The sequence below is a fragment of the Solanum stenotomum genome, chromosome 7 (assembly GCF_019186545.1).
Source record: "Solanum stenotomum isolate F172 chromosome 7, ASM1918654v1, whole genome shotgun sequence".
NCBI lineage: Eukaryota > Viridiplantae > Streptophyta > Magnoliopsida > Solanales > Solanaceae > Solanum > Solanum stenotomum.
Window position 1 is genome coordinate 18,963,690 of NC_064288.1, and position 72,089 is coordinate 19,035,778.

The 72,089-nt window shown below is 35.1% G+C and overlaps 2 protein-coding genes and 1 pseudogene across 2 annotated transcripts; 1 reads left to right on the forward strand and 2 right to left on the reverse strand.

Moving 5' to 3' along the window:
• Nucleotides 1–14,008: 14,008 nt before the first annotated feature.
• Nucleotides 14,009–15,214, reverse strand: LOC125869706 (uncharacterized). The gene has a single exon (XM_049550159.1). It carries the CDS (start codon nt 15,212–15,214, stop codon nt 14,009–14,011), a length of 1,206 nt encoding a protein of 401 aa, XP_049406116.1.
• Nucleotides 15,215–35,908: 20,694 nt separating this feature from the next.
• LOC125869708 (uncharacterized) lies at nt 35,909–40,889 on the forward strand (annotated as a pseudogene).
• An 880-nt stretch (nt 40,890–41,769) lies between these two features.
• LOC125869709 (uncharacterized) lies at nt 41,770–47,655 on the reverse strand. The gene is made up of 6 exons (XM_049550160.1): nt 47,564–47,655; nt 46,329–46,868; nt 45,200–45,750; nt 44,887–45,121; nt 42,237–42,624; nt 41,770–42,132 (listed from the first exon to the last, which is right to left on the reverse strand). The coding sequence occupies exons 1-6, from the start codon at nt 47,653–47,655 to the stop codon at nt 41,770–41,772; spliced, it is 2,169 nt and encodes a 722-aa protein (XP_049406117.1).
• Between the last annotated feature and the right edge of the window lie 24,434 nt (nt 47,656–72,089).

Here is a 72,089-nt window from a genome sequence, read left to right on the forward strand (position 1 = left end):
ATTAAAAATCTGAAATACATAAATATTTGATGAATATCTAAACAAAATCACATAAAGATCGAAAAATTTGACTGAAAATTCATAATATATAGAATTCGGAATACACACCATAATCGGTGATTTTAAACAGCAAATCAAAATAAATCCAAATAAATATCCTTGCCAATCGATAAATCTCTTGAATTAATAAAGAAATTTCGTTTAACAATCGATAAAATTTCTTGAATTAAAATATATATTTTGATGAACAATTTATGACCACCTTGAAGAAAGAGAATCTGAAAACATGAAAGGTGGGGGTAGAAACGTGAAAGGTGAAGAAGGAAGGTTAATGGATATTGGTTTAATTTTTCTTTCTTTTTAAACGGTTATTGGTTTAGAATTTGATCCAATATAAGACTGTTTTCATTTTTATAATTAATTTTAAATAATAAAATTTGAATACACATTATTTTCTAAAAATATTGTCATTCTGACATTTTAAATAAATAATTTAAAGTGTTATTATTTTTACTAATTATATTACGTATTATGACTTAATTGCTAATTTTCCCTTGTTGTATTGTTCTGGTTTGGGCTGTGTCTTTTGGTGGATTTGGGTTGGGTTAAAGGAATTAAGAGTGGGCTGAAAATTGGGCTGCTTGTTTTGAAAGAATTGGGCCTAAATTGATTTTAAAAACATGGGTTTAAGGGATTTGGCTAATAAGTTACAATTTTAACCGAATTGAGTGGTCAATTGCATTAAGAATTTAACCAATGAATTAGGAATGTAGTCAAATTGAATTCATTTAGTAAATTCGGCTAGCAATTAAATAAGACGAATTAATATAAATTAATTAATGAGCTTCTTACTCTTAATGAAATAAAATAATTACCTTAATTATAAACTAAATAATTTAAAATATAAACTATTATATAACTAAACTAATTAACCAAATATTTTAACAATATCTTTTTGAGATGGTTTTCGAATATTAAAAAATTATATTAATTATATACAAAATTATATAAAACATATATATTGTTTAAAAATTATAAAATGTGACAAAACTCTTTAAAATAACTTTAAAAATATTTTGAATTTTATAAAGTCAATTATTTCAAATCTTATTGAAATTTAAGAAGCTCGATGATTAATTTATATTGTTGAAGTCCAAAATTTGGTGTCAACAATGAATACAGGGAATCTTCAGGCGGCTATTGATAGACCTTAGTTAGGAGATTATTGATCATGACCAGATTCAAGGGTGAACCAGTTCTTTCAGGCTTCCATGGATCCTTCATTTGTTTAGTCCACTGTTTTCGGACTCAGACTATCTGTTTAGGTTATTATGTTTAGCTTTTGGGGTTGCACCCCATTTTTCCTTAGACTTGTTGGTTAAATAGAGTTTTGGTACAATGGCTTTCAGTTCTAGGGGTAAAATTTCCGCAATAGTTGTTTTGTTAGACCTTCGAAGTTTATGGGAACTCCGTATTTTATTTAGTCATTTAAACCTGCTTCCGTATCTTTAAATGCTTAATTTCGTTAAATTGCTTAGTTGAGTTGTAGTAATGATTCTTGCACCGGAGGGTTAGTGTGGGTGCCAATCACGGCAGTCTGGGTCGTGACAGTTAGTTTTAGTCCAAGTTGGGGAAAAGAATAATAGAGTGTGAGTAAGTTAGTTTTTAAATGGGTCCAATTTTTTTGTGGACCTCCAACAAAAGGCAATGTGGAAAAATTATTTTTACAAAATCACTATTAAAACTAATGATATAAATGAACATGATTTATAACAGCGATGACATAAATGTGTCAAACTCTTAACAAAATAGATGATTCATTTCTAATAGTTTGATGGCATATATATTTGAAGATCTTCCCTAAAAAGTACACTAAGAGAAGAATTTTTTTTAATAGAATTACCAACTTGTATACATGATACGCTTCAAATATAATTAATAATTAATGTAATTTGTTTTTATTATAATTGATTATGCAATGTTTATTATAAATTTATTAAATAAAATTACTTGTAATTACATTTAAATAACTTATGCAAGATTCATCAAATCAAGTTGTAGAAGGAAAGTGACTAGAAAATAATTAAAATATGATTAATCACATTAATCTAATCTCAAATATATGAAACCAACTTTATTAGAAAAATAATTATAGTTTTACATACCTTTCAAATTTATTGCCAAAAAAATCCTATAAATTCCTACCTTTTTACCCTCAACATTGTAATTTTCATCAAACACATTTCTATACAATTACTAATATGAATACGACCACCCACTCTGCCCCTGTTCAAGGTCCTCGAAAGATTAAGAAGACTATCTCCCAGTTTGAGCAACTGACCAAGATGTTAGTGCTTCCATTTGCATTTGCTCTTGCACATGTTTTTCCACATTGGATGAAGGAAAAGGTCTAACTTGTAGAGAAAGGGAACATGCATCGTTTTGAATTATAGGATGTAACTGAAGAGAACAACCCTAAAAATGATGAAGGCACTTATGTTGTGAAGATGAAGTCATGTAAGGACTATGCAATAGTTTGTGCGGGTTTGTTCAAAAATCGTGGATTGAGTTGTGGTGATGAGATTGAAGTTTGTTGGGATTCTAATTCAAATAATTTTAAATTCAAGTTAATTAATTAGGATCTTACTTTGTGGTGAGGAGATCGAATGATTTTTATAATTATATCTGAAAGAAAGTAATAATATTCAAATTTTATTATTTTCCTTTTTTGCCAAATACTTATAATGTCATGTTACTCTTCCTTTTTTATTTTATGTGTTTTAATTTAACAAGACATGAAGTTTATGAAAGTAATTAATGAAAACTTTTCAATCGTGTAGTAAGATGCGTATAATATATTCAAATATCACTAAAAAAAATTCAAGATCAACAAAATATTTTGCCGAATTATTCCTTTATGCTCTTTTTTATAAATACAATTATGTAGTACTATAATATCCTTACATTGCTCATGTTATATATATTACATGTTAATTCCCCATAACTTTGCTCATGTCAAGTCAATGTATTAAAAATTTCTTCAACTGTTACTTGTGAGCGAAAATTCTTTGGTAGAATGGGAATAATTGAGGGAAGAAGGGCACACAGAAAATAAATGGGAATATTTAAAAGTTTGAATAAGAAATGACTTTTTGGTTAGATGCGTGAAATTAGATAAACATTTAATTTGAAAAAGTATAGAGCAAGAATGAATGATTATGTGTTTATCACCGGTTCTTCCTTATGAGTAGAAAAACTTATTAGCTCAGATATTAATGAACTCTATAGAAGAATTACCTATCATAACAATACCATTATAGATCTATTAACAACAAGTAGATCTATGTCAGGTTCAATGAGTTAGTTTCAGTCCAAGTTGGGGAAAATAATAGAGTGTGGGTGAGTTATTTTTTTATTGGGTCCAATTTTTTTGTGGACCTCTAACAAGAGGCCATGTGGCAAAACTGTCTTTACAAAATTACTATTAAAAATAATGATATAAATGAAATGTTTTATAACAGCGATGACATAAATGTGTCAAACTCTTAACGGATGACATAGATGAGTCATTTCTAATAGTTTGATGGCATATTTGAAATTTTTCCCTATTATTAATAAAAAGTACACTAAGAGAAGAATTCTTTTTTAATAGAATTACCAACTTGTATATGTGATAGGCTTAAAATATAATAATATTAATGTAATTTGATTTATTATAACTGATTATTTATTCTTTGTTATAAATTTATTAAATAAAATTACTTGTAATTACATTTAAATTACTTGCTTGTATGCAAGATTCATCAAATCAAGTTCTAGAAGGAAAGTGACGAGAAAAAAATTAAAATATGATTAATCACAATAATCTAATCTTAAATATATGAAACCATTCCCAAACTCAGCACTATCGAGTTGAACTCATCATTTCAATAAATTGTAAGTTGAAACAGGTCTCGAAAAGCAGAAAAATGGTCTGTATACATTTGATATATACTGATATACATTAGGGGTATACAAAAATGGGAATTGAGCCAAGAGCCCAAATCAACAACGAGTTTGGCCCAAAAAGGGCCCAAATTCATCTTCTCCTTTATTCTCCTAGATTATTTAATTGTGATTACTTTTTGTTAGTTTTTTTTATTAGCCTAACTTTAAATAACTTATTTGAACTCCCCAAAGGATGAACTATTTTCTTTGTGTTGGTTTACTTTAATAAATTTTATTTTATCAACTCTTGCACCCTTATTTACTTATTCAAATGTTTACTATTCAAAACTTTCACTTACTTATAATTAGTTTAAACTGATTTCTTGGTTTATCAACTAAATTGGTGTACATTATTTTTAAAACGATTCAAACAAATGCTAATTAATCAAGTTTTGTTAAAATTCTAATCACTTGTAATTTAATTCAAATATTTCATTTTAGGTCCTTTTTAAAAAAAAAATGAAAAATGATTCTTTATTTTACTATTTTCTCAAAGTTCAAATATTGTAAATTACATTTTGTATTAAACCATTTTTTTTCAAAGAATTGGTCAAAAATTATTTTAGTCAAGTCGTAGGATAACCGCATGGTAGCGGCTACTTTAAGTGCTAATACCTTCTTAGAGTAGAAATAAGAAGCTATTATCCATTTTCTCTAAATTTTTAAAGGTTTATCTGTTAAGGCCTTTTTAAATTAAGTTTTCTTAATTTCTTCAGAATGTTGATTATGCCGCTGAGATAAACAACTAATTTCTAACCTTGTGATTGCTTTACAAAAACAGAAAGGATGAGTATCTTGTGACCCTTCGGAAGATATAAGTGTAAGGAGAAATTTCACGTAACAAAAAGTTTCTCTTCAAAGTAAAATACTTTTTGGAAGAATGTTGTTTCCTCCTATAGGAGATGACTATTGAGAAAAAAAATCTTTTTGGTTGAGAAATTTGTAGTGAGAGTGATTAGTATTTCAAAGGGTAAGAAGAATTATTTGGAGAAAAAATCAATCTATTTATGGAATTCATATCACATTTGGAGAAGAATAAGTATTCTACTAATTTCTTTCTTTTTTTATTTTGTCTTAATTTTTTTTATGTGTCTTTACTTAAAGTTTATATTTTTATTTATCTTTACTTAATAAAAATTTATTGCTGACATTATTTCTTTCTACTTCTTTATTTTACTAATTTATTTCTTCTCTTATTTTGTCTTCTTTTTGTGTCTTTAATTAAAGTTTATTTTATTTTATATTTATTTTTAATTAAAAAATTTTCAACATTTTCGACATTTTCACTAATATTTTTATCAAAATGATTTCTCAGAAATAAAGTTATTCTTTCAAAAGAATTGTGCCTCATATTTTTATTTTATTTGTTGGAGTTTTTCATTGAAAATTTTCACAAGACTGATTTTTTTTTAAAAAAAATTAGAAAATGAAAACTATGATAGTGAAATGTTAATTGGCATCAATAGTTGCAAACTTGATTATAAAGTCTAGCGAATTTTTAGGTCAAAGCTAAACACATAATAATGTGAGTGTTGTTAGTTTCGAAATCTTATTGTGGATATGTACTTGAATCGATTGCATTGATTTGGAAGCTCAACGAAAAGGGAAGGCTCAAGTCTCAGAGTGATTGTTCGGTTATTTGAGGCAAGTGGATTTCTAAACCCTTGTTAAGTACGTGGAATTCATGTATTTCCTTGTAATATGTGTTTTGGAGTAATGGAAATTGGAAGAGGGATTGACTTGTCCATGTAGAATAATTCTAATGAAGGAAAAAGGGTAATAAAAAGGTAATGTGATAAATTGTTGGTGTGTGATGTTTGAGAATGATTTGAAGGCTTATTGTTTAATTGTTGATGTTGTATTACGGTTGTATTGTTGTGAATTGTGCATTGATATTAAAATGGTCATTTCCTCATTATTTGTGGGAACATGTCATTTGTATTAGTTCTGAGACATGGTTGTGATAAGTGTTATGTGATAAGAGGATGTACCATTTCGAGGGACGTATCGCGCGCCGCGATGGTTACTATTATCGAGGGTCGTATCGCGCACCGCGATGGTTACTATTATCGAGGGTCGTATCGCGCGCCGCGATGGATTCATGGACATATATGTCCCCCATGGGTCCTAGACTGAGAGACAGTGGGTGTGTATTATTAGGTCAGACAAGCATCACTATACTTGACATTGCATTTCATTGCATTGCACATTTTTATCATTGATGAACTTGATTTTGTGTGTTGCTGATATTGTGAGTGCCTTTTAGTGAAACTTGTGATTGATGAATATTAAGTTGTTATGGAAAATATGTAATATGTTAGAGTGTTGTCGTTGAGCTGTGTGCTTTGTAAACTGTGAACTGTTAGGGTGGGCTGGTTTTATGCAGGTTGTAGTTGTGGAAGTTTAGATAGGGTGTAAGGAGTACCCGTAATCTGTTCCCTTAGTATGTGTTTAGAGGTTTGCTTGTTGAGTACTGTGTGGTTTGGTACTCACTCCTTGCTTCTACATTTTTGTAGGTTACAAGCCCGGATCTTCGTGATACCTTCCATTCTCTTCGTTTCTGAGGCTTTCTGTGGAGATTTGAGAGGTAGTTGTTTGTTATCTTAGCGAACCTTCTTACTCCTGTTTATGATTTTATTTTTACTTGAAAGGCAACGCCATTTGAGACTTGCGTATTTTATTTCAACTCTAGTAATTACATTAGAGGCTTGTGCACGTGACAACCAGATTTTGGGGATTGAATTAAGTTGACTTGTTTTCGTAATAGTAATTGTTATTGGATTTTTGTTTTATTTCCGCACTTTATCGAAATGATTGGGTTTTAGGCTGACTTGTCTTGGTGGGATACGCCGAGTGCCATCACATCCAATTTTGGGTCGTGACAACCTCATACAAATAGTGTCTCCAGATCTTTAGCGCATGCACAATTGCAGCCAACTCTAAATTGTGGGTCGGATAGTTCATCTCAAGCTTTCTCAACTGCCTTGAAGTATATGCGATAACCTTATCATGTTGCATTAGAACACATCCCAACCCAACACCAGAAGCATCACAATACACCGCATAGTTTTGAACCGTCTGGCAATGCAAGAATTGGTGTTGATGTCAACCTGTCCTTCAGCTCCTGGAAACTATGCTCGCAAGCCTCAGTCCACTGGAACTTAGTTGCTTTTTGAGTCAGCTTCGTTAATGGGGCTGAAATTGAAGAAAACCCCTCTACAAACCTTCTGTAGTACCCAGCTAACCCTAAGAAACTACGAACCTCAATCGGAGTCATGAGTCTGGGCCAAGCCTTTATGGCCTCAATCTTTCTGTATCAACCGCAATGCCTGCATATGATACATTATGGCCTAAGAAAGTAGAGAGTCTAACCAGAACTCACACTTAGAAAACTTTGCATAAAGTTCTTGGTCTCGAAGAACCTGAAGGACTACTCGCAGATGATTTTCATGCTCATCTTTTGAACGTGAATACACCAAAATATCATCAATAAATACAATCGCAAGCAAGTCTAGATATGGCCTGAATATACTATTCATCAGGTCCATGAACACTGCTGGGGAATTAGTTAATCCAAAAGACATTACCAAGAACTCAAAGTATTCATATCTAGTTCTAAAAGCTATCTTTGCAACGTCTCTCTCCTGAACTCGTATCTGGTGGTACCCTAATCTTAAATCAATCTTTGAGAAACACTTAGCACCTTGTAACTGATCAAACAAGTCATCTATCCTCGGAAGGGGATACTTATTCTTTATAGTTGCCTTATTTAGCTGTCGGTAATCGATATACATTCTTAGTTAGCCATCTTTCTTCCTTACGAACAACGTTGGTGCACCCCATGGTGAAGCACTAGGCCTAATAAAGCCTTTATCCAGCAAGTCTTTCAGCTGATCATTCAACTCCTTTAGCTCAGCAGGAGCCATTCTATAAGGAGGGATATATATGGGTTGTGTACTTGGTAGCATATCGATAGCAAAATCAATTTCCCGTTCTGGAGGGATACCAGGGAGCTCGTCTGGAAATACATCTAGAAACTCATTAACTACCGGAATAGATTGAAGAGTTGGTGGTTCTGTATCTATATCATGAACGTGAACATGATGATAAATACAACCCTTGATAATCATCCTCCCCGCCTTAAGATAGGAAATAAACTTACCTTTCGGAGTTGCTGTATCGCCTTTCCATTCCTATATTTGTCCGGCACTCAACATTAGCATAACAAGACGCTAACCAGTCCATACTCATAATAACGTCAAAATCGACCATCTCTAACTCTATGAGATCTACAAAGGTCTGACAGCCGATAATTTCTACCGTGCAACCTCGATATACTCTCCTAGCAACAATAGACTCACCAGCTGGTGTAGATACAATAAAGGGTCGATCTAATGACTCTGCTACTATACATAACTTCCCCGCAATAAATGGAGTAGCAAAAGATAAAGTAGATCCAGGATCTATCAAAGAATAAATGCAATGGGAGCAAACAATCAATATACCTGTCATAACATCTGGTGATGACTCTGAGTCCTGTCGGCCAGTTAATGAATATGTACGGTTCTGTTTACTACTAGAACTAGATGCTCCCTCTCTGCCTCCGCCTCTACCTCTACATGCTGAAGTCTGGGGTCCGCACCCTATAGACTGTGCTGATGAGGAGGAAGCTATTGCTGACCTGGTTCATTGACCTATACCACCCTTACCTATGGTAGGGCAGTTTCTCCACTCATGCCCTCCTGTCCACAAGAATAACAACTTGTGGAACCCTATCTACACCTCCCGAAATGCATCCTACCATAAGTAGCGCAACACGGCGGGGGTGTCCTAGCCTGGCCTGAACCCCTTTGCTGCTGCAAGCCTGATGCTCGTGAACCCTCACCTGGGCCTGATTGTTCCTAACGATCAAATCTACTACCCTGGAACTGTTGTGGTGGAGGTCTAGGTGGCCTAATAGAATATCGGGGTCTAGGACCACCTTGAAAATCTCCCTGCGAACCAGCTGGCCTAGCCCTCTTCTGTCTCTCTCTCTCGACCCTCTCACTCATATACTGTAAATGTCGGCGATCCTCTATACCTTGTGCAAATGCCTGAATTCGCGAGATATCTATATTATCATTTAGTGCAGTGGTAGAACAAGCATCGATATAGTGTGAGTCGAGTGATATGCTCAAATTACACCTCTCTAAAGAAGCATAAGTTATTGTTATCAAGTAAAGAACCCAACTTGTAGGTTGGGGTCGATCCCATGAGGAAACTGGTTTAGACTTAACTTTAACTTACACTTATATTCGTTAAGTCAAAGTACTTCCAGAAACAAGTAATAAAAAAAAGGGGGATTTGTGAAACAACTTGTAAGAATTCAGTAAATAGTCAGTAAACAAAAGTCAATTTTTGTTGTTATCAAGATGAGAAATTAACTAGGGTATACATGTTCACCACAAGCTAATAACTCAGTCATCCTAGTAATAGCAGTCCTGTCCTAGTGTATGACATGCAAAGTGATAAGTTTGGTATTTCTAAATTCTTGGTCCGGCATCTAGAGAATTTCAGCCCGCACCTTGGTCTGGCTACGTGTGTATGATTTACTCACCCTTACATTTACCTCATATTAGACATCATAATCAATGTTTGGCTTAGTTATTACTTCACACCAATTGACACTACCCTATTAGATAGTATCACACTAAATCTATGTTGATAATTCTTTTCTTGTTGATTACCTCTTTGGTCCGGCAAGTAGCAACAAGGCAAATTCTAACGCGTGCACTCGTTAAAAAGACTTTTAAACGAAAAAATTATCAATGCATGCAAAACACTATTCAAGAATTGCTTATTTACTATTCATACTTCGTTAATCGCTCATGGATCCTACAACCCTAGTTGTGGAGTTTAGTTACCCATTATTATATGAACACAATTCATTGTTTTAGATGAAAGAATTATGAACTTACGTAGTTGAGAACAATAAACCCAGAATTTCCACTTGAATTTCAACACCAAATTCTTCAAAACAAACTTAAGAAATCAATAATTACTAGGTTTGCAAGAAGAATCTCGTAAGTCACAAAATAGAACTAAAGTAATAATGTCTAACCTCTAAAAACGAGGTTTACATGCCCTATTTATAGAAAACAAGTCCTAAATTAAAAGGGAAACAAATTAAGGAAGGTGTGTTCAGGCACGCGTCTTCATTCCACGAGACTGACTCACGGACCGTCAATGGATCTACGGTCTGTGAGTCCCTTTCATCAGCCAGGACTTAGAAAATATTTCAGCCTCCAAAAATCAGCCTCTCTGAAGCAAACGACGGACTTGCAGTACGGACCGTAGATCGATCTACGATCCGTCAATACCCTTCCGTAACTCCACACTTGGAATCTTTAAAAATCAGGTACTGGAACCCTCATAGTATCAATCTACGGATCAACATTACGGTTTGTAGATCAATCTATGGACCGTCAATAGCCACCGTGGTTCCACACTCAGTCAGATTTCCCTGATTTGCCTTCCATGCCTTGCCTGCTGATCTACGGCCATCACCTACGGAGCATCACTGGACCTATGGTCCATAGATCACCTCTGTGGGTGCCCTTTCTACAGTTATTTCAACTGTCCCTTTACTTCCACGCCTGAACGTCTTTCCTGCAAAATATGATAAAAACACATAAAAACCAATCCAAAAAGGCCCTAGACACACACAACTTGTAAGTGAAATGTATTATAAATACCGTAAACTCACGGTATATCATCAAACCCTCCCACAAATCTACAAACCCTATCATGTATCATATCAACAAATGCTGGTGCATATCTAGCTAATGAATCAAATCTCAGCCCGTACTCTCGGACACTCATGCTGCCCTATCAGAGGTTCAGAAACTGGTCCACCCTGCCATCCCTAATCTCTCGAGGCAAATAGTGATCTATTAAAGCTTTTGTAAAGCTATCCCAAGTGAGTAGGGATGCATCTTTTTCCCTAGATCTCTCCCAACTCTCATACCACAATACTGCAACTTCGCGCAATCGAAATGCTGCTAACTCAACTGACTCAGTCGCTGAGGCATGCATGACTCAAGATCCTATGAAGTTGATCAATAAAGTGTTGAGAGTCTTTTCTACGATCTGTCCCTGTAAACTATGGAGGATTCAAGGCAAAAAATTCACGAACTCTCGAACTTTCGGGCCCTTCGAAAGGTCCGGCAACATTTGGTGCAACTGGTTGGCACTGTGCAGCTACTATCTGTGCTAACATACATACTGCACTTTTGAAATCCTGATCAGATGGAATATGAGGAACTAGAGGTGGTATTGTTGGTGGAGTCGAAAGTCTTGTAGCCCTCGGAGTGCTCCTGAGGCGGTGGAGAAGTTATAGGGGGCTGAGAAGATCTCTCCCCCTGGGTCTCACAATAGGCTACCTTCACCTGTGGTACCTTGCAGGTACCCTCGCTTGCAGTTGTATCTAGCCCCTGGCTAGTTGTGGTCTGTGTAGTGTCAGTCATCTCTATTTGCATACAAGTATCAATTCTAATACAGAAACCTCAACCCTTAAGACACCGCTCTATAGCACGAGGTGAGGAAAAGAAGGATAGTCATTCTAATATGTCTAGTAGCTTCTTGCTTAACGGATGTGGTGCACAACACATTTATAAACAAGACTCTACTAGACATGGCTTGCAGACTCCCTAGGATACGACGTTGCTCTGATACCAAGTTTGTGACGCCCCAAACTTGAGGGGCGCAACTGGCTCCTAATGCCAAAACTCAGGCCTGAGCTGAAGCATTTGCTACTAGCGCATGTCAGCCACACACAATCAAGAAAACAAACAAGTCTATCTCGGCTTAAAACTAAGCCCTCGGCCGGTAAGACCCCTGTCAACTGATCTATAAAAGAAACAGCTACTCCTAGGAGATCATATAAATAAATAGCCAACTAGCACAGAAGTCCTAATTGGACGTCGAGGCCACTATGATATCTATACCAAAACTAAAAGCAGGTATATATCAATACAATACATCAAACAGCTCACAAGCTTCAGCAAACCAACAACATAGGTCAGTATGACCATAACGTAGCTATACACCCAACACACTAGTCTACAAGACTCTAAGAGTAGTAAAGATTAGCGGGACAGGGCCTAGCCTACCCATAAAGATATATACAACAAAAGGTAACAAACCTCCCAACTCTGGCAGCTCCGGAGGAAAGGGGCTAGCCAACCGGATAAAAGTCAATCCTGCTGCTGAGGAGGTCTACTTGGTCGTCTGTTAGGACCTGCATGCATGAATGCAGCACCCCTAAGGCAATGGGGCGTCAGTATAAAATAATGTACACAGTATGAAAGGCAATAAACTATGAGGAGGTATCCTGATATACTGGAATAATCTGATAAATAAATCAAAGATAAGATAAGTGTACTGACCTGCTCCTAAATCTAAACTTATCAAAAATAACAAAACACAACCTACCCAAGCCCCCATAAGCTTGGCAGGTACAAACATTACACAAGACCACCTACTCAGGCCCCCATAAGCCCAGAAGGTGCCAATCAACCTATATATCCCTATCGGTAGTCCCCAATCCCCGTAGGTAGTCACATAGCCCTCTTAGGCATTAATATATCCCCTTAGGGAGCACATAGCTCTCTTAGGTATCAGCATAGCTTATAGACAACTCATAGCACTCTTAGGCAACAATATGGCCTTGTAGGAAGCACATAGCCTTCTTAGGCGTTAATATAGCCCTGTAGGCAACTCATAGCCCTTCTAGGCATCAATAAAGCCTCGTAGGCAACTCATAGCCCTTTTAGGCATCCATATAACCCTGTAGGCAGAGCATAGCCCTTCTAGGAATAGATCACATTCCTGCAGCTAACCACAATAGCCCCAAGGGCAACAATAACAATCCAATCGCTAAAAGCGAGCAATTTAGTTATAAACAACCTATACAAATAGCCTCTAAGTCGTGTCCAACATAGGGACACTACTAACTGAATAAGAATCCTGATAAGGGAGGATTATATCAACTCGAGCAGCCAACAATCAACAATAATGTCTACAAGTGTAACGAGGATAACAGCCCAATTACATTGCTCCTAAGCTTTAAGGAAACATGTCATAAGTAGGGAATAGCCTTAACATACCTTTCCAATGAACGCTTGAAAGACCATAGTTCCTTCACAAAAGTTGTTTCTTATGTCCTAAGTTTCACAAACACTATATATACACAGCTGGTACGCACATATAAACAGTTCATAATTAATCTTAAATCGGCAGATTTGCCATATTGCCCCAACTTGTCGAAACGACCGTAGAAATTCATAAAAACAACCATAAAAGGGTCCCAAAATGATTACCTTAGTTAACCAAGTGTAAACCTTGAAGAAACAGCAATAACTACAAATTTATATCTTCAAAAACCATCTCCAAACACAGCTAATAGAAAGGGAAAAATGATTGCCACGTGTAGGGATTACGTTTCTAGGCACGGGGGCAATGTTTAATGGTAGAAATCATCAAAAACTAACCTTCATCATGCTAGAACTCCATAGGAACTCTGTCTTAAGCTTTTTCTCTAGTTTGGAACTGAAATGGAATGTTTTGCATGGCTTAAAACGTTAAATAAGCCTCCATACCATATTTTTTACCCGACCCGGATTCTGCCCCGACAGTCACTAGTAAAATCCTCATAACTTTTTGCTCTGATGTCGGTTTGATACAGGGTTTTGTGCGTTGCAAAATAGACTTGTAGGCCTTCGATTTAATGGGTGATAGGCCTTCTAAGTCTTTATATAATGGGAGAAAACATCCAAGACATTTGACCCAAATTTTAGACAAATCTTTAAAAAGGAACTTACGATAACTTTCGCCAACTTTTATTTTGCCACTTACTTAACTTCAAAACTTGAGATACAACCCTTGAACACTTAAAATATGACATACCACATCATTTTTAATTTATTACTCACCCTCCTTGTCTTTCCACGAAGATACGAGTTAATTTAGACGTTTTGGAAAGTCAGGGTGTTACATAATCAGTGGCAACCAAAATAAATCTGTGTCCATTAAAGTCGGCTGGCTCAATTGGGCCAATGACATCCATGCCCCAGGCCACAAATGGCCAAGGTGATCCCATAGCATTAAGTTCGTGAGGGGGTACTCTGATCAAATCACCATGTACTTGGCATTTATGACACTTTTGCACAAATCTACAACAATCATGCTCCATAGTCATCCAAAAATAACCAGCTCGAATGATATTTGTTACCAAAGTAAGCCAATTCATATGAGGTCCACAGACTACAGCATGTACCTCCTCAAGAAGTCTTGTAGCTTCCATGGAATCTACGCACCTGAGGAGTCCCAAATTTGGAGTCCTCCTATAAAGGATTTCCCCACTTGGAAAGAAATTGTTAGCCAATCGACATATTTCCTTCTTTTGATTGGATGTCGCATCTTCTGGATAAATTCCAGTCTCCAGGTACTTCTTTATATCATAATACCAAGGCTTTCCATCTGGTTTCGCTTCGACATGCGAATAATGAGTGGGTTGTTCCTTTAAATCTATCTCCAAAGGATCAATGTAATTCTGATCTGGATACTTGATCATAGAGGAGATAGTGGCAAGAGCATCAGCAAATTCATTTTGCAACCTTGGAGTGTGCATAAAATCTATCTTTCGAAATCTTTTGCAGAATCTTTGCACCAATTGTGCATATGGTACAATCTTTGGATTCTTCACGGCCCATTCCTCTTGAACCTGATGAATTAACAAGTCTGAATCTCCAATTACTAGAAAATCTTGGACATTCATGTCAATGGCTAACATTATACCAAGAATGAAAGCCTCGTATTCTGCCATATTATTGGTGCAATGAAATCGAAGTTTAGCCGTCACGGGGTAATGTTGACCGAATTCCGATATTAGAACCGCTCCAATTCCAGCTCCATTATAATTCACCACTCCATCAAAGAATACCCTCCAACTAGGGTATGACTCAGAAATGGCTTCTCCTATGAACAATACATCTTCGTTAGGGAAATATGTTTTGAGCGGTTCATATTCTTCGTCGATTGGATTTTCTGCAAGATGATCGGCCAATGCTTGTCCTTTTACCACTTTTTGAGTAACATAAACAATGTCAAACTCGCTCAGAAGCATCTGCCATTTCGCCAGTTTTCCAGTCGGCATAGCTTTCTGGAAAATATACTTCAATGGATCCATCTTGGAAATAAGATATGTTTTATATGAAGAAAAATAATGCCTCAGCTTTTGGGAGATCCAAGTCAAAGCACAACATGTTCTTTCCAATAGAGTGTACCGATCCTCATATTGAGTAAGCTTCTTGCTAAGATAGTAGTTCGCGCGTTCCTTCTTTTCAGTTTCATCATGTTGTCCTAATACACACCCGAATGCATTCTCTGAGACAGACAAGTATAGTAACAATGGACTTCCTTCTCGCGGAGGTACTAATACTGGTGGATTTGTCAAATAATCTTTGATAGTATCGAAAGCTTTTTGACACTTTTCGGTCCACACCGTCAGTGCATTTTTTTTAACAACTTAAAGATAGGCTCGCAAACTACCGTGGATTGAGCTATGAATCGACTAATGTAGTTCAATCTTCCAAGGAAACTTATAACTTCTTTCTTAGACTTCGAAGGCGGTAAATCCTGAATCGCCTTGACTTTGGTAGGATCAAGCTCAATGCCTCTTCTACTAACTATGAAACCCAATAATTTACCAGCAGGTACTCCAAAAGTACATTTAGCAGGATTCAACTTCAAGTTGTATTGACGCAACCGATCAAAGAACTTTCTCAAATGGGTCAAGTGATCTGAACTCTAGCGGGACTTGATGATTACATCATCCACATATACTTCAATCTTCTTATGGATCATATCATGGAAGATAGCAATCATGGCTCTCGTGTATGTGGCCCCGACATTCTTAAGACCAAATGGCATTACCCAATAATGATAAACATCCCATGGTGTCATGAAAGCCATTTTTCAGCTTCTTTTTCATCCATCAAAATCTGATGATAACCCGCAAAATAATCCACAAATGATTGCATTTCATGCTTAGCACAGTTGTCAATGAGTATGTGGATATTCGTCAATGGCAAATTGTCTTTGGGACTGACTTTATTGAGATCTCTGTAATCAACACATATTCTAATTTTTACCATCTTTCTTAGGCATTGGAACAATATTGGCTAACCAAGTTGGATACTTAGTAACCTCCACAACTTTGGCTTGAATATGTTGGGTAACTTCTTCTTTGATTCTCAAACTCAAATTTGGCTTGAACTTCCGACTTTTTGCTTTACCGGAGTGAAATCTGGATTGATCGGCAACTTGTGAGAAACAATATATGTGCTCAATTCGAGCATATCATCATAAAACCAACGAAATACATCGATATACTGCTTAAGCAAACTGATGAGCTCTTCTTTCTGAGTTTCTGTGAGATGGACATTGATCCTGATTTCTTTAACACTTTCTTCATCTCCCAGGTTCACGGTCTCAGTCTCCTCTAAGTTTGACTTCTCTTGATTCTCAAACTATTTCAATTCTTCTCCGAGGTGTTCTAGAACCATGGTCTCTTTATCATATTCCTCGAACCCATTCTCATCTATCTCATTTTTCTCACTCAGCTTATGACATGACATGATATTGGCAGGTTTTAAGTTATTTTTATTGAAATCATAAATAAGCCATGTCATATAAAAAAAAGTTTAAAATAAATTATTAAGTTGTGAATAAATAGATTTAAGCAATAAAGGAGGCTTTTATTTAGATTAAAAGAAAGTACAAACTTTGGCCATGACCATAGGCCAATCTGCCTTTTCAAACATCACGAGGGAAATTAAAGCTTAAAGAGGTAAAACGACATAAAGGGTGGGTCTTAGGTCTCATTCAGACTACCACTAATTTTAGAAATAAGCAAAATAGATATGTCTTTTTCTACCAAGACGAGTGAGGAACCAGGAGTTGTGTAGATGTCCAATTAGGTACTTGCTCTTCTGTTTTGGCATCTCGAATGCCAGATGTCTCGATCATCTCCTCAAGCACAACATTTGATTCTTAAAAAAGATTCCCAATTCCCTTCCCGAGGCCATCATTATTGACATATTCTCGCATCGGAAAAGACTGGTATAAGTGAGTGATATACCGTGAGTTTACGGTATTTCTAATACATTTCACTTACAAGTTGTGTGTGTCTAGGGCCTTTTTATATTGGTTTTTATGTGTTTTTATCATGTTTTGCAGGAAAGGTGTTCAGGCGTGGAAGTTTAGAGACAGCTGAAGGAAATGCAGAAATAGGGCATTCACGGAGGTGATCTACGGACCGTAGGTCCATTCACGGTCCGTAGGTTATGACCATAGATCAGCAGGCATGGTATTGAGGACAAATCAGGGAAATCTGACCAAGTGTGGAACCACGGTGCCCATTGACGGTCCGTAGATTGATCTACGGACCGTACTGTTGATTCGTAGAGTGATAGTGCGAGGGTTCCAGTACCTGATTTGTGAAGATTCTAAGTATGGAGCTACGGAGGGGATTGACGGACCGTAGGTCGATCTACGGTCCGTACTGCTGGTCCGTCGTTTGATTCAGAGAAGCTGATTTTTGGAAGCTGAAATATTTTCTAAGTCCCGATTGACGGAAAGGACTTAGGGACCGTAGATCCATCGACGGTCCGTAAGTCGGTCTCGTGGATTGAAGACGCGTACCTGAACAAAACTTTCCTTAATTTGTTTCCTTTTTTATTTAGGATTTGTTTTCTATAAATAGGACATGTAAACCTCGTTTTTGGGGGTTAGACACTATTATTCTAGTTTTACTTTGTAACTTTGGAGATTAATTTGCATCTCTTGCAATTATTGATTTCCCAAGTTCGTTTTTAAGATTTTGGCTTTGCAATTGAAGTTAAATTTCTGGGTTTAGCATTCTCTTTACGTAAGTTCATGATTTCTTCATCTACAATTATGAATTGTGTTCTTGCCAATATGAGTAACTAAATCCACAACTAGGGTTGTGGGAACCATGAGCGATTAACAAAGTATGAACAGTAAATAAGCAATTCTTGACTAGTATTTTGCATGCATTGATAATTCTTTCGTTTAGAAGTCTTTTTAACGGTGGCCAACGTTAGAACTTGCCTTGTTACTACTTGCTGGACCAAGGAGGTAATTAACAAGAAAAGAATTATCAACATAGATTTAGTGTGATACTATCTAATAGGCTAGTGTTGATTGGTGCGAAGTAATAACTAAGCCAAACATCGCTTATGATGTCTAATATGAGGTAAAGGTAAGGGTTAGTAAATTATACACACGTAGCCGGACCAAGGTGCGGGGTGAAATTCTCTAGATGCTGGACCAAGGATTTAGAGATACCTAACTTATCACTTTGCATGTAATACACTAGAAAAGGATTGTTGTTACTAGGATTACTGCGTTATGAGATTGTGGGGAACACCTATACCCTAGTTATTTCTCTTATCTTGATAACAACCAAAGTTGAGTTTGATTATTGATTACTTATTAAGTTCTGACTATTTATTTCACACAAGCATAACCCCCCTTTTATTTCCTGTTTCTGGAAATAATTTGACTAATTGAATATAATTGTTGGTTAAAGTAAAGTCTAAACCATTTTTCTCGTGGGATCGATCCCAACCTACAAGTTGGGTTTTTTACTTGATAACGATCGCTTATACTTCTGTAAGGAGGTGTAATTTGAGCGTATCAAATTTTGGCGTCGCTGCCGGGGAGTCTGGCTTTTAGATTTATTCTTAACTACATTATTGAACGTTAGTCAAATATTTCCTAATTTTACTTTTTTTCTTTGTTTTTGTCTCTCTCAGGTTCCAACTCTAGTGTATGCCAAGTACACGAAGCCAAGGCGAGCCACTTACTCCGTACGATCCAGAGTTGAACAGAACTTTGAGAAGAATGAACAATCAAGGACTTCCAGTTAATCCTATCGGAGGAAATCTAGATGAAGCAGTTGAGTTATAACAGCCAAGAGTAGTTGGTGGGGAAAATCGGGGTCTAGCTGAAAATCAATTGGGAGATGCAGTGAGAGTGCATGGTCCACCAGGCCCACAACAACATGACAACTATCGGGGCAACATTGACATAGCATACTCTGATGGACCCATTGTCCTACCTCCTCTACCTCCAGGGCACACATTTGTGGTGACTAGTCGATGCAGATGCTTACAGCAAGAGGCTTATTTTGAGGATCGCCATCGGAGGATCCACATGCTCACTTGGCCAAGCTAAGGGTGGTTTGCAAAAGTTGTGTAGGTAGACCAGACTTGGATATGAATGTCATTGGATTACGAGTGTTCCCTTTGTCACTGACAGGCGATGCTGCAGTATGGTTCACTAAGCTTCCTTATAACTCAATTTTCATATGGGACCAACTAGCAGAGGTGTTTAAAGCAAAGTACTATCCAGTGTCTAAGAAGCTCAATCACAAAGATAGGGTCAACAATTTTGTGGCATTACCTTGATAGTCTGTGAGTAGCTCGTGCGACAGATTCACTGCTTTCGTAAGAAGTATCCCAAACCACCGTATTGACGATGAGTCACTGAAGGAATATTTCTATCGAGGACAAGATGATAACAATAAAGCAGTACTTGACACTATTACTGGAGGTTCATATGGTGATTGTACATATGCACAGATTGCTGAAAAATTGGAGAGGATCTCTCGCAATAATAAAGCGTGGAGCACTAGGAGGTAAGATAATGGGAGAAACACATTTTCCGTTCATAATGCAACTGTTAACTCTGCAGATCATATTCGTGAGGAGATGGCTCAGATGAGGACAGAGTTGGGGTTGGTATTGAAGCATGTGAGTGGAGGAGCAGAAAAGGTAAATGTTGTAAACTACTTAACTAGAACTCCACCACCAGTTGAGGAGTGTTACTATGAAGAGGACACTTATGCGGTGAACGATCAGACGGGGGGTTTCCGACCAAATGCCCAAGGATCCAACATGGAAAATTGGCGCCAAGGTCAAGGGAACCAAGGTCGGAACTATGGAAATTACAATCGAGAGGGTCACTATGTCCGAGATAGGAACTTCAATCGTGACAACAACTACAACAGGAACAACTATGACAACAGAAACAAACGGGTTGGACCCTATGTTCCCCCTCAAAATCGGGAATCTGGTGCTAGGGAAGCTGAAGGTAATATGACGCGTATCGAAGATATGCTACAGAAGATGATGAGAAGGTTTGATGCGACTGATGACAATGTGAAGGAGATGAGAAACGACTTATCTAGTATTGGTCAAAAGGTTGATGCCCATGTAGTGTCAATAAAATATCTAGAGCAGCAGATGACGCAGTTGTCTACTACAGTGAACCCGCGTCAACCTGGCACTCTTCCTAGCAACACCATCCAGAATCCAAAGAATGATGGTCATTGTATGGCAATTACTACTCGAGGGGGTAACCAAACCATAGATCTACCTATGCCATCTGTAATGGAAGTTGAGATTAGAAAGAAAGATGATGTGATAGAGGGTAGACCAGATTCTGAGAAAGCAACAGAGCAAGAGGTGGAGATATCTCAGAAAGTGGTTCCCATACCTAGACCTCCACCACCTTTTCCACAGAGGTTAGTCAAGAAGACTGAAGATGGTAAATATCGCAGGTTTATCACCATGTTGAAGCAGCTTTCTATCAATGTTCCTTTGATAGAAGCCTTGGAGTAAATGCCTGAGTATGCAAAGTTTATGAAAGATACAGTGACAAAGAAAAGGTCTGTGAGTTTTGAAGATGATGATAGATTGCAGCATTGTAGTGCTATTGCTACAAGATCTTTGGTGCAGAAGAAGGAAGAACCTGGTGCTTTCACGATCCCATGTACTATAGGGTTGTTACACTTTGCTAAGGCATTGTGTGATCTTGGTGCTAGCATCAACCTCATGCCTTTGTCTATTTACAAGAAGTTGGGTCTGGGGGACCCAAAGCCCACTGCAATGCTGTTACTAATGGCTGATCGGACTGTAAAGAGGCCCATAGGTGTGCTCCATGATGTGCTAGTGAAAGTAGAGTCTTTCATCTTTCCGGCGGATTTTGTGATTCTTGACTGTGAGGTTGATTTCGAGGTCCCCATCATCCTTGGGAAACCATTTCTTGCCATAGGGCATGTGCTGGTTGATATGGAAAAGGGACAGATAAAGTTCAGACTGAACAATGAAGAAGCAACTTTCAATATCTGTAGGTCCATGAAGCAGAATGGTGAGCTACAAACAGTATCTGCTATAACTTACAAAGTGGAGAGTGGGTCAGAAGTGCAAATTGAAGAGCGATTAGGTGTTGAGGCACTAGCAGCAGTCATGATGAATTTCGGTAGTGATGGTATTGAAAAGTATGATGAGTTGGTAGCCGCACTTGGTAAGTGTGAATACCAGTTCAAACCAAAGAAGTATGAGCTAGCCATGAAGAATCGCGAGTCCCCACCCAAAAGACCATATATTGTGAAGGCACCGAAATTAGAGCTTAAAGCTCTACCACCGCACTTGAGGTATGTATATTTAGACGAAGAGAATACTTTGCCGGTCATCATTGCAGCAGATTTGAATGCAAGGCAAGTAGAGTGCTTGGTGACTGTATTAAAGAGGTTCAAGCGAGCGATTGGGTGGACTATTGCAGATATTATTGGGATCCCCCCCGGTATCTGCTCTCACAAAATCCAACTCATGCCAGATCATAAGCCCAGTGTTGAGCACCAGAGAAGATTAAATCTACCTATGCAAGAGGTAGTCAAAAAGGAGATCATCAAGTGGCTGGATGTGGGAGTTATTTATCCCATCTCAGATAGTAATTGGGTATGTTCTGTGCAGTGTGTACCTAAAAAAGGTGGTATGACTGTGGTTCCAAATGAAAGAAATGAGCTTGTTCCAATGAGGCCTGTCACTGGATGGAGAGTTTGCATGGATTACCGGAAGTTGAATGCGTGGACAGAAAAAGACCACTTTCCTATACCATTCATGGACCAGATGTTGGATAGACTTGCAGGCAAGGGTTGGTATTGTTTTCTTGATGGGTATTCGGGCTACAATCAAATTTTTATACCTCCAGAAGACCAAGATAAGACCACCTTCACTTGCCCATATGGGACTTTTGCTTTCAAACGGATGCCATTCGGATTGTGCAATGCTCCAACGACCTTCCAGAGATGTATGATGTCGATATTTTCTAATATGGTGGAGGACACTATTGAAGTGTTCATGGATGATTTTTCAGTTGTAGGTGATTCGTTTGATCATTGTCTAGAACATCTGGCCGAGGTGCTTAAAAGATGTGAAGACTGCAACTTGGTGCTGAATTGGGATAAATGTCATTTCATGGTAAAAGAAGGTATAGTGTTGGGTCATCGAATTTCAGAGAAAGGTATTGAGGTTGATAGAGCTAAAGTTGAGGTAATAGAAAAGCTTCCACCACCCATCTCTGTAAAAGGTGTTAGAAGTTTTCTTGGGCATGCAGGTTTTTATAGGAGATTCATCAAAGATTTCTCAAAAATTGCACATCCCTTGTGCAAACTGCTCGAGAAGGAGAGTAAGTTCTATTTTGATGATGCTTGTCTTAGAGCATTTGGAGAGTTGAAGGAAAAGTTGGTTACAGCACCTATCATTATTTCACCGGATTGGGGACAACCGTTTGAGGTAATGTGCGATGCGAGTGGAGTGGCGCTTGGTGTAGTATTGGGTCAAAGGCGCGAGAAAATTCTTCACCCTATTTACTATGCTAGCAAAGCTCTAAATGTGGCCCAGAAGAATTATACTGTAACCGAACAAGAACTTCTTGCGGTGGTTTTTGCATTCGAAAAATTTCGTTCCTACTTGCTTGGTACTAAGGTCATCGTGCATACTGACCATTCTGCATTGAGGTATTTGATGGCGAAAAAGGATGCAAAACCACGATTGATTAGATGGGTATTGTTGCTGCAAGAGTTTGATTTTGTGGTAAAAGATAGAAAGGGAACCGAAAATCAAGTTGCCGACCACTTGTCCAGATTAGAGGAAGAGGCCATGCTAAAGCTTGGAGATAGGGCTGAAATTAATGATGCTTTTCCAGATGAACAGGTATTGGCTGCTTCTAATGATTTGATTCCTTGGTTCGCAGACTTTGCTAATTATTTGGCAAGCGATATTGTGCCACCCGATTTGTCTTTTCACCAAAGGAAAAAGTTTATGCATGATGTGAAGAAATTCTTTTGGGATGAACCTTATTTGTATCGTAGTTGTGCTGATGGGATTATTCGTCGCTGTGTGCCTGAGGTTGAGATGTTGAGTGTACTTGAAGCATGCCATTCATCGCCCATTGGTGGGCATCATAGTGGTATTCGGACTGCACATAAGATTTTGCAGTGTGGATACTATTGGCCTACCATCCACCAAGATGCTCATGATTTCGCCAAGTCTTGTGATCGTTGCCAAAGAGATGGAGGGATTTCAAAGAGGCAAGAGCTCCCTATGAATCCTATACTGGTGATAGAATTGTTTGATGTATGAGGCATTGATTTTATGGATCCATTTGTGAGTTCATATGGGATGAAGTATATTCTTGTTGCGGTTGATTATGTATCGAAGTGGGTGGAAGTAGTAGCGTTCTCCAACAACGAAGGTAAAAGTGTCACCGCATTCTTGAAAAAGAATATCTTCTCCAGATTTGGTACACCGAGGGCTATTATTAGCGATGGAGGCTCTTACTTTTGTAACAAGTTGTTCAAGGCACTACTTGAGAAATATGGTGTCTGTCACAATGTATCCACTCCTTATCATCCACAGACTAGTGGTCAAGTTGAAGTGTCCAACAGAGAAATCAAACAGATATTGGCAAAGACTATGAACGCCAATCGAACGGATTGGTCAAGGAAGCTTGATGATGCTCTATGGGCATATCGCACTACATATAAGACCCCCATAGTTATGTCTCCTTACCAACTTGTATATGGGAAGTCTTGTCATTTACCAGTAGAGCTAGAGCAAAAGGCTATGTGGGCAATGAAGAAGTTAAATTTGGATTGGGGCACTGCATCTAATCAAAAGATGAATGACTTGAATGTACTTGATGAGTTTCGCCTAAAAGCTTATGAAAGTTCAGCCTTATACAAAGAGAAGATGAAGAGGTATCATGATCAAAGAATTGAAAAGCGAGAATTTATGGTTGGTGATCTTGTGCTGCTATTCAACTCTAGGTTGCGCCTATTTCTAGGAAAACTCAAGTCCAAGTGGACCGGGCCATTTTTGCTCACAAAAGTGCTCTCGCATGGAGTAGTTGAGCTTGAAAATAAGGATGGAACAAGGTTTGTGGTGAACGGGCAAAGGATTAAGAGCTATCTGGGAAATGCTGAAACTGTGCAAGAGGTGATTGAGGCCTGCAATCTTGATGAAGTCTGAGTAATCAAGACACTTGCGTTGTGCCGCGACATTAAATCAAGCGCTGCTTGGGAGTCAACTCAAGATGCACAATCTGGCCAACGATAAGGTTTTGGTTTCCATTTAGTAGTTTAGCTTTCTTTGATTACTTGCGTCTTTGTATCAATGTAGGTAGGTGCTTCAGTGTTTTAGTTATTAGTGTTGGCTAGAATTAATATAGGGTTCGTGTCTAAAAAATGTCCAAGAAATATAAAAAAAGAATAGCCTGTTGGTTGCTACATGTGCAGGTACACCACGAATAATCTGCAGAAAATGGTCTGGTGCAGAGGTCTACGGAACCCATCGACGGTCCATCGTTTAACTCACGGACCGTGGATGGTGTCCGTAGATTCAGGTAAGCTTCTAATTTTTTCTAAGTTAAAGAGTGATCTACTGTCATGATCTACGGACCGTAGATGGACTCACGGACCGTAGACGGGGTCTCGTGAGTCCAAACCCTCATGCTGACTGACCCGACCCGGACCCCTCTATTTAAAAATCCCCAATTGTTTTAAAACCATTCCTCTTCCCTCCATTACTCCCAAAACCGTTTCTAACATTCCATAACCTCCCTAAATCACTCCATAACTCCCCCATAACATCATCCCTTCCATAATTCCCCAACTTCCTTTCCATTTCAAATACAACCCATCCCATAATCTCACACAAAAGGGTCCGGTGTTTGGTCAGTAACAAAGAGGTGACTCCTTGGTCTTGCTAAGCATAGTATCATCACGCAATCACCCCACTCCTTGTTGCTTGTAAGGTAATAGACTTTCCTTTCACTTTGAATTTCAATTCATAGATTGAATATAAGAGAGTCGGGAGTTGGGTCTTGACCTTGGGTAATTTATAGATGAAAGTGCATAATAAACTTGAATATTACAATGCCCTTGGAACGATAGATAGTGATTGTATAGCATTATTGTATGTGATCGTAAAAACTATATGCTAGTTTCGACTTAGGGTTCCACATCTAGTCTAATTTGTTGGGTATAATAATCGGTCGGAATCTTAAGAATGACGAACTAGCATAATTTAAATTTGTAAATGTATGATGAGGTTGTGTTAATGTTGAAAACTAAGGCCAAAAATGTATGATACCTGGCACTGATGACTTCCACGATACCCCGTCTACGGACCGTAGATCCATCTATGGACCATAGATGGGGTTCGTAATTGGATGCACCTAAAAAATTTCACCAAGTGTGAAACCACGGAGGTGGACTACGGTCCGTAGGTCCATCTACGGACCGTTCTGCACTTCCGTGGTTTCAATCTGCGACCTATATGTCAGGTCCCCTAATCCATGGAAGAGATCCACGGACCGTAGATCAGTCTACGGACCGTAGGTCTCCTCCGTGAATGACCACTGTAGCTTCTGTCAAAATTTTTTGTGGACTTAGTTGAGGGTCGTTACCAATTCTAAAAGTTTCTTTTGTTGCGTATGGTTAGTTTTGGCACTAATATCGTTCCCGCAGGTACGATGGCACCCAAGAAGATGGTCACCTACTCAAAACGGGGTAAGTCCAAATCTATTTCCCCTAGTTTCCGGTTAATTGATGACGACACCGACAACGACTCTGACCCAGCATATGTGCCTCTCAACCCTAGGGCTTCTCGCGCTGCACCCAGAAGCACCCCCCGGAAGGTGCTCCCCAATGTAGTCACTGTCTCCCAGTCTGATGAGGAGCACACACTGATCAGGTCACCATCTGGGGCTGCTTCCAGTTCAGAGGGACCTATGTCCGGGTCCAAGTCTGCCCATGCCTCAGGCTCCCAGTCTGCCCACTCTTCACAATCAAAGTCTGTCCATGCTACAAGGTCCAATGCCAAATCATCCACGGGGTCTGGAGAGAATGACCAAGCAGCCTCGTCTGACGAGGCAACTAGCTCAAAGTCCATACCTGCACCACGGAATGATGATCTCACTCCTGTGGCCGGCGAGCTAAATAGGTGGTGTGTAGAAGGTCAATGGCAAATCTATCGGGATGCTAAGATGGTCAATGACAAACAAAAGATGGCCCGACTAATTACAGAGGAGCACAGAGTCCTCACGGGGAGCTTTCATACTGTTCCAGATATTCACCGGCTATTCAAACTTCACAACTGTGACTGGATGGCTCGAGACCCAGGGACGTATAGCGAGGAGATTGTCTGGGAGTTCTATGTTTCCTATGCGGCCACTCTCCGCGGGTCTATTTCCAAGCGGTCAAAACTACTAGCTCAGGCTCCGCTCACGTCCACCTTGGTTCGAGGGTGTCCGGTGGACATATCACCTGCCACCATTAGCCGTTTTCTCTATGGTCCTACCACGGGCCACTCTTAGTCTCCTAACACTTCAGAGTTTGATTACCGCTGGGACATCGTACGGAGTGGCGCTTTTTAGAGGAATGCTGAGCAGCGAGAGGCTGTTATACTATGGCTGGCCAGCTACATTGCTCCACGGTTGGGCATCCGGAAGGCAACGTTGAATTTTGTGGCCAAGTTCTTCTGGCTGCTGGTGCGTAACATAGTGTCGCCGACAAAAGCTGACAATCAAGTCACGTGGGATAGAGCAGTCATGGTTGCAGCATTAGTAGCAGGAGTGGAGATCGACTTTGCCCGCATGTTGCTAGCAGAGATTCACGAGAGGGCATTCAGGACCTCCACCACCTACCCCTTCCCCTGTCTAATTTTTCATTTGTGCAGAGACTTTGGAGTTCCAATCTGGCATTGCGACAAGTTAGTCCACCCTACAGGGGCATTGGACATCGGCCTTATTCGGGATGACGCAAATGTGGCAACACCTCGCAGAGATCCTCAGGTTGAGGTACCTCCTTTGGGTGCCGATCTTGCAGACAGAGTGGGGCAGGCACAGGGTGATGACCTTAGCATCCCCGATCACACCGACACTATTCTGGGCTCCTCATCTCAGGTAGCTAGTATGGCTCCTAGCTCTTCCCGGTCCACACCGCAGTTAGGAGCTACTGTGGTCCCTTTGGCCAGAGTACAGAAATTAGAAGCTCAAATGGCCACCCTGCTGCATCACATCCAGAAATGGATGCAAAAGTCCATCGCCGAGTCAGAGGCCAGAATGGAGCGCAAGATGAAGAGGATGATGGACCGTAAGGTCATGGCTATTAATAAGCGGCTTGACGCCTTTGAGTTGCGAGTCCTCGAGCGATCAGCCCCGGCCACAGATTTATCTGCTTTGCAGGCTGACGTAGCCAGCCTCCGGACTGACGTTGACGCCATTCTTGCTGCACCTTCAGTTGAGACTCAGGCTGCTCCTACTGCACTGGCTGATGATACAGTGCTAGATGCTCTATTCAGTTGAACCGCCGATGAGGGGCCTGCACCAACACATGCCAAGGGCAAGCGGCACCGCTCTCATTGCACGGAGAAAGAGAAAGCTCAGAAAAGACAGTGTCAGCAGGAGAAGGAGGCTAGGAGGGCTTCGATTGCAAACGAAGAGTTGCGCCAGTAGAGGGCGCGTGAGAGAGCTGCAGGGGCATCGAGCTCTACTTCAGTCGCAGAGATTCAGCCTATTTTGAGGGACGTTGTGAGCACCACTGATGGTGCGGTGAGATTGATAGAGAGCACTACTGAGAGTGCTATGATTGCAGATGTGGGCACTACTGAGGGTGCCATCACCACTGTTCCAACGGGTTCCGGGAAACCGGATCCCCTGCTTGTTGATAATTCGCCGGCGCTTTGCGCCACAGGTTTGCTTCACCCAAATCCATTTTCTTTTACTATTTCTGTATGCATTGTGGGCAATTGCATCTATTTTTGTTGGGGGTGGGGTAAATGGATTGTGAGTGACAGGGTGAAGTCTGAGTAATCCAACTCATGAATCCTCTCTTGGGGTTTTCTTGCCTGTGTTCTTTTCCCCCAAGAGACTGTTTAATTTTTGTTGAACCGGCATGTCTTAGGATTGTATGTGTAGAAGCATGATACAGAATGAAGCATGATGGCTTATGAAAAATGATACCCGTCAGATTCTGGGATGTATGCTAGAAGTAGGCTACATTAGTTGATTGTGTTGGCTCTGAGTATGACATAGTAACAATCGACTTGATGACATGACTAGACCTGAAACTTGAACTGGGTAATCTGATAATAAAACTATGTGCCAAGAGTGGGTGAGAATCATTAACTGTTCAAACGGTTTTTGTGCAAAACTAGAACTTGTCTGATTAGTCCTGCTAAGACAATTCAATCTAGAGGATAGGAAGTGATCTTAGGCCATTGTTCTGAAAAATCCACAAATCTCCTAAAAGAAGGATCCAACCAAATGAATTAAATGCTCCCTTTGATCCAAATAAGTTGAGCCTAAAAATTAAAACCATTTCTTTCAAAACCTGAACTCACTTTCCCATAATCTACTATGTTGGCCCCGGTCCCTCCTTGGACATGTGCACTTTGACTTAGGCCAAAAGCTTAAGTTGAGGGTGGCTAATGTAAAAAGTAACTTCAATTTTGGCCCTGACCTGACATCGGGTATTGTGCACCTCAACTAATGGAAAATCCATAAGTTGAGGGTGGCTATGAAAGAGGAAACTGAAAGAAACATGGGTATAAAAAAAAAGTGAGGAATGGATGTGACTTGCTGAAAGCAAAAGGTGAAATAAAAGTAAAATGAACTACAAAGTCTAAAGTCACATCCGTGGTGGAAGAAAATTAAGGGAAAGAAGGTAAAGCGATAGTATGACAAAAATAGGGCAAAAAGAGGTCAAAAGCCTAGTATAATGACAAGGAGGGCAGAAAGTCACTAAGCAGTACCCAAATGTACCACACCTGACCTTGAGCCTACGTTACAAGCCAATAAAGTCCTATAGTGATCCTAGAGTCTAGTTTGGAGAGTCTAAGCAGTGAAAAAAATGGCAAGTTTATGGCAGTAAGCACTAACTGTATTTGAAATTACTTCTGAGCGTGAGTGTTGAATAAATCCTTGTACCATGAATGACATTAAATTTTTGCGAAAAGGGGATTTCGTTTGAAATAAGGGCACTAGTTACATCGTCGAAAAGTTGGTATCTAGGTGACAGTGAGAAGGTGTCTGTTATGTGTAAGTTGGTTGGTCTGTGTCATGATGTGATCCACATGAGTTGGCTTGTCGAGTCTAAGAGAACGAATGTGCACCCGAACAATGAGGAGGTAGAGAGCCATGTGATTGCTTGAGTTTAGAAATGCTTGCTTCTATACAAGTGTCGTTTAGAGTTGTAGTGCGTCGCTTGAGGACAAACAATGAATTTAAGTTGAGGGTGTTGATATACCGTGAGTTTACGGTATTTCTAATAAATTTCACTTACAAGTTGTGTGTGTCTAGGGCCTTTTTATATTGGTTTTTATGTGTTTTTATCATGTTTTGCAGGAAAGGTGTTTAGGCGCGGAAATTTAGAGATAGCTGAAGGAAATGCAGAAACAGGGCATTCACGGAGGTGATCTACGGACCGTAGGTCCATTCACGGTCCGTAGGTTATGACCGTAGATCAGCAGGCATGGTATTGAGGACAAATCAGGGAAATCTGACCAAGTGTGGAACCACGGTGCCCATTGACAGTCTGTAGATTGATCTATCGACCGTACTGTTGATCCGTAGAGTGATACTACGAGGGTTCCAGTACCTAATTTATGAAGATTTTAAGTATGGAGCTACGGAGGGGATTGACAGACCGTAGGTCGATCTACGGTCCGTACTACTGGTCCGTCGTTTGCTTCAGAGAGCTGATTTTTAGAAGCTGAAATATTTTCTAAGTCCCGATTGATGGAAGGGATTTAGGGACCGTAGATCCATCGATGGTCTGTAAGTCGGTCTCGTGGATTGAAGACGCGTACCTGAACAAAACTTTCCTTAATTTGTTTCCTTTTTTATTTAGGATTTGTTTTCTATAAATAGGACATGTAAACCTCGTTTTTGGGGGTTAGACACTATTATTCTATTTTTGCTTTGTAACTTTGGAGATTAATTTGCAACCCTAGCAATTATTGATTTCCCAAGTTCGTTTTGAAGATTTTGGCTTTGCAATTCAAGTTAATTTTCTGGGTTTATTATTCTCTTTACGTAAGTTCATGATTTCTCCATCTACAATTATGAATTGTGTTCTTGCTAATATGAGTAACTAAATCCACAACTAGGGTTGTGGGAACCATGATCGATTAACAAAGTATGAATAGTAAATAAGCAATTCTTGACTAGTATTTTGCATGCATTGATAATTCTTTCGTTTAGAAGTCTTTTTAACGGTGGCCAACGTTAGAACTCGCCTTGTTACTACTTGCCGGACCAAGGAAGTAATTAACAAGAAAAGAATTATCAACATAGATTTAGTGTGATACTATCTAATAGGCTAGTGTCGATTGGTGCGAAGTAATAACTAAGCCAAACATCGCTTATGATGTCTAATATGAGGTAAAGGTAAGGGTTAGTAAATTATACACACGTAGCCGGACCAAGGTGCGGGGTGAAATTCTCTAGATGCCGGACCAAGGATTTAGAGATACCTAACTTATCACTTTGCATGTAATACACTAGAAAAGGATTGTTGTTACTAGGATTACTGCGTTATGAGATTGTGGGGAACACCTATACCCTAGTTATTTCTCTTATCTTAATAACACCCAAAGTTGAGTTTGATTATTGAGTACTTTTTAAGTTCTGACTATTTATTTCACACAAGCATAACCCCCCTTTTATTTCCTGTTTCTGGAAATAATTTAACTAATTGAATATAATTATTGGTTAAAGTAAAGTCTAAACCATTTTCCTCGTGGGATCGATCCCAACCTACAAGTTGGGTTCTTTACTTGATAACGATCGCTTATACTTCTGTAAGGAGGTGTAATTTGAGCGTATCAAATTTTAAGGTACCGATTTTGCTAATTCCCAATCAACCACCTTATTACTCGAAGCTCCCGTCTGATCATATGCTAATGGGATGTATCCCAAGACAAACTTTGAACCTTTTGTGAAAATTTGAATAGGCTTAGTGATACCTTGCAAAAAATTTCCCAACCCAAAACCAGGTTCAAATCCACTTCTCAACATCAAAGTGGTTATCATCTTGTAAATGGAAGGCATAGGGGGATGTGAGGCCGAATCATCATCGGTAGCATTCACTATCTCTACTGTATAGAATTCAGAACCTCTAGCCACATCGTCGACAATTGGGGCATAGTCATTCGAATGTCTTCCTTCACCATGAATGACTACTTAGTGATCGTTCGACACAAACTTCATCAACTGATGGAGGGTAGAGGGCACGGCCCCAACTATATGGATCCAAGGTCTTCCGAGTAAAAGGTTGTAGCTAGTGGTGATGTCCATCACCTGGAACTCGACAATGAAATCTGTAAGTCCTACTTCAATACCCAGACTAACAATGCCCAATGTTTTTCTTTGAATCCTGTCGAAAGCTCTCACATTGACTTGGTCCTGACGAATCTTCCCAAGATTAGAATTCAGTTGCTTGAGAGTCGACAATGGGCAAATATTAAGTCCAGATACGTCATATATTAGAACACAATTCACAATCTTGTCCCAACACTTGATTGTGATGTGCAAGGCTTTGTTATGCATCACCCCTTCACAAGGAAACTCTTCATCGTTAAAACTAACACGATGGCCTCCGATGACTTTGCTTACCATTGCTACGAGAATATCTAAAAAATGTTTTCTTCCAGATCAAAGATAATTAGTCAAACCTCCTCTCAAAGACACAATTTCCAGAGAATTGGGCACAAACAAGCTGCTGGATGATTAAGCTAAGCAGTTCTGACAATTTAAGGGAAAAGAGAGATATTTGAACGAAGCAAACACTCAAAAACCAATAACAATTTGATCCAAATCGAAAGTTATGCCTTTCAAGACAACATGAGCTAGTAATCCAAATTGAAATGCAACATTCATTTCAAAATGATATCATAAAGTTGAGACAACAAAAGAAAAGAACCTTAGAACCAAAGTAACTTAACACTTCCTACCAAATTTCAATCCTAAATAAACTTAAATCAATCATATAGGATTAAGGAAAAGAACCAGGAATTATTATAGTAGACAAAGAAAACAAATGATAACTTAACCACTAATGAAACATGCTAAAAAATGGAGGAAAAAAACTAAATGGACAGCTACATACTCCCAACCTATCGAAATATCAAAACAATAACGAGCACACATGCTAAGCTGAATAAGAGCATAATCGACTAAACGATGTAAACCAAATGTAAGGATTCAAAGAGAAATTTTGTGCCAAGATGATTAAAAATTTCTCAATGGCCATCATATTAAAGCTAATAAGCACGAAGCAACAGGGACTAATGCTAAACAATCAAGTTGAATTCACGATAGATTTTCATATTAGATAAAGATAGGAGAGCTATTCACTGAAAAAATAAGAGCAACCTTAGCTAAAATTGACACATACAATGGCAGGGTTATAAGCATAATATTATTAGCTATAATACAAGAGAAACACAACTATCATTCAAATTAGTAAGAATGTCAATAACTCCTAAGCGATTAAGCTAGCAGGATGAGAAGCTATTACAACACATCAAAACGAAAAGAAGACAACCAAAACACAAGTAAACAGTGAAGAAAGCAAGACCATACAACGAACAAATCCCAAGCTAAAGCTGAATGAACACTATATCACTTCAAGTGAGACAAAGCAGTGGGCTCAGCTGACTATAAAGATATAAAATTGTGCTAAGGAATATGACAACCAATATATAACATCCAAAGTGATTTCATTGATTCTTAACTCACATTCACAACTCAAAAACTCAAAGAAAAGTGAAACCAAAGAAGACAACAATTCAGGGAATCAACTCCACTTAACAAAACCGATACAAAGAATGTCATACAACACACTATATTGAAAATGGAACGTAAGAGAGAACGGAGTTACCTTTCTTAGAGTAGCTCTTCGGGACACGGCGTGAACGGAACAAAAATGAGCTTTCACCACTAAGATATGATTTTGAGAATTCCAATTAGCAGCAAGAATGTTGTGTTCGGAAAAAAGAAACTTGAATCTAAATACCCTCTATAATATTTATTGATTTTTGAGTCTGTTTTTGCCTCAAAACCAATGTATTTCTATGTTTCTTTCCTGTAAATCGACTCAGATTCCTCCAACCCCTAACAAAGAGGAAGAGGGGGGTTTATGTAGGGGATTTCTAGGGTTCGTTTGGGGGAAAATTGGGTGAAGAAAAGGCCCATTTCAAATTCAAAATTCAAACTCTCTTTTATACATAAGATTGCCAACTCGAAATTAGTACAATCCTTGTACAATTCTTCAACGAAATTCAAAGGAGGAGCATCTGATTTGGTGCAATGACGAAATCGAAAAGAGATTACGACACTTGGAAAATTCGACAATGGTCCTTGTAAGGAGATGGACACGTCGCTGCCACGAGAATGGGCTACTGAGATTACTGGATTCGGGTCGTTTGGTAGCTGGGTTTCGTTGAACAGCTGGAGAAGAAGAATGTGTACGGGTCATTCTGGTATTGCATTGTTGTAAGGCGAAATTTTCAAAACAGCAATATTTTAGCTTTTAATGGGACTCCTTAGCAATAGTTTCTCTATTTATTTAAAATGTCAATATTTTAGTTTGTTAAGGACTGAGTTATGTATTTATTTTATTTTGATTAATTTGAAAGAATACAAATAATTAATAACATAATAAAGAAAATCATGGAACAGAAAATTTCAAAAAAGGTAAAAAATATTTAAAATTTAACATCACTTACGTTTTTGAAAGAGCATATGTTGCTATTTTTCTTTCTAGCGTTTGTTTCCTTTTTTCTTAAGAATTCCAAAAAAAAAATTTGAAAACAGTAGTTGTATTTTATAACTTATATGAGTGTACGTGTTGGAAAATTTCTAATGCCCTCTGTTTTGGATATTTAAATGTTTGAACTTCTTTGAATATGTTTTCATCCGAAATGTATTCGAATACCTAAAGATATGTATAACTAATTTAAAATACAAAAATTATTGGTATTGATTTATGATGAATACAACTCTTTGGCATTCTAGTTCAAGTACAAAAATAAAAGCAGTTGTGAAGTATATACCAAAATATAAATACAAATTAGTTGTAAATCGAAATGATATTGAAAAATACAGTTGCGATGAATACATAGTACATAGAATAAGTTGTATTCAAAATAAATTATATTTATATTTCAATATCCAGTTTTGTTATATTATTATTTCACTTTAAATTTGCATAAAGTATTTTCTGGCTCAGTTTTTATTTCAAATATCAGGTTGTATTTCAATATCATTTTGTATATCAAACACATAATGAATACCAATAATTTTGTATTCCCCTTCCTGTGATGTATTCGTCGCAATTTTATATATTATGTATTCATGAAAATTATATTGCTTTAGCTAAATAAAATACAAAATATGTCTTACTAAGTTTGTATTTCAAACATCAGGTTGTATTTCAACATGATTTTGTATTTCAAACGAAAAAATGAATACCAATAAATTTTTGATTGATTCAGTCATGGTAGACAATCAGATGCTTTCCCCAAAATCTAAAACTCTAAAAGCAAATTTTGATATCATCAAAATATAAATGTATTAAATATCAAACAAAGTAAACATATAAATGAATTTCTAGATTCTACAAAATCTGAAAAATTAAAAGAAAATCACAAAAAAAATTGAAAAAAATTGTTTAAAAGAATAAAAATCTGAAATACATAAATATTTGATGAATATCGAAACAAAATCACATAAAAATCAAAAAATTTGACTGGAAATTCGTAATATATGGAATCCGGAATATACACCATAATCGGTGATTTTAAACATCAAATTAAAATAAATCCAAATAAATAATGGAAACTACCTTGCCAATTGAGAAATCTCTTGAATTAATAAAGAGATTTCGTTTAACAGTCGAGAAAATTTCTTGAATTAAAATATGTATTTTGATGAACAATTTGTGAGCACTTTGAAGAAAGAGAATTTGAAACGTGAAAGGTGGGGGTAGAAACATGAAAGATGAAGAAGGTAGGTTAATGGGTATTGGTTTGTTTTTTTTTACTTTATAAACGGTTATTGGTTTAGAATTTTGATCCAATATAGGACTGTTTATAACATAAATACACAACTTTAAGTTCCTTATTATCTATTTTTCCCTACTTTTTTAAAAAATTACTTAAATCCCTTATTTCACTTAAATATCAAATCTGCCAGATACATGATTATTTTTTACCTCCCACGTTTCACCACTTCCTATGTCACTCCTTTTTTTTCTCCCTAAATTCACTCTAATATTTTTTCAGTTACAGATCATTATCCCAAATTGATTTTCAAAAATTTTCTCTCTCAATCCAACCCTTTTCAAACTTCGTCTTCTCCGTCCTCTCTCCCAAAGTCTGCCATTGTATCTTTCATCTTCTTCCTTCAATTTTTATTTTGTTTCGATTTCTTCTTCTTGATACATATGGATCCTGATCCTACATCAAATCTTTCTAATACTAATCGAACAATATACGACTCTGATGATGAAAATTGGGCAGAAATTAGATCAAAAATTTTGCATGACCCATTAAACTTGATTAATCAGTCGACCAAAGATGTGCCAAAATCGTCTAAACCAAAGGTTGCAAAAACCCCCAAAAAGGGGTAAGAAAAGCAGCACCCGCTATTTCCAGACCTGCATTGCCTAGAGTATGTGTTTTTAATCTTTATTAAACTTGTTTGTGATTTGTATGCGTTTGATATCTTAGACTAAATTTGACTGATACATTAATTGGATGTGTTATATTATTTATTGGGTTAAATCATGATACATTCAAAAATCCTATCTTAGTTTGATACATACTGATTTGAGATTTAGTCGAAACTTATAAAATCCTTGTTTTATATGTGTATAAAAAAATGATACATGACAAACCCCAATATGAAAAAGAGATTTGTCAAATTTAACATAAAAAAATCGTTGATGTATCAGACAGGGCATCCTTCTGTATAATGTATCAAGTTTTATAATACGACTCTGTTGAAGTCTGGTAACATGTATTTTTCTATGTATCAACTTGTTTTTATTATGTATCATTACTTGTTGTGTAGTGTGATTTGGTGTTTTCATTTATGTATCATAAGATATCATTATAAATGTAATTTGCAGTCAATTAAATATGTTATAAAAAAAGGCACCATTAAAATAATATATCATACCGGGCATCTTTCTGTATAATGTATCAAGTTTTATAATACGATTCTGTTAAAGTCTGGTAGCATGTATTTTTCTATGTATCAATTTGTTTTTATTATATATCATTGCTTGTTGTGTAGTGTGATTTGGTGTTTTTATTTACTATAATTTTCTTTTTCATTTTGCAGTCAATCAAATATGTTATAAAAAAGGTACCAACACATGCCATAAGGTTTGGTGTCCCTTTTAACACAATTTTTTTGGACGAGTTCCAGCAGTTTATAGGGGATGATGTAATTGAACTGTTTAGAGCTACAATTTTTGGACCCTATTTAGACATTTCTAAATGTAATTTTCAGGGTTAAATCAGTAAATGTTTTTTGTTGTTAGAATTGGAACAAGGCAACTCAAAGGTGTTGCATATTAGGCATGCAAACGGGGGTATCTTGAAATTTGGTATCAAAGAATTTTCAATAATAACTGGTCTTAAATGTAAAGGCAATACCAAAGACTTTGAATACCCAGAATCAACTCCCTGTAGGCTATTCCAAAAATATTTTCCTAGTGCAGTTAAAAGTGTAAGCAAGAATCATTTAGTCCAACGATTTCTGATGGGCAACTGGGAGAATAATCAGGATGCACTCCAGATGGCTATCTTGTACTTTCTCCATACATTCATTTTGGCTCAAACTGGTGATTCTTCAATAGTTGTTAACGAATTCTTAATGGTTGAAGATGGTAGATATCAAGTATATCCTTGGGGACAGATTGCATTCACAAAGCTCATTTATTCACTCCAACAGGATTTCAATCTTAGCAAACAGTTGTATCGGTTATATGGAATGTCTTATGCACTTAACGTATGGACATATGAATTTGCATCCCAATTAAATTCTGAAATTGCTGTCAAAGAACGGAATGTCATCCCTAGAATTTGCAATTGGAGGGTTGTGGCTTTAAAGCCAAAGTTTGAAATGCTTATGACTAGCATTTTTCAAGAGGTAACATTGAATCCCATTTTATATTACATTTCATACATAATTAAGTATATAGTTGTAAGGTTGTAAGGTTGCAAGTTTGTCTTTTTAAAATAATTTTTTCTCTGTTAGGATACATAACTTTATCTCTTAATATTAAAAAAAAATTGTTTTTCCAGAATGCATGTTCAAACATTGTGCCAACACCGGAGGAACATGCAGCTTTTGATTTACCTGAATATGAACATGATCCTCCTTCTTCACCCACCACAACATCTGCCAATCCCAAGATAGTTCAACCGAATGACATTGCTGATTTCGATGATTTCTCCACAAGACCTCCCGAATAGTTGTTAAGGATATCATCTAGAGTGTATGATACATCATCTCCACCACCACCAAAAAGAAGAAAGAAAGTGGATACACCTAAAACAAAGGTGTCAGAACCCAGTCAGCCAGATCAGTCCAATGTGTCATTAAATCAGCCATTTTCTATTCCAGATGGTCCTCCGACACCGACTGCTAATGTACACGGTTCTGCAGATGCTCAAAAAGTCAACTATGTAATTTAAGATATTGAAGAACTGAAAGATCATTTGAAGAATTACGTAAGTAATTATTTTGATTTTATTATTTTTTCTTTATATTGACTCTAATTGTAGTTGTTTTTTTATAATTTTTTGATAGGTTGACAAGAAATTTGAGGAACTTGTAATCTTGATAAAGGAGAACCACTCGCAGTTGATGCTATCTCGACACAAGAAAAACAACAAAGTTGATCCTCATCAAGCAATAAAAAACCATCTTCACATATACGGACTGATTTTTCTGATGCAGTTGGTGTAGCTGATTTTGAGGTTGGTGTATCTGTTAATGAAGGTGGACATCAAGTTAATGTCAATGCAGAGGTATGTATCTGATACATTGGTTGTAATTGTCGTTATACCTCATACATTAAGTATGTATTAAGAATCATAATCACATGTATCAGCACATATAGATCATATATATAGTTAAGGTGATTCATCGAATCTTCTATCTCATTAATCAGTTATATATTTCAACTTTATATTCCTCACTTATGTAAAATATTGTATCAGTAACAATTATGTTAACACTTTTTATTATTAAAAATTCAAATATAGATTGATCATACTATCAGTAACCAACAACAAATGAAGCGTGTTTCAGAGCTCCAGCCTACATATGAAAGTACTCATGTTGATACTGAAGCAAATGATCCTAAGAAGGTATCGGTATGATCAAAACTTTAAACATTACAATTTTCTTTGATACATTATCCTCTTTTATATATCTATATATGATACATAATTAGTATAATGGATAACTGATACATACAACATGCTTATATTCAGGATGATGAAGCACATCAAGCCCCACAAGATTTAATGAAGTAAACATGGATGAAGATGGTCCTGACACAGTTCAACAAAACATCCGTCATTTTATGCCTTTTAAAATAATAGTTGATACATCGGTAAATTTATCAATTATGCATCATGACACTAATATTCATTATATGCAATGATACTAAAAAAAATATAATATCTTATTATACAGGATTCTTCCACATCAACAACAATATCGCCCTCAACTCAAGCAGCAATATATGCACTTGTATCCGATCTAGGAAAAGTTCCTATTCCTACTAAATCATTGTGTGTTAACAATCCACAGGATTTAACTGGCAGTCATGATTTGTTGTCTGATAGTCAAATACCCACTGATATTCCAACCACCGAGATTGTTGTTAGAAGTCATTCAAAGACTCCTGTGCCTAGACACAGGATGCCTTCAAGAATTATTCAATCTCCATACGTGACTTCTTTTGGGTCAAGTGAGAAGGGAAAACAGAAATTGGATGACGATGTTCGTCTGTATTTTCCATTTGAAGGATGTGGGATTGCATATCAACCTTCGTCTAAACTAATTGATGAGTATATGCAGTGGTTAACCAAGGGGATTCTCAAAAATCATGCCAATAAGTAAGTTTTATACATATATTTTGTAAATTTTTGGATTAACTTATTTTGATGTAACCAATTGATAATACAAATATTATCACAGAAAACCATCGGAGGATAAATACAGATCAAAAGCCTCTTCTTTTGAATTTGAGATGATGGATTTTGTTGTTGCATTTCCAATTAACAAGAATTGGTTCTATGCCATGTCACAGACAAATAAATGTTGGACTGATCAAGTAAAGTTCTTAATGAAACAATTTTAGCATATATCAAATACATTGATATAAAACAACATGATTCAAAAAATCATTCCCGATACACTCAAATAAAGTATCAAATTAGTATTTGTTTCGATTATTATTTAATGTATAAATTCTATCATAGACCTCTTTTACAAGTTTCTAATTTCATTTATCATGTTTTTTATAGCACATCAATGTTGTTTTTTACTACCTCCGTAAAAAATCAAAACTCCGCAGCATGAATCAATACAGATACACAACAACCAACTACTTGTTCAAATACCTATGAAAGGTATTACCTGGCTAATGATGATGATTTTATTAGTACCCAAGAACACATTGATCGCGTTTCAACTGTATTTATATATGAGAGGTCAATCACTAACATCATCAAAGGTTTTGAAATCCCAGCTGCTTTACCATGGCTTCTTGTAGACGATGTTTACATCCCGATTAATTGCGGTGGACAATTTCATTGGGTGCTAGCTGTTGTTAAACTAAAAAACAGAGTGATAAGGGTGTATGACTCTTCATTAGGCTCAAGGAAAAAAGTAATTCTGCACGAGATAAAAATGTTGTCTAAAATGCTTCCTTCTTACCTCAAGGACAGTGGATTCTTTGAAAAAAATAAGCGAACAAACTTTGTTGATTGTGATGCGTACAAGGACAATAATTCTGGTTCACTTTTGGAGGCACAAATTCCTTTCATGGTTGAATTTGCCCAAGACATTATGCAACAAAAGAGTGACAGCCTGTAAGTATTGTGCTTTTATTGTTTTTGAATCATGTATGATTTAAATTTATAACTGATATTCTGTATTTTTGTAGAGACTGTGGGTTATATGTTGCTACATATGCGGAGTATCTGAGCGACCAAATCGAAACATCATTAGTTGATTTTCTTCCTGAATACCTACGCAAAAGATATGGAGCATTGTTGTGGAGTTATGGCAGCGAGAAGGCTAAGGGTGCATACGTTAGTGAGAATGATGATCCACCAAAACCTAAGAGTGTAATCACACAATCACCAGAAGAAGATTTGGTTCACGTAGTGTTGTAATTAAGTATCTATGCATAGACAATGTTTTTTTTTATCCTTTTGACAATTTCACTCATGTTTTAGTCTGTTTTGATACTGTATGGACCAACTTACTTTGCTTATAAAAAGTTAAATTTCGGACACATTATTGCATTACATAGAGAAAAAGTGCAGTATATAACATATATTGTAGCTGATACATGTTTTCATTGTTATTATGTATCTTATAAGTAATCAGTTACAATAACATATTACTAACAAATAGATTTTTGAAACTTTAATGTATATGATTCATTATTTATAATTAATATTATACGTGCAACATAATATATATAGTATATGATGTACGATTCATAACTATTGTGTTAAATAAACTGTTTACAAACTTAATTGTTTAATGTATGCATCATAATATATATAGTATATGATACACGTTTAATAGCTTATTGCTAACATATAGGTTGTGTATGTTTTAATGTAAATGATACAGTAAGCAATTAATATATATGATACAACAAACGTTATATAATTTGATGTATATGATACATTACTGAAATTATTTATTATTTAATGCATATGATACATTAGCTTATACGTTAACCAACATTTTATTTATAATTATAATTGCACCTTAAAATTTATTTATCAGAATTAACATTGATACACAAATCATAACAAACTATTTTTTTGAACAACAATACTTATTAATAACAAATGTAAACAATACAGTTTAATTATTTTTGAACAGCAATACTGATTAATAACATTGATAACTGTTTACGTGAAAAATTGTTCAACAAAAGCATTAATGTCATATAAACATTATGATGATTTCACTTTTCTTTTGGAAAGAAAGTAAAAGTTCTTTTGTTGTGACCTTGTTGTCCACAACAATTTGTGTTCACTGTAATCTTTTCATCTGCATTTTTTTTCTTCGTTTCCTTGGTCGTCCAGCTAATCGTTTGTATCTAGGTGGATACACAGTTTCAGCTACAACATCCTCAGGAGCTGACCAATCTTCCTTATCTGGCATTGAAACCATTAGAATCTCATATATTTTTGCTAATGCATTAGGCTTATAATAATCAGAGTAATATGGATGCATATCTTTAACATTTTTTTCCTTTAAAACAATGATTTCATGTGCGCAAGGTAACTCATCTAGTTGAAATCCTCCACAAGAACATACTTTCCGCTCAAGACAAACAATGTATCTACTTCCATATTCATAAACCGAGAAAATAAATTCAAATGATGGAACAACCTGCGTACATTAAAAATGTCTCCTATAAAATTATTTCAAAGAAATCATGTTCAAACAGTAGAATGATACACCGAATTATTTACATAGAATATAAAATAATGTACCATGACACATACCTCCATCTTCGAACTTTTAGACGCGTTTATATTCAATACCTCCTCAAATCTTCTCCCCAATGTGTCCTTTGTATACGAGGCTATTTCTCTATTTTTGCAATGCCAAGAACCAAATAGAATTCTAACTTCTTTCAAGAATTCTAATATAGACAATTGTCGTGCTTCAACAAGACAACCATTGATACATTCTGCAATGTTCGAAGTCATCATTCTACCTCTATTTACTATTGAATAAACTCTCGACCACTTCCCATACCCTGCATCCTCAAGGTACTCCTTAACCCTCTGATCAATTTTATCAACCTTAGCCATCAATTTATCAAAATCCTCCTTTCTGTATGCCTTGGCCATAGAGTAAAATAGATCTGTAATGACCCAAAAAGTCATTCTTAGAAATTTTTATAAAATTATCGTTTTACCCATCTCGATAGTTGCCCCGAGTTACTTTTGATCAGTTTGCGAAGTTGGTTGGGAATTTTGAACTATTTGTTTAACTATAGTTATTTAGTTGACGAATATTTATTAAATAATTAATTTTATTAGTTGATGGTTAATGGATCAAGTCCATATATAATATAATTTAAGTTAATGGCCCATTTATTAAAATAAGCGGATAGGATTTGTCACTTTTAATACCTAATTAGTTTATTTAAGAAACAAAAAGGAAAAGAAAGAAACAGAGAGTATAAACCTAAACTCATTCGTACGAGGACATGGAGCCGCTGACGAGAACAGTTGTCCAGGTAATAGTTTTAACCATGATTTCACTGCAATTGGTTATCCCTTTCCTAATTAATTAATAGTTATACTATTAGTATTGTTAAGATGTTGTCTGGGAAAGAGAATCAAAGAAGTGAATTTGAAAAAGAAAAGAATTAGAAATTTGAAATATAATATAAGTTTATGGTTAGTGCATGCAATCATTGGACAGTAATTAGGGGTAATCATTGGGGGAGTTAAATGAGGCTTAGACGTTATCTATTAATGGACGTACATATTAGTTACTACATGCACATTTTATTCTGTCGTTGGAAGTTAAAATATGGTACCACATTATTAAAGCTTCGATATGTTGATAGACCTAATTAAATAGTAGGTGTAGTATATTATACAAATATTATTAAATTGATGATATTTGGAGAAATTGAAACTTATCCTAAGCTTGAAATTTGGAAAATATGAGACTTGACATGTTAGCAAGATAAGGAAATTGATTATAAGTTTGAGTGAGTTTTTGAGTCTAGCTAGACCTATAGTAATATGAGTGTTGTTAGTTTCAAAACCTTATTGTGATTATTTACTTGAATAGATTATATTGCTTTGGAAGCTCAGCAAAAAGGGAAGACTCAAGTCCCGGGGTGATTGTTCAATTGTTTGAGGCAAGTGGATTTCTAAACCCTTGTTCAGTGTATGGAATTCGTGTATTTCCTTGTAATATGTGTTTGGGAGTAATGAGACTTGGTGATGGGTTGACTTGTCCACATTGATTAATTCTAATGATGAAAAAAGGGTAATAAAAGACAATGTGATTAATTGTTTGTGTGTGATGTGTTGAGAATGGAGAATGGTTTGAAAGGCTTGTTGAATCATTGTTGATGTTGTGTCATGATTGTGTTGTTGTGAATTGTGCAATGTCATGAAGATGGTCATCTCCTCATCTATTTTGTGTGAACATGTCATTTGCATTGTTCTGAGACATGGTTGTGATAAGTGTTATGTGATAAGAGGATGTACCATTTAGAGGGACGTATCGCGCACCGCGATGAATACTATTTTTCAAGGAGTGTATCGCGCGCCGTGATGATTACTATTATCGAGGGTCGTATCGCGCACCACGATGGATGCATGGACAGATATGTCCCCCATGGGTCCCGGACTGAGAAACAACGGGTGTGTATCATTAGGTCAGACATGCATCACTATACTTGACATTGCATTTCATTGCATTGCACTTCTTTATTATTGGTGAACTTGATCTTGTGTGTTGCTGATCATGTGAGTGCCTTTCTATGGAACTTGTGACTGATGAATATTGAGTTTTTTGTTGAAGATATGTAATTGTTAGAGTGTTGTTGTTGAGGATATGAAATTGTTAGAGTGTTGTGTTGAGCTATGTGCTTTGTAAATTGTGAACTGTTAGGTTGGGCTGGTTTTATACAGATTGTAGTTGTGAAGGTTCGGTTGGGGTGTAAGGAGTACTTGTATTCTATCCCCTTAGCTCGTGTTTAGAGGTTTACTTGCTAAGTATCGTGTGGTTTGGTACTCACCCCTTGCTTCTACAAATTTTTGTAGGTTATGAGCTTGGATTTTTGTGGTACTTGTTATTCTCTTCATTTCTGAGGTTTCTGGGAGATTTGTGAGGTAGTTGTTTGTCTTCTCAGTGATCCTTCTTACTCCTGTTTATGATCTTGTTCTACTCTAGAAACAATGTCATATGAGACTTGTATCTTTCTTTTGATTCAATTGTAATACTTTAGAGGCTTGCACACATGACAACCAGATTTTGGGCGTATATTTGAGTTTATTATAAAATTTAAGCATTTTATTGTAATGGTTGAGTTTTAGGCTGACTTATCTTGGTGGGTTAAGATGAGTGCCATCGCGTCCATTTTTGGGTGTGACAAGATCACTTAGGGTGTTTCTACTCCTTTTGAAGTTTCCATAGACATTCTTCCAAAGATGCCATATGCATGCATAATGAGGTATATTTGGGAACACAATCCTTACACTTTTCATAATACTCTCATTCATATCTGATACAACACACATTTCTTCGCGCTCGCCAAATGCATTTTTGAATTGTTGGAAGAACCATGTCCATGAACAGTTATTTTCAATGTCCACAACACCATAGGCCAATGGAAATATGCAACCTAATTACAAAGCAACACATATTATTTCATTTGATACATAACATTTACAAACACCTCACAACTACAAAAAATACATACCTGCCCCATCAAGTGTGCTTGCTGATACAAATGTCCCTTTGTAAGCTCTGCCCAGATGTGCACCATCGACAACAACTATTGGTCTGCAGTAATCGAACCCCCTAATCAATGGTCTTAAGGCTACAAACAGATACATAAATTCATCTTCCTCGGTCTTCTGCATTCTTATATAAGAATTTGGATACAAAGTATTTAGCATGTATATGTATCTCGACATCTGTCTATATCCAACCGATGGTTTACCCTTAATCATTTCTAGTGCACGTTCTTTAGCACGCAATGCCTGCTGGTAAGATATTTGAACCCCATAGAATTCTCTAATATCAACAATTATATCTTTCAGAGTATGAATTTTTTTATGGTTGACCAATTTGGGAGCAGTCACACCACTTACAAACCCGACTGTTGCTTGGACTTTGGTTAGTATCCTATCCCGCATTGGACATGTATGTTCACTATTGAAGTATCTAACTTTGAAAACATCATATTTTTTTCTGCAGGAAGCCTTCATAGTCCAGCCACATTCATCCAAAAAGCATACTAATACATAACTGTACAATTTTTTTCATCATATTAATACATATAGCAGTTACATGTTATAATATATAAAAACACTAAATTTCAAAGTAACCAAAGAATGATGTATTTTTTGTATCAAATTCAGAAAATAATAATTTATCCACGTATCACAATTTTTTGGAATGTATCGGCTACATGATTAGTTACTGTTTCAACAGTATTATCTAAATGTATCAACTGTATTAACTCAATGTATCAATAATATTAACGACCAACACAATTATTTTTTATCAGATTCAAAAAAATAATAATGAATCATGTATCACAAAATGACGGAATGTATCGGCTACATGATTTTTGCGATTAAATTCTTTAATGTTTAAACAATCTAATCTGAACGTATCAACAATATTAACTTAATGTATCAACAAATAATGTATCATTATCAGTCTACCACAAATCATATTCAACAAACTAAACAAAAAATCAAAATCAATGACTTTCTAATTAATAATGTATCATACATTAAAACAAAATAATGGTATCACCATTTATAGATCTAAAGAATCCAAACACAGTTCTTCACAAAACAAATCAAATACTCGCATACCTTTGTCTATTAGATCTCTTTACTTTGCAATTGAAGTTGTCCTTTATCTTATATTTCGCCATCACATCTACGAGTGTTACTTTATCCTTATATAACTGACTTGTCTTCACCTCTATACTATTTGAATCAATTATGTAATTTGTAACTTCCAATTCTGGAATATAATACGAATCACAAATTCTTGATTCAACCACCGCAAGAGCTTCTGGATCCTGTGTTGTGCCTTCTACACACGGAATTTCTCCGCATGTTCCATCAAAGTTATGTACATCACCGCCAATCTTTTCATTTGTGTCAATGCATAATGGATACATTGCAAATTCTAGCTCACTTTTTTTCACTTCTAAATAAAGTTTAACACCCATGTTGTTCTTAATTTTCATTGGAGATGAGTTACCTTCTACGATGTAACTAATTTCAATGTTTTTCCTTGATACATCGATATCCAACTCGGCTGAAATTGCTGTTTTGTGATTCAAAAACGAAATTGATTGTCCAACAACGATTCCGTCACTTTTGTAACTTTCATATTTCACTTCGCTGACCCCAGTAAAATTGATATATTCATCTTGTATCAGCAAAAATTCAGAGTTTTATTCGTATTTCTAGCTTTTTCTAAATCGATGGATGTTCACAAATTGTTCTTCAATGTAGAAGATATAATTTTGAAATTTGAAATTTTGTAATGTCTGAGTAGATTACCTATTAAGATAAGGAATGTTTAGGATCAATTAGGCGTAAATTAAGCTAATTAAATTAACATAATTAATTATAACGTTTTTTTTTCTTTTTTAGCGCGTCATTAAGTTATTTAGCGTGTATCAGTGACAATGTATCAGAACGGTAGCTATGTATCATTCGCCTACCTTTTTAAGGGATTTTTTGTAAAATGTAAATTAGTTGGGATAGGATGTAATTTATATCCTACACTATGGGATTCCTTTAATTTTTACTTTTTATAATTAATTTTAAATAATAAAATCTGAATACATATTATTTTCTAAAAATATTGTCATTCTGACATTTTAAATAAATATTTTAAAGTGTTGTTGTTTTGACTAATTATGTTAGGTATTATGACTTAATTGCTAATTTTCCCTTAAATAATCTAGGAGAATAAAGGAGAAGATGAATTTGGGCCCTTTTTGGGCCAAACTCGTTGCTAATTTGGGCTCTTGGCTCAATTCCCGGTTTTGTATACCCCTGATGTATATCAGTGTATATTGAATGTATACATCCTATCTTTCTGCTTTTCGAGAGCTGTTTTCAGCTTCCAATTTCTTGAAATGATGAGTTCAACTCGATAGTGCTGAGTTCGGGACTCCATGGCACATCCGAAATCCAAAGGGAAGAGATAGAAGGGAGTCGAATGGACTCAAACCAAGGAGGGGTTCATGCAAGGTAAACATGGAAGAAAAATTAATACTTAACTTATAGTAGAATTAAAATTCAAGAAAAGTTGAACATATGGCATATTAAATTCCAATCTTCAACTAATGGTTAGTGGCATGCTAGACTCAAATATCGATTGATAGGAAAAAAAATGCAAATAAATAAAGAAAAAAAATGCAAGTCTTTCTAAACAAATAAATGGAACCCAACAATGACTAAACTATCAATTTAAGAAGGAATTTTTTTATAATAATAATAATAATAATAATAATAATAATAATAATAATAGTAAAAAACAATAAGAATTATTATAGCCGACTTCAGAATTACGCTAATTCTTATTTGAATTGATTAAATTTCTTAACTCCTAAACTCTCATTGTTATACAAGTAACACTTAAAATCATGTGACTAAACTATTATCTTGACAATTAACACATATCATGGAAGAAACACTCTTTGGCAGTAGCAAACAAAACAATACAAATGTTATTTCTCACTACCAATGATTGACACTTAAATTTATTTTTATTTTCGTCAAAAAATAATGATAATAAAGTAATGTAGTCAAATGCATGTATGAATCTAGATCAATGTAATAGAATAACAAAACTCATGTTATCCACGGAACAGAGGACTCACAAGGAAGGGAGCAAACATGAATTTAAAGGTCTACTAATTCAAACAAATAGAATGGAGGAGTCCATAAGTTCAAAGTTTAGCCAAAATATTTTTAAAAAATTGTCTCAACATTTACAAGGTATCAAGAAGTTCATAAAAAACTGGGAACACCTAGAGCATAAGTTACGTCCCAATTCTCTTATCTACATTGATCTTGACACATAACAAGGTGTAGATGAAATTTATATATAGACGAAGAGGTGGTGGAAGCATCGTCAATGTGGATTATAATATAAAAATAACCAATGGTCTAAAGAAAGCATGAATCCTAATCAGTTTAAAATAATTATAACGATACTACATATGACAAGAAAATGGAACCAGAAACGATGACTATCACTATATTAAGAAATTAAGATGAGTTTAAGCCAACAGTGAATATTCAAGGAGATGAAGTTTAGCTAAAATGGCGAAGAAAGAGATATGCAGTGTAAGCAGATTTAAAAATTTAGACCACACTATCCTTGCATTGGATTACAAAAGTTATACCACACCTTATGTGAACAATAAACTAGCAATATGTATGATGAACAAATAAAGTCGTAAGCTCGAGAAGGAGGATATTATGGCGAATTAGAGCCAAATACACATGAGCGACATTCAGGCCAAGCAATAAAAAAGGTTAAGTCTATCTATAACACAAGGTTAGGCTATCATCGATATGAATTAATGACAACAAATCCTAATAAAACAATCAAACTTTCTAGATTCTCAAACGGCAAGGGAACGTTATCACTATGAAAGAAACGTAACATATTTCAGAAAGAGAAATGAAAACTCATATGCGAAAACAAGAAATAAGCAGCAACACACACTCATCTTATAATCTTTTTGTTGATGCATTCCTCTTGAGAATGAAGAAGAAGAGAGATCTTCTTTTTAACAGGAAAATTTGGTCACGTAGATCTTCTATTTCGCTGGAATTCGTTGATTGCTCCGTACGAATTTACAATGGAAAAACTCCTATTCGTTGTAAGATTACTGAAGGAAAGGTTGGTCATAAATTTGGAGAGTTTGCTTCACGTGAGAGAAACAATTATAAATCTTGATGAGGAAACTTAAAATACCACACACAACTTCAGACACAATAAATCTGGGTTCACCTGAAGCTAACGAAATAGTAAGAAGAGAAACAAGTTTTTACCTTTTTGAGAGCAGTGAACTGAAGACAATGAGAGAAAAGCGATTCCACTTCCCCTCCACCAACAGACGAGTAAAATAACTTGAAAGAAAAATAAAAAATCTTAGGTTCAAATCTTCGTGGGTTCGATTTTGAAGAATATTATTCTCCAACCTTCAAGTTCCAATTCTCTCTCTATTCGTCTCTTTCTGAGTTGCATCAATACCATGTATTTATAGTAAAAATAAAGGCTTGAATTCAAATAGTCATTTGAGCGGGAGATGAGAGATTGAGTGAAAATAATGGAGGAGAAAACGAGTAAGAGAAGAACATGCTCCCAAAAATCCGGATTCAATGTGATATCTTCCGATTCTGATTAGATTTGGGTGAGATATTATCTAAGCCAAAGTCAACAAATCTAACCCGAAGTCTACAATCTTTGAAATTTAGAGAGGGGCTGACAGAAGTAAAATCGCTTGGATGAAGAAATTAGGTTCTTGCTTGACTTTTGCGGTTTGGAGGAAGAAAGGGGAAGGGAGCAGACGATACAACTGGATGCGTGACTCGAGGTCGCAATTTGCTACTGATTTTCAAGGTTTGTAGCTTCACTGTTTCTCGTGTGGAGAAGAAGAACGCGGATCGGTCGGGTATTGTTGTGTTTGTATGCTGCTTCTATTGAATATTATTATTGTTGGATTGATGTTGGGTTGTATCTCTTTTTTGTGAGGAAAGGAAGTTGGCTGGGTCGATAGGTATTGTATTATTCGAAAAGGAATCGGGCCTTTAGGAATTGGCCCAATATTGTTCTTAATAGATGGGGTCAAGAATTGGCAAAAAAACTGCAATTAAATATTAGCCAAATGAATTTCAATTATAGCCGAATCAAATTTAGCCGGTGAATTTGGTCGACATTTAAACAAGACGATTTTTCATAAATTGATTTAGGAGTTTCTTAATCTTAATGAAATAAAATAATTAATTCAGAATTATAATTGTAACTTAAACTAAAGTAAATTAACGAAATATTTAACTAAAATGTAAAATCTTTTGTGATGATTTTCAAATATTTATAAAATATATGAATTAGATACATAACTATATAAACATCTATATTATTTTTAAAATTATAAAATTGACAAAAATTACATTAAAATAACTTGAAAAAAAAATTGAATTTCATAAAACTCATTAATTAGAACCATCACTAATAAAATATTTAAAATTGAAAATCTTTTTGAGATATTTTTGAATATTCACAAAATACATTAATTATATACATATTTATATAAAACATATATATCATTTAAAATTTATAAAAAGTGACGAAACTATTTAAAATATCTTGCAAACTATATTTATTTTATTTTTTTGCAATTTTTATAAAACTACATATTTTAAATCGTTTGAAATTGAAGAACCTCGATGATTAATTTATATTATGAAGGTCCAAAATTGGGTGTCAACAGGTCTAATATATCAAAATATCATTAATTTTTTTTCAATATCAACAAAATCTTTGCCCAACTATTTCTTTATGCCCTCTTTTATAAATGCTATTAAGTATTACTAAAATATCCTAACATTGCTCCTGTTATATAAACTACACATCAATTCTCCATAGCAATGCTCCTGTCAAGTCAATGTATTCACAATTTCTTTAATCCTTAGTTGTGAATGGAACGTTGGTAGAATGGAAATAATTGGGGGAAGAAGGGCACACAAAAAATGAATGAGAATATCGAAAAGTCTGAATAAGAAATGACTTTTTGGTTAGATGCGTAAAATTGGGTAAGCATTTTATTCGAACAATTATAGAGCCAAATGGATGATTTTGTGTTTTTCTCCGGTTCTTCCTCATGAATTGAGACCATTGTAACACCTCGGCCTTAGAAAGAGCTAAATTTAGAAGGAACTAATTTGGAAAGAGCTAATTTGAGATTTGTTCAAGTTAAGCTTCAGTTGTGAGTTTTTGGTCAACTTCAAACGACCATAACTTATAGTAAGGTGGCCCATAAGTTATCAAATTAAAGGTCATTGAATCATCTTTCCAACTCCACCAAGTTTGCTAAATTCCGAGTTCGGAGGAGTGAGATATGCCCGTTTGAAGTCAGCCTGTCCAGTTAAGGAAATTTACCCGAATTAATGAGGGGTATTTTGGTCTTTTCCTTACCCCATTAGCTTTAAACGTTTTTGGAAATATTTTAGGAGTCTAAACTGACTTAGATCAGTTTTCATAATTTAAAATCACGCTTAGGGTTTTGAGAGGAGTTCAAGAGGAGGAAACAAGAAAGAGATCAAGCGTTCGCTAAGATTTCTTGTGAATTGAGGATTTGTTTCGCCAAATTAAGGTATGTAAGCTTCCATAATATTGAGTTTGTTCGCCCTCATGCCAATTACGTAATCTTTTACCCATGAATTCATTCTTGATGTTAAATTGTTGAGTTCTTGAAATGTCTTTGAATTTAATCAGTAATGGAGTGTTGTTTTGAGTTCTTGAGGCGAGGGTTTGCGAATGAGTTGAGTAAATTGATAGTTCTTGTGTGGGTTTCGCTGAGATTGTTCAGGGTTAAGAGAATTCGAGATTTTTGACCTTAGAATTGCAGTGGGCATGAGTTGAATTGAGTTTGGGAGAGGAAGAAAAAATCGGGCAAAAATAAGCACCCAGGTCCGCGTCGCGGACATGCTTCAAATTCCAGTCCCCAGAAAATTTCCTCTCTTTCCGCGTCATGGAGAGAATGTGGAGTCCACTGTTTCAAAAATTATTTCACGACAAAAAATTTAACTCTTCTCTCGTTTCTTATTATCAACTCTCTTTACCCCATTTAATCATCACAAGATCCTTCATATAATAAATCATAACTCTTGAATTCATAATTCAAATTCAAGATAGAGTTTAAGAGTCAAGTTTGAGAGACTCTTTCGAGTCATTTTGAGAAGTCCTTTGCAAACTTTTAAAACTTATTTTTAGACTTGAGTACTTGAGGATGAGGAGAGTTGAGTTTCATTTTTTCAAAATGAATATACGGGAACTAAGTATTCCCAAGAGTAAATGTTTTTACATTTAAAATGAGAGGAAACATCGATTTCCAAATGAGTTCATGAGGAGTTTTTGAGTATAATCTCTTTTAAGAGAATCTTTCGAGTAATAATCCCAAAGTTGAGGATGAAGAAATGTTTTTAATTATATGAACTGAGTTATATTATTGGGAGTAGTATTGAGCCCCGATATGGGGATGAGTTCAAATAACTCAAAGTCCTCATAAACCATGTAGCCAACATGGGTAGAAAGGGTCATACATTTTAGATGACTCCTTATTACTTTTTTAGCATAGCTTAGTAGATCCACTTAGTTGAGGATGTCTTATACTCCGGCAAAGTATAAGACAGTTCTGGCAGCGTGGGCGAGACGTTGTATCATCACATAGCTCATAGTGATGGTTGTCGGTTAGAGAATCTCACAAATAAGAGTTATTATTGTATTTTTTAAATACATTGAGTTGTTATCTATTGTTTTAAATGCTTTATATAAACTGCATCTTTATTGTTGTTTTTATACTCTATTGGGTTAAGTATCCATGAGTTGAGGTTGAGTTGAGTGGAGATGAGGTGAGTATGTTTCATTCTTTCCAAGTTCAAGCTTTTATGTTATGCTCAGTGTTTCCCCTTACATGCTTGTACATTCAATGTACTGATACCATTTGGCCTGCATCGTTTCGTGATGCAGATACAGGAGATCAGGGTCATCAACAAGTGCTTCATTGATACCACTTGCAGTCCCAGAGTTGTTTTGTGAGCTTCCTTGCTTCTGGAGGATCCCTTATTTATTTCTATTATTTCAGTTTTGTTAGGATGATCTTGGGTCTTGTCCCGACATCTCTCATAGTATTAGAGGCTTCATAGACACCAGTAGTTGAGGAGTCTTTCCATTTTCATTTTGTTAATGTTTAAGACTTGAGTTGCCTCTTGTGGCTAGTATTAAATATTTTAAAATGTTCTAAGTTAATCACCTTGAGACTTGAGTTAAAGCAGTTTGTTATGAGTTGAGTTACTTTCGAGTTCTCACATTTATGAGTAAGTCTTCCGCTAAGTATTGAGTCAGGCCAAAGGTAAGCTTGGGAACCAGAAATGGTTCTCGAGTGTCGGCCACATCCAGGGTATAGTAGGCTCAGGACGTGACAACCGACCATTCAGATAGATGGGGGATAAACTAATGAGTTTAGATATTTATGAAATCTATACAAGAGTTATTAATCATAACAATACCCTTATTGATCTATAAACAAAAAGTAGATCTATGCTAGGTTCAATGAGTTAGTTTCAGTACAAATTGGGGAATAGAGTGTGGGTGAGTTGGTTTTTTAATGGGTCCAATTTTTTTGTGGACCTCTAATAAGAGACCATGTGGCAAAACTACTTTTACAAAATCACTATTAAAAATAAAGATATAAATGAACATGTTTTATAATAGCGATGACATAAATGTGTCAAACTCTTCACGGATGACACAGATGAGTCATTTCTAATAGTTTGATGGCATATTTGAAAATTTTCCCTATTGTTAATAAAAAAAACACTAAGAGAAGAATTTGTTTTAATAGAATTACCAACTTGTATATGTGATATGCTTCAAATATAATTAATAACTAGTATTCGTACCCGCGCGTTGCGCGGATAACTTTATATATCATAATTTTTAAAGTAAAAACAATATATAAAAAATGTATTATTCACTTGTTTATATATATATATATATATATATATAGTTATAGTAATATTATTTATATCATCACATTAATTTAATGTTGAATGCACAACTTTATTTATTTTTATATTGTTCTAATAGATAAAATCAATTACTTTTTTAGTTTTCAATATATTTATGTTGAACTATTAATGTAACTTTTTTTTTAATTTTTTTTTAATCAAATTCGAACTTTTCACATGAAATTAACGTTAAGTACTATAAAAGTAAAAACAAATTTAAACATTTTTACCTATGTAAAAATTCAATATCACAAACTTCAAGAAAAAATTATTTAATGGATTTAATTCGAGTCAAATTATTAATGAAAAAACTAAAAATTATATTAATTCTTAAATATTTAATCCATAGTTAATAAATGTATTTCATATTTATTATTGAAATTAATTAAATACACAAAGTGAAGCATTTCTGTGAGTTTATATTTAAGTAATTTTTGTTGTAATTGTTTTTTATTAAGTTGCATTTTATTTATGCACTATAATTAATAAATAAAAAACTAAATACAATAAGCAGAGGAAACAGAAAAACGTTATTTAAAAAAGTAATTTATTTTTACAAATAAATAAATAATTGTTAAGTGGTTATAGTTGCAATGTTTGAAAATAAATATTTTTAAAAAAAACATACATCAAATAAATACAAACAATAAAAGTGATGTGTCTACAACACAAAAATAAAACACTTTTTAAGGCAGCTGAAAAGTTTCACCATCTTCTTCTCTGAGCTTTTCTCATTTGGACTCATTCCAATGTCATTTATCTAACCGTATTAAAAGAAATATGAATGAAAATTTATTTTCTTCATCTTAAATTGTTGTAAGATTATATGTTATGTATGTACAGTAAGATTCAAAACTTGTAACATTAAACTTAAAACCGTCTTATATTTAACTTTTTTTTAATATTCTATTTTTGTAAAAATCAAATATTTAAATTACTATTCATTTTCTGACACTTTGGCTAAAATTAGTTGTCCTTAATTATTTTTCTGTCAATTTCATCTTTTTTAAAGAAAAACATTTGAGATTAATAAGGATAGTCCTAACCATTTTATCTCTAAAAATGAATGCAATTAATTTTAAAATCAATTTTTGATTAATTTTTTATGTTTTCAATTTTATTTTATTTTTTAAATTAATTTTATTAATTTAATGTCGTTTTTGTGATAATTTGTCTCCTATTAGATATATAAAATAAGATATTGATAAATTTGCATTGAAAAAGTGTTATTTATAGCTACTCCAAGTAAAACTATTGTATTATAACTATATTATTATTATTATTATTATTATTATTATTATTATTATTATTTTCTGTTTTATTTTTCAGAACCTGTTAACAAATATGAAGAAGAAGAATTATATATAAACTAATTAAACCTTTTTTTTTTTGTAATTTTAATTTAAAACATTAGATAATATAGGATACTTACTTAAATGATCGCATCCTTCAAAATTAGTATGATTGGTTTATGTTTTAATTTTTTTTTTTTTTTTGCTTTAAAAATTATAATTAGTTTGAAAGAAAAACATTCAACGGTTAAAGTTAAAAGTGGGAATTAGTGCTGGGATTTTTTTTAAAAAAAATTCCCATTAGTTTTTATTGTTTAGTTTATTAGTGGTTGATAATGTTTAGTTTAAATCTATATTAAAAAATGTAGTTAATTTAAATTTTGGAGGTGTAGATATTAGTCTAAGGAAAAAATATATACGGATACAAATTACTTAGTCTGTATTGATCCTACAACACTCTTTATAATTCTCTATTATTATTCATCTTTGTATTCATAATTCAATAAATAATTGCAATCACATAGAATCATCAATTTCATCCAATTGTATTAAATACAGAAAAATTGGATAAGAAAAGCAACACTTTATGAAAAGAAATACAATATCAAACATATATTTTGAAAAAGTTTAACATGTTAAAAATTTCGATCATATAATACTTAATAATATTTACCGTCAAAATTTTCAATGAAAATTTTTTCATACTAAAATAGAAATAGATTCAAAACCAAAATTTGATTGTCATAGTTCTTTCCTCCTACTCCATTCTTTACCGTTATTTATTCTTCTTGGAACAAATCTGCTTCATTTCTTTCAATTCATTCGGATATATGTTAATCAATTCAAATAAAATAACAAAAGAACATTAAATATACCAAAAATATTAAGATTACATTTATGAGTAAGAAAATCATAAAAAGAATGTGTAGGAAAAATCATTAGATAAAGTGAAACTAATGCTTAGGGGTGTTCACGGGTTGGTTTGGATCGGTTATTGGTCAAAATCAAAACCAAAACCAACTTAATCGGTTTTAAAATTATCAAAACCAAACCAAACCAAATATAATATACATTTATCGGTTTGGTGATTATTGGTTTCGGTTTGGTTTGGTTCGGTTATTCGGTTATTAACCATACACAAAAATAAAAGAAACAATTTATTTAAAATGTGAAAAAAGTGACAACAATCCATTCAAAACAAAAAATAGTTAGAATGACTTAAATTACTGAACTTTCGATCACTAAATTTACTATCAATAAAGCTTTAAAATTCACTATATTGGCCTACAAGGAAGAGACAATAACATTTTCAGTCCCACAAAGATTNTATTATTATTATTATTATTATTATTATTATTATTATTATTATTATTTTCTGTTATATTTTTCAGAACCTGTTAACAAATATGAAGAAGAAGAATTATATATAAACTAATTAAACCTTTTTTTTTTAATTTTAATTTAAAACATTAGATAATATAGGATACTTACTTAAATGATCGCATCCTTCAAAATTAGTATGATTGGTCTATGTTTTAATTTTTTTTAGCTTTAAAAATTATAATTAGTTTGAAAGAAAAAGATTCAACGGTTAAAGTTAAAAGTGGGAATTAGTGCTGGGATTTTTTTTAAAAAAAATTCCCATTAGTTTTTATTGGTTAGTTTATTAGTGGTTGATAATGTTTAGTTTAATTCTATATAAAAAAATGTAGTTCAAAACCAAAATTTGATTGTGATAGTTCTTTCCTCCTACTCCATTCTTTACCGTTATTTATTCTTCTTGGAACAAATCTTTTTCATTTCTTTCAATTCATTCGGATATATGTTAATCAATTCAAATAAAATAACAAAAGAACATTAAATATACCAAAAATATTATGATTACATTTATGAGTAAGAAAATCATAAAAAAATATGTAGGAAAAATCATTAGATAAAGTGAAACTAATGCTTATTACTTATAAATATAATTATAGGAATAATTGAATACTATTTATTACATGTGCATAATTAATGTTATAACGTGACATCACCCCATTTTTTAGATATATTTTAAAATTAGTGAACTTGTCCGCGCTTTGTGCGAAGTGAATGGTCGTTTTATAAATTTGTTATTAATTAAAAAATTAAAACTTATTTTTACTACTATAGTTCTTTGAAGGATTTTTTAATATTATAAAATATTATTGATGAAAATTTATCATTTTGCTAACACTCCTTTTTACTTTGGAGAGGTAAAGTAAAAATTTAAGTTTGAATAATTTTGAGCTTTAGTCTTTTATGTTATTGAATTCTAAATTAGTAATGTGTATTTATTCAATGAAATTTATAGAGATCAAAGTTATTTGATTGACCGAACACACTACTCTGTCCCTACTTTCACATAAACAAAGAATATTGAATGGACAAAAGTATTCATCAATAACAATAATAATAACGTCATGAAAAATTTATAATGTATTAATATGAGAGAGAGAGATCTTTTAGCAAAAGAAATAATTTTAAAAATCCAAAATGCAAATAAAATTCTGTTAAAAAGAAGCAATTCTTATGAAGTCATAATAATTAGTTCATAGAATAGACAAATAAAATAAAATACAAAGAATAAAAAAAAGTAATTTGACGAAATAATATAACATTAATAATGAGATTTGAAGGAAGGAAATAAAAGAAATTAATAGTATTGATGATGAATGAAATTAAATATGATCATCTTTGATATTTCATATTTTTTTTAAAAGCAGTCTTTTGATTTATTTTTTAAAAGACTTTAATAAATAAAATAAAATTTGAGGCATAATCTTTTTTTGAAAGAATGACTTTATTTCTGAGATAATTATTTAATAAAAATATAAGAAAAATATCAAAAATATTGATAAATTTAAAATAAAATAAATTTTAATTAAAGATACAAAAAATAAGACAAAGTAAAAGAAGAAAGAAATTAGTAGAATAAATAAGTTGAAAGAAAATAAACTTTAAGTAAAGAAACATAAAAAAACAAGATAAAACTAAAAAAGAAAGAAATTTGTAGAATACTTATTCTCTCGTAATTTGGTACAATTCCATATATATATATATATATATATATATATATAAAGATCCTTTAGCAAAAGAAATGATCTAAAAATTCAAAAAGGCAAATAAAATTCTGTAATTTTATTTTTTTTTGCAATTTTTATGAAGTTATAGTAATAATCAAAAAGAGAAAAGAAAAAAAAGTGATTTAAGGAAATAATATAAATAACATTAATGATTAGAATAATGAAAGAAGTAAAAGAAATCAATAGCATTGATGATGATAGGAATTAAATATGGTCATTCTTGATATATTTTCTTACTTTTCTAAAAAAGTCAGAAATTAAAGAAAATAACTCCAAAGAACAAAATAAAATTTGAGGCATATTTTATTTTGGAAGAATAATTTTATTTAAGGGAAAATTTCCTAAATGTTAAAATTTAATTAAAAAATTTAATAGAAAATATAAAGAAAAAAAAGTGACTTAAGGAAACAATATAAATAAAATTAATATTGATGAGATTAAGGGAAGGAAGTAAATTAAATTAATAACATTGATGATGATAGGAATTAAATATTGTCATCTTTGTTGTAAAACTTAAGAACAAAAGAACAATATAAAGATGAAGACAAGAAGAATATAAGACAAGAGGAACAATATAAGATAATTTTCTTTCTTTCAAGTGCTCACCAATATCACGACCCAAAAATGGATGAGATGACACTCGTCGTATCCCACCAAGACAAGTCAGCCTAAAACCCAATCATTTCGATAAAGTGCGAAAATAAACAAAAATCCAATATAGCTATAGGCTCCTCCTCAAATGTCAAGTCTGGACCCAGCTCCATAGAATCGAGTGAAAGCACATGAGATTCATCCGGAATATACTTCCGAAGCATAAAGATATGGAAAACAGGATGAATTGCTGACAAACTAGGCAGTAAGGCCAACTTATAGGCTACCTCTCCCACTCTGCTCAAAATCTCAAAAGATCCACTGAATCTAGGGCTAAGCTTGCTCTTAGCAGAGTTTGCCTACAATAACAGTTATCACTCTAGTATTCAGATGGCTCCATTTGAGGCGTTGTATGGCAGACGGTGTAGATCTCCGATCGATTGGTTTGATTCGACGGAGATGGACTCTTTGGATACAGACTTGCTTAGAGATGCTATGGAGCAAGTCCGTATGATTTAGTATAGACTATTGATAGCTCAGAGTCGATAGAAGAGTTATGCAGACCGGAGAGTTAGAGCCTTAGTGTTTATGGAGATTGCCATTGAAATCAATATAGTATCATTTTAGAGGGTTACTGGGATTAAGACGTTAGGAGTTTTTATATATATATGTGTTTTCAATCCATACATGCGAAGCTAATTTTCTTTCCATTCTGGTACAGATATATGCATATATTATTTACGTATGTTTATGGACTAGAGGGTATTGGTTAAATTATCATGGTTGACGGATGAACAATACTAGGATATAAGATATGTTTATATGCTGGTTAATATTTTCAATTCATTAAGAGTTGGATGGGATATTGAGGTGAATTGTTGTATGTTTGTTAAAATGGGTTGTGAGTTTGTTTTGGAAATTAACAGGAATGATGAGCCAATCATTGGTTGGAATAACAGGGTGTCAAAGGAAAAAGTTACTATTCTTATAACAATTCGGTTTAAATTTTATATTTTGGTTATTATATTATGATTCAAGTTTTGATAGGTTGGTGTGTGTAATTAAATATTATATGTATGGTACTAAGTGAATATCATTCGAATTATGATATTGTATAGGCAAGTTTGAAAGCTTAGGACCAAGGAGATTGCTTCTGTGAAGGTGCAGTGGAAGCACCGATCAGTGGGAGAGGCAACTTGGGAGACAGAGTCTGACATGCATGCCAGATATCCTCAATTTTTTTAAGCTTCAAGTACTTTCTTTCACCTTATGTTCGAGGACGAACATGATTTTTAGTGGTGAATAATGTGATGACCCAGAAGGTCATTTTTGAAAATTTTGAACTATTCGTTTAACTTGAGTTAATTAATTATTGGGTAATTGTAGATGATTGAATTAATCGATAGTTAGTGGGCTAAAGTGATCATTTATTTAAGACCCTATACCAATAGGGCCATGTATTAAAAATAAATTAGTGAATTTTGTTAGTTTTAATAAACAATTAATTTAGAAATAAAGAAGAGTCAGAAAACACAGAAGAAAAAGGAAGAGGAATAACCTAACCTAGCCGCGGCATCGATCAAAGAGGAAAAAGAGTTACAGATACACGTTTTGGCCATCTTCAATTCTTGGTAGGCATACGTTAATTACATTATATAAGAATAAGGATAGTTGCTGGCATATTACATTATAATAATGTTGGATTGGTACAGTGCTAGCACTATGATTATTATTATTATTAATTGTTACCAAAGTTGTTGGTTATTAAGATGTGGTGATTGGCAATGATTGCCATTGAAATCAATATAGTATCATTTTAGAGGGTTACTGGGATTAAGACGTTAGGAGTTTTTATATATATGCGTTTTCAATCCATACATGCAAAGCTAATTTTCTTTCCATTCTGATACATATATATGCATATATTATTTACGTATGTTTATGGACTAGAGGGTATTGGTTAAATTATCATGGTTGGCGGATGAACAGTACTAGGATATAAGATATGTTTATATGCTGGTTAATATTTTCAATTCATTAAGAGTTGGATGGGATATTGAGGTGAATTGCCTGTATGTTTGTTAAAATGGGTTGTGAGTTTGTTTTGGAAATTAATAGGAATGATGAGCCAATCATTGGTTGGAATAAAAGGGTGTCAAAGGAAAAAATTATTGTTCCTAAAGCAATTCGGTTTAAATTTTATATTTTGGTTATTATATTATGATTCAAGTTTTGATAGGTTGGTCTATGTAATTAAATATTATATGTATGGTACTAAGTGAATATCATTCGAATTATGATATTGGAAAGGAAATGATTGGAATTTAATCTTAGACTTGAAATTTAAAGCCAAAATATTTTCAAAAAATTGTCTCAACATTTACAAGGTAACAACAAGTTCATAAAAATCTGGAAGCACCTTTAGCATAAGTTACATCTCAATTCTCTTATCTACATTGATCTTGACACATAACAAGGTGTAGATGAAATTTATATATAGACGAAGAGGTGGTGCAAGCATCGTCAATGTGGGCTATAATATAAAAATAGCCAACGGTCTAAAGAAAGCATAAATCCTAATCAGTTTAAAATAATTATAACGATACTACATATGACAAGAAAATGAAGGCAGAACAAATGACTTTCACTATATTGAGAAATTAAGATGAGTTTAAGCCAACAATGAATATACAAGGAGATGAAGTTTAGCTAAATTGGCGAAGAAAGAGATACGCAGTGTGAGCAGATTTAAAAATTTAGACCACACTATCCAATTGCATTGGAATACAAAAGTTATACCACACCCTATGTGAACAATAAACTAACTAGATGTATGATGAACAAATAAAGTCGTAAGCTCGAGAAGGAGGATAATATGACGAATTAGAGCCAAATACACATGAGCGAGATTCAGGCCAAGCAACAAAAAAGGTTAAGTCTATCTATAACACAAGGTTAGGCTATCATCGATATTAATTCATGACAACAAATCCTAATAAAACAATCAAACTTTCCGGATTCTCAAACGGCAAGGGAACGTTATCACTATGAAAGAAACGTAACATATTTCAAAAAGAGAAATGAAAACTCATATGCGAAAACAAGAAATAAGCAGCAATAGACACGCATCTTATAATCTTAACATGAGAGAAACAATTATAAATATCGATGAGGAAACTTAAAATACCACACACAACTTCAAACACAATAAATCTGGGTGCACCTGAAGCTAACGAAACAGTAAGAAAAGAAATAAGTTTTTACCTTTTTGAGAGCAGTGAACTTAAGACAACGAGAGAAAAGCGATTCCACTTCCACCCCACCAACAGATGAGTAAAATAACTTGAAAGAAAAATTAAATTCTTAGGCTCAAATCTTCGTGGGTTCGATTTTAAAGAATACTATTCTCCAACCTTCAAGTTCCAATTCTCTCTTTGTTTTTCTCTTTCTGAGTGGCATTAATACCATGTATTTATAGCAAAAATAAAGGCTTGAATTCAAATAGTCGTTTGAGCGGGAGATGAGAGATTGAGTAAAAATAATGGAGGACAAAATGAGTAAGAGAAGAGCATGCTCCCAAAAATTTGAATTCGACGTGATATCTTCCGATTCGGATTAGATTTGGCTGAGATTTTATCTAAGCCAAAGTCAACAAATCTAACCTGAAGTTTACAGTCTTTGAAATTTAGAGAGGGGCTGATAGAAGTAAAATCACTTGGATGAAGAAATTAGGTTCTTGCTTGGCTTTTGCGATTTGGAGGAAGAAAGGGTAGGGGAGCGGACGATAAAGCTGGATGCGCGAATCGAGGTCACGATTTGTTGCTGATTTTCTGGGTTTGCAGCTTCATTGTTTCTCGCGTGGAGAAGAAGAAAATGGGTCGGTCGGGTATTGTTGTGTTTGACACTGCTTCTGTTGAATATGATTGTTATTGGATTGATGTTGGACTGTATCTATTTTTTGTGAGAAAAGGAAGTGGGCTGGGTCGATAGGTATTGTGTTATTGAAAAAGGAATTGGGCATTTAGGAATTGGCCCAAAATTGTTCTTAACAGATGGGCTAAAGAATTGGCTAAAAAATTGCAATTAAATATTAGCCAAATGAATTTCAATTATAGCCAAATCAAATTTAGCCGGTGAATTTGGTCAACAATTAAACAAGACGGTTTTTTATAAATTGATTAAGGAGTTTCTTAATCTTAGTGAAATAAAATAATTAATTCGATTGTAAAATATAATTATTTTAATTACAAACTAATTAACTCATAATTATAACTATAACTTAAACTAAAGTAAATTAACGAAATATTTAACTAAAATGTAAAATATTTTGTGATGATTTTTAAATATTTATAAAATATACTAATTATACACATAACTATAAAAACATCTATATTATTTTAAAAATTATAAAATTAACAAAAATTACATAAAAATAACTTGAAAATAAATTGAATTTCATAAAACTCATTAATTATAACCATCACTAATAAAATATTTAAAATTTAAAATCTTTTTGAGATATTTTTGAATATTCACAAAATACATTAATTATATACATATTTATATAAAACATATATATCATTTAAAATTTATAAAAAGTGACGAAACTATTTAAAATATCTTGCAAACTATATTTATTATTTTTTTTTTTTGCAATTTTATAAAACTACATATTTTAAATCGTTTGAAATTGAAGAAGCTCGATGATTACTTTATATTGTGGAGGTCGAAAATTGGGTGTCAACAACTGTCCCTCATTTGACTTGGATTGATGAAAGAAATTCGAGGCAAATGAAATTGATAAATCCAATTTTGATCGACCACATCTTCATCTCTTCAAAAAAGTATTTTGGTACGGACTTTGGGAATTATGGCTGGACCCCGGTATCGAATTTCCTACATATCTCAGGCTATATGAGAATTCAGGCCACTTGTAGTTCGATACGCTTGATTTGACGCACAATTATGAAAGAATTTGAAAGCTATCCCGGTATCAAATTATGAAGAGACCAGAATGCTCGAGAATAAGATTTGAGAGAGAATGTTGAATACAACTGAGTTTTCAACATTAAGCCCGCCTAGATATCCTTAAGCCTTAGGAATCAAGCTATTTATAGTTCGACTCGATCGGTTGAAGAGGAAATCTATTATGCTAGATAACCTTTGGTTCTGGAGGAGTGACAAGTAAGTCGAGTATGAAAAAGAGGCTTGCAACCTCTTAGCCATGAATGTGGTGCACTTCACACCCATAATTAAGAACTTACACAAACATACATTCCAAAGCTCTTCGTATATAGTCACTCAGATTGGAAAGTTGCCTTCGGTGAGAGCGAAAAGTTTTCCGAATGCGAAATTGAGACCGATAAATCCAAAGAAAAACCCACATGCCTTCTGATAAGGGTGTGGTTTGATTGTGCTGGAAGTTTCTCCTCAGCTAGCGTCCTAAGAGTTTGATACTCCTCTTCGAACTATGTCCTAGATCACTGCTAAGAAAAGTTCCACATTGTGTTGTGTCCTTTTTGTTGACGTCCGCACCTGTGATTTAATTGAGAATGCATCCTCTCGGCTATTCTCGATAAAGACTAAGGTAAAATTCATTAGTAGAAATTATAATTTAAATAGGAAAGTAGTGTCTTTACTACGTTGGTACGCCAGCTTCCTCCGATTTTGACGTAGAGCAAACGAGGCACCTGTCCAAAGTTTGATGTGATTTAAAATGTACTTCTCAAACTTCAGCCTCGTCCAGTTTTGACATGAAATATGATGACTTGATATGTTGTTATATGTTCGTGGCCCTTTCGGCAATAATATCGCTTCTTCCAGCAAATGATATGGATGACCCTGTCGGTAACGATATAATAACCTTTATTAATATAAAGTTGATGGCTCTCTCAGCAATGATATTACCATTTTTGATAATATGAAAAGGATAGCCCTCTCGGCAATGATATTATTATCTTTGATAATATGAAATGGATGACCCTCTCGGCAATGATATTACCACCTTTGGTAACATAATGTTGATGGCCATCTTGGAATTTACATAAATGATGGCCCTCTCGATAATGACATTATCACCTTTGATAATATAATATGGATCGCCCTCTCGGCAATGATATTATCACCTCTGATAATATAATATTGATGGCCCTCTCGACAATGATATTGCTACCTTTGGTAATAAAATATTGATGGCCCTCTTGGCAATGATATTATCACCTCTGATAATATAATATGGATGGCCCTCTTAGCAATGCACATCACTGTATCTGATATCGATGTGACTTAAAAATATCCTTCAATGTTAGCTTCTTCCGACTTTAACGTGATAATGAATATTTTTGGCAAGTTGCACTTCAAATTCTCTCCGATATTTGATGTGTCTTACGTGTACCCTTCAGACGTCTTTAACGCTGGAAAATGTAATATGACGTTATCATAGTCATTTGTACATCTTAAAGTGCCATACTCTCGATTCTTTCACCTATTTTTCCTTTGACCAATTGTATCTTCATTGTGGCTCCTATTTTTTGTTGGGAAATATGAACAAGACATTGCTATTCAAAATACCAAGTTAACTACTTTTATCGCAGGAATATCAATGCCTTTTCCTTCATAAAGAAAACGTCAGTCTTGGGCACTTTTACTCTTCTGAATTTTCCATATTTGTTGAACATGATGATCTCTTGATATCCTTGTAAACCTGCATCCACAGAAAATTAGTTAGTTTTAAATGACCTAATCTGTGTTGACTTCCTTGATCGCTTGCTCTTCTTCTTGCTATCTTTAGTTGATTGTTTCTAGCTTCCCGCTTCTTGGTAGACATAAGAAATATCTATATTCTTTTACAAAATATTTAATATATGTCTAAAGTTTTAAGAAAAATAGATTTTTGAAAAGTAATTTGATGAGGGTCAGTACCACATGTCATGTCACATTAAAGCTTAAATGAACACTTTAATTCAAGTTTCGATATATCCAATCTAAAAGTCCTTTTAAGCTGGGGAAATCAGAAGATAATTGAAATTTGACTTTGAATTTCTGAGATATTGGGGTTCATGAGCCTCTGATCATGCTGAGATTACTTGTCATTAACTTTGAACTTCTGACAGTACTTGATAGAATTTTTGAGAAGATCTCAAAAATTCTGCCCCAGTGAAATTTCTTGGCATCTCTCAAGTCTTTGGTAGGAAGACTTGTGGAATTTTTGAGATCTTCTAAAAAATTCTGCCCCAGTCGCCTTTTCCTAATGCATGCTCAATTTTGTCTTACTGAAGAAGGATCTTTAGAATTTTTGAGCTCCTCTAAAAAATTCTTCCCTAGTTTCCATTATAAGGGGAAATGGAAATTTTATGGGGTGTATGACCGAGCCTTTGTGGCGCGTACGTATCCCGTTGAGGCAGAAATCAGGTCAAACGCAGTTGCCCTTTTGAGAATAAAAGAAATAGGAAATCTTAATAAGAAAATGACTGTGGCCTACATAGGCCGCCTACGTATCTTATTTTTGAGAATTCAGGTCAGACGTAGTTCAATACAAGGATATAAAAACTTGACATAAGCAATTACAAGCAAATGATACGATTACAAGGAAAGTGATGAGAGAAAAACTAATCTTCAGACGTAGTATCTCTTGACAACATCTGAGTTGATTGGTTTTGGCCACTCTTGGCCATTCATCTCTGACAGGATCAAGGCACTCCAGATAACACTTTACGAACTATGTACGGTTCTTGCCAATTTGGTGCAAATTTCCCCTTATACTCATCTTGATGTGGGAAGATGCGTTTGAGGACCAATTGTCCTTCTTCAAATGTTTGAGATTTGACTTTTTTGTTGAAAGCACGAATCATTCTTTGTTGATATAATTGGCCATGACAAATAACGGTCATCCTTTTTTCATCAATTAAGGCTAAGTGTTCAATCCGATTACGAACCCAATCAGCATTGCTCAGTTTAGTTTCTTGAATGATCCTCAATGAAGGAATTTCAACTTCAGCAGGTATCACTGCTTTTATCCCGTATACTAGCAAGTATGGAGTTGCTCCGACTGATGTTCTAAGGGTTGTTCGGTATCCCAACAAAGCATATGGTAACATCTCATGCCAACCTCTGTGATTATCAATAATCTTTCTCAAAATCTTTTTGATGTTCTTATTGGCAGCTTCTACGGTTCCATTCATTTGAGGACGATAAGCAGTAGAATTTCGTGAGTAATCTTGAATTGCTCACTTATCTCCTTCATCAAATGATTGTTGAGGTTTGCACCATTAATCAGGTAGTCCAAATCGACATATCAAGTTGTTACGAACGAAATCAGCTACTACTTTCTTCGTCACAGATTTATAAGAGGTTGCTTCCACCCACTTGGTGAAGTAATTTGTCACGCCCCAAACTCAAGGGGCGTAACTGGCTCCTAATGCCAAAACTCAGGCCCGAGCCGACCCTGCTGAACCATTTGCTACTAGCGCATGGCAACCACACACAATCAAGAAAACAAACTAGTATATCTCGGCTTAAAACTAAGCCCTCGGCCGGCAAGGCCCCTGTCAACTGATATATAAAAGAAACAGCTACTCCCAGGAGATCATATAAATAAATAATCAACTAGCACAGAAGTCCTGATTGGACCGTCGAGGCCACTATGATATCTATACCAAAACTAAAAGCAGGTATATATCAATACAATACATCAAATAGCTCACAAGCTTCAGCAAATCAACAACATAGGCCAATATGGCCATAACGTAGCTATACACCCAACACACTAGTCTGCAAGCCTCTAACAGTAGTAAAGATTAGCGGGACAGGGCACCAGCCTACCCATAAAGATATATACAACAAAAGGTAACAAACCTCCCATCTCTGGCAGCTCCGGAGGAAAGGGGCTAGCCAACCGAATAAAAGTCAATCCTGCTACTGAGGAGGTCTACTCGGTCGTTTGTCAGGACCTGCATGCATGAATGCAGCGCCCCCAAGGCAATAGGGCGTCAGTACAAAATAATGTACAGAGTATGGAAAGCAATAGCCTATGAGAAGTATCCTGATATACTGGAATAATTTGATAAATAAATCAAAGATAAGATAAGTGTACTGACCTGATCCTAAATCTAAACTTATCAAAAATAACAAAACAACAACCTACCTAAGACCCCATAAGCTCGGCAGGTACAAACAACACACAAAACCACCTACTCAGGCCCCTATAAGCCCGAAAGGTGCCAATCAGCCTATATACCCCTATCGGTAGTCCCCTAGCCCCGTAGACAGTCACATAGCCCTCTTAGGCATTAATATAGCCCCGTAGGGAGCACATAGCTCTCTTAGGTATCAACATAGCTTATAGACAACTAATAGCCCTCTTAGGCAACAATATGGCCCTGTCGGAAGCACATAACCTTCTTAGGCGCCAATATAGCCCAGTAGGCAACTCATAGCCCTTCTAGGCATCAATATAGCCTCGTAGGCAACTCATAGCCCTTTTAGGCATCCATATAACCATGTAGGCAGAACATAACCCTTCTAGGCATAGATCACATTCTTGCAGCTAACCACAATAGCCCCAAGGGCAACAATAACAATCCAATCGCTAAAAGCAAGCAATTTAGTTATAAGTAACCTATAGCCTCTAAGTCGTGTCCAACATAGGGACACTACTAACTGAATAAGAATCCCGATAAGGGAGGATTATATCAACTCGAGCAGCCAACAATCAACGATAATGTCTACAAGTGTAACAAGGATAACAACCCAATTACATTGCTCCTAAGCTTTAAGGAAATATGTCGTAAGTAGGGAATAACCTTAACATATCTTTTCAATGAACGCTCGAAAGACCGTAGTTCCTTCACGAAAGTTGTTCCTTATGTCCTAAGCTTCGCAAACACTATATATACACAACTGGTACGCACCTATAAACAATTCATAATTAATTTTAAATCGGCAGATTTTCCATATTGCCCCAAGTTGTCGAAACGTTCGTAGAAATTCATAAAAACAACTATAAAAATTCATAAAAACAACCATAAAAGGGTCCCGAAATGATTACCTTAGTTAACCAAGTGTAAACCTTGAAGAAACACCAATAACTACAAATTTATATCTTCAAAAACCAGCTCCAAACACAGCTAATAGAAGGGAAAAATGATTGCCACGTGTAGGGATTATGTTTCTAGGCACGGGGGCAATGTTTAATGGTAGAAATCGTCAAAAACTAACCTTCATCATGCTAGAACTCCATAGGAACTCTCTCTTAAGCTCTCTCTGGTTTGGAACTGAAATGGAATGTTTTCATGGCTTAAAACGTTAAATAAGCCGACATACCATATTTTTGACCCGACCCGGATTCTGCCCCGGCAGTCCCTAGTAAAACCCTCATAACTTTTTGCTCTGATGTCGATTTGACACGGGGTTTTGTGCGTTACAAAATACACTCGTAGGCCTTCGATTTAATGGGTGATAGCCTTCTAACTCTTTATATATTGGGAGAAAACATCCAATACATTTGACCCATATTTTAGACAAATCTTTATAAAGAAATTTACGATAACTTTCGCCAACTTTTATTTTGCCACTTACTTAACTTAAAAACTTGAGATACAACCCTTGAACACTTAAAATATGACATACCACATCATTTTTAATTTATTACTCACCCTCCTTGTCTTTCCACGATACGAGATAATTTAGACGTTTTGGAAAGTCAGGGTGTTACATCTTTCCCCCCTTAGAAACATTCGTCCTCGAATGAAAAAAAAAAAATCTAAGTCACGCGGTTAAGTTTGTCACTATCCAGGAACCTAAAATGCAAAGGCATCTCATATGACAACATAAATTGCTAAGCACTATAGCTCCGCAATAATAGTGCGAGCAAATATACAACGACAACAACAATAATAATAAGCAACAATATTTAAAAAATCAGATAGGTATCTTACCTCACTGCACCAATATAAACTGATATGCCATCACCCTGGGATATGAAACAAGTGAGGATATTTGGACCTCATGCCATTCTCAACTTCCCAGGTCACCTCTTCTCTATTCTTGTTTCTCCACAATACTTTAACCGAAGCCACCTCTTTGGTCCTCAATTTACAGACCTGCCAATCTAATATGGCAACTGGAGTTTCCTAGTAGGAAACTCCTTTGTGATCTGAGCATCCTTAACTGGACAACCCAAGAAGGGTCTCCTACGCACTTCCGTAGCATAGATACATGGGAAACTGGATGTACAGATTTTAGCCCCGAAGGCAATTCTAACTCATAAGCCACTTTTCCTACCCTCCGAAGGATCCGGTATGACCCAATGAATCTTGGACTAAGCTTGCCTTTTTTGCCAAATATCATAACCCTCTTCATAAGCGAGACTATTAAGAATACCTAGTTATCGACGTAAAACTCTAAGTCCCTTCGTCGCACATCTTAGTATGACTTCTGTCGGCTTTGAGTTGTTAGCAACCTCTCCCGTATGAGCTTGACTTGCTCCATTGTCTGCTGTACTAAATCGGGTCCAATCAACCCTGACTCACCTACCTCGAACCATCCAATGGGGGATCTACATTTTCGCCCATACAAAGCCTCATAAGGTGCCATCCCGATGCTGGAATGATAACTATTATTGTATGCGAACTCTATAAGAGGTAAGTGGTCATCCCAACTCCCCTTAAAGTCTAGAGTACACGCCCATAACATATCCTCGAGTGTCAAAATTGTGCGCTCAGCCTGGCTATCTATCTGAGGGTGAAAGGTTGTACTAAGATTAACCTGTGTCCCAGTCCTTTCTGAAAGGACTTCCAGAAGTTGGCGGTAAATTGTGCTCCTCTATTAGAGATAATAGATACTAGGACATCGTGTAGCCTAACAACTTTCCTAATATAGAGCCCTGCATAGTCTTCGGCCATAAAAGTAGCCCTGAGTGGTAAAAAGTGGGCTGATTTTGTTAGTCTATCAACAATTACCCAAATAGAGTCAAACTTACAATGCGATCGAGGTAACCCTGTAATAAAATCCATATTAATTGCTTCCCACTTCCACAAAGGAATGGCTATCTCCTGAACTAGCCCAGCGGGATTTTGGTGCTCAACTTTCACCTGTTGGCAGTTAGGACACTGTGCCACAAACTCAGCAATGTTCTTCTTCATCCCGTGCCACCAATAGATCTCTTTAATATCATGGTACATCTTCGTCGAACCAGGGTGAATAAAATAACAGGAATGATGTGCCTCTTCCATAATTCGATGCGAAAGCCCTGCAACATTCGGAACACATAATCGACCACTATATCTAAGGACTCAATCTCCTGCTATATCAAATGCTAAAGTCTGTTGATTCTGAGCCTTGGCTCTGAGCTGCTCTAAGCTAGGATTCTCTTGTTGACGTGATTTTACTTCTAGAACTAGAGATGATACGGCTGTGTCCTGAATTGTTACACCACTATCTTCTGCCTTTAGCAATCTGACTCCCAAGCTAGCTAACTGATGAAGCTCTCACGCTAGCCCACACTTCTCAACACCTAAATATGATAAATTACCCATAGACCTTCGATTGAGGGCATCAACTACCACATTCGCCTTTCCTGTATGATATAAAATGTCCACGTCGTAATCTTTCAGTAACTCAAGCCATCGACGTTGTCGCAAATTTAACTCCTTTTGTCTAAAGATATATTGAAGGCTTTTATGATCTGTGAAGATATCAACTTGAACTCAAAAAGTCTTTTATTTTGAAAAGAAACTTTTGTTACATGACCTTTCTCCTTACATCAATATTTTCTGAAGGATCATGAATTCGTTGGACATCTCAGTAAAGGAATTTGATGC

What these genes read in the sequence shown, in the direction of transcription:
- LOC125869709 (XM_049550160.1), bottom strand. Translation starts at nt 47,655, where the DNA reads ATGGAGTCCCGAACTCAGCACTATCGAGTTGAACTCATCATTTCAAGA. An exon ending in AAGAGATCTAATAGACAAAG is followed by an intron (nt 45,751 to 46,328) that starts GTATGCGAGTAT and finishes AAAATTGTACAG; the next exon opens with TTATGTATTAGTATGCTTTT. An exon ending in AACTTCAAAAGGAGTAGAAA is followed by an intron (nt 42,625 to 44,886) that starts CACCCTAAGTGA and finishes AATGACTTTTTG; the next exon opens with GGTCATTACAGATCTATTTT.
- LOC125869706 (XM_049550159.1), bottom strand. Translation starts at nt 15,214, where the DNA reads ATGGATCCATTGAAGTATATTTTCCAGAAAGCTATGCCGACTGGAAAA.